Consider the following 72089-nt stretch of genomic DNA (forward strand, 5'->3'; position numbering starts at 1 on the left):
TACTTTTTCAGCTGGCTTAACAAACACTTCTTGTCCTCTTCACTTAGGGAGTCAATATAAGTACCTTCATTAGTCAACTTCTGGACTGAATTATTTGTTCCTTCCAGTACATTTTCAATGGATATCTCTGATTGATCCAAGGGTAGCTTCTATTGCTGGACAAAGATCTACTACAGTTGTAGCAGATGGCTGGATGACATTGTTTAATGACCCAAGTGGTTTCAACAGTAGACGTACAAGAGAGAGAATGGCGATAGTCTTCTCTGAACTTAGTAACAAAAGTTGTCCACCAGCCTCACTACTTAAATCTGTCCTATCTTGGTGGATACATTCCAAAGCCAATAATAACGGTTGCAGTAATTTTAAGACAACAGCCAAGAATCGCTCATGAGAGAGCCAGCAGGTTTTCCCAGGTTGGACTAATTTGAACTTCAATCCCAGTGTATCTTCTATTTGTTTCCAAGATGTTCAATCCTTTTGCACTCTTGCTGAAAAGAAGTATAAAAAAGCCATTCAATTTATGGCTTTTTAATGTCTTTTGAAGATGCTGCAGCTTGTACTAGCATGAGCTGGAGTAGATGGCCTCTGCAGTGTGTATAGTTAAGATTAGGGTTACACTTTCTCTGGGCAAATCTTGTACTCCACTATGTCTTCCAGAGAAGTTTCTAGCTCCACCAAATGCACAAGCAGCCATCTGTTTGGGGTTCAATCTTCTAAGATGTCACAGATGCAGCTGATGTGTCTTCTATAACCTGAACATCTAAAATGCATCTACTGACCTACCGCTGACATCATGATAACATACGCAATTACTTAATACTTGATGCCTATTTGCATTGGTGAATTCATCAGCCATGTATGTACATATTTTGAATATGGTGAGAGTTCTTCACTTTTTCAACTGCTGAGTCTTCCACTGTTGCGCTGCATGCTTCTAGAGAGTCAGCTGAGTTTTTTCAGAAAGATAGTGAGCCATTTGCCAGTCTTGTTCGAAACCAGTGTCCAACTTCAGGATTAACAAGTGACAATGCACTTAACATTGGCCTCCAGTTTGTAGTATGTGGTATCTCTTTCTTAAATATAAAGTATGGTGCAACAGCCATGTTGGTTCACATAAATTGAGTTGTGTCTCCAGCATTCTCAGCCTCATTAAGTTCTTCTAAAATTGGTGTTGACAGTGACTGGAGGCTTATAAGGCTTTCTGCATGTTGATGCAGTCCAGAGGCATGGTGTTTTGCAGCCTTTTCATATAGGTTTCCTGTATTGTCTTAGCTGATCAATCTGGCAAACCAAGCTCCTCCACTTTTACTATATACATCCATGATATGCCCACATCTTGAATACTGCGTTCAGTACTGGTCACCCCATCTCAAAAAAGATATATTGGAATTGGAAAAGGTACAGAGAAGGGTAAAAAAAAGATTAGGGGTATGGAACAGATTCCATAGGAGGAGAGATTAAAAAGACTGGAACATGTTCTGAGTGTCCCTAGCCTCTGTTTGCCAGAAACTGGGAGTGGACAACCGGGGATGGATCACTCAATGATTCCCTGTTCTGTTCATTCCCTCTGAAGCACCTGGAATAGTCACTGTCGGAAGACAGGATATGGGGTCCACTAGGGATTGGTGGATAGTTGACACTTGAGCCCCAGTGTCCCTCCAAGCGGTAACCTTCTTTCCGCCCTCTCTCAAGGTTTCCCTTCGCTCTGAGGGTATGAGAGAGGCATCTGGGTTTGGGGATCTTTGGTGTGATTGGGGTGTAATGAACTGTAATCGGTTGGGGTTCTTGGGGCAGTGAGCCTTTATATGTCCCAGTTCATTACATTTAAAACATTGCCCTGCTAAGGTATCACCGGGACGATGTGGGTTGGTGGAGACTGGTGTGGTGGGGTGAGAAGGCGTCTGGGGTTTCCCTTGGGATGTGGGTGGGGCCTTGGGTTGTCCCCGGTGGTAGGGTTTTGTTTCGGCTTGCCCCTTCTGATATTCGCTCCAACTGCTACTAGTTTTTTTCTTTTCTGCCACCTCCACCCATTGGGCTCCAATCTCCCCCGCCTCAGTTACAGTTTTGGGCTTCCTATCTAGGATGTACCTTTCTATTTCCTCAGGAACACCCTCTAAAAACTGCTCCATTTTTACTAGGGAAAGTAGATCTTCCAGAGATTGAACATTTGCTCCTGATACCCAGGCATCACAATTTTTGTCAATGTGGTAGGCATGACGGGTAAATGACACATCGGGTTTCCACTTTAGGGCTCTGAACCGCCGACGGGCATGCTCGGGTGTTAGCCCCATTCTGAGTCTGGCCTTGTTTTTAAAAAGTTCATAACTGTTCATGTGTTCCTTAGGCATTTCAGCCGCCACCTCTGCTAAGGGTCCACTGAGCTCCGGCCTCAGCTCTACCATGTACTGGTCTGCAGCGATGCTGTATCCAAGGCAGGCCCTTTCAAAATTTTCTAAGAAGGCCTCAGTATCATCGCCTGCCTTGTAGGTGGGGAATTTTCTGGGATGGGAAGTGGTACCTGGAGGGGGGTTGTTAGCATTGGCTGGTGCATCCTGCTTAGCCTTTGCTACTTCCAGTTCATGCTTCCTTTCTTTTTCTCTCTCCTCCATCTCTTTCTCTTTCAGCTCCATCTCTTTTTCTTTCAGCTCCATAGTTCTCTTGTGAGCCTCCTCTTTGGCTTTTTCCAGCTCCATCTCTCTTTCATGGGCCTCCTTTTTGGCTTTTTCTTCTCTTGCTCTCTGGTCTGTCTCGAGTTTTGTTAATTGAAGCAGTCTCTGATGTTTTCTTTCATTTTCTTCTGCTTCTAGTTTGGCCAGTTCTATTTTTTTAGCTACTTCTTTGGTAGTCATTTTCCTGTTTTCTTGTGCTGGGTCACCCCCTCTGCAGTTGACTGAAACTGGGAAGCTCTCAGCTCTGGCTGCTGCTGAGTTAACAGAGACTTTCTAACTAGCTACTCCCGAGGATGTAAAAAGAAAAAAAAAACACAATTCAGCTTGTAAATTCCTTTTACCAGTCATTTGCTAATTGAACCCTTCTCTTAACAAAGGACCTGTTAAAAAAAACTTAACACCTCTGCCTTCAGGCAAGGAGAGATAAGATATGCATCTATCTACCTCCAGCTGGGCTTTCCAAGCAGCTAGAAGGAAAAAAAAATCTCACTGGCTTTTGGGTTTAAAATGATCCCACCGCTATGCCACCATGTCAAGGCTGGATCCCCACTTTGAACTTTAGGGTACAAATGTAGGGGCCTGCATGAAAACTTCTAAGCTTAACTACCAGCTTAGCTCTGGTTCCGCTGCCACCATTTCAATGGATTCCATTCCTGGGAAACCTTGAAAAACCTTCACCAAATCCCTGGTGAATACAGATCCAAACTCCTTGGATCTTAAAACAAGGAGAAATTAACCATTCCCCTCCTTCCTCCCACCAACTCCTGGTGAATCAAGATCCAAACCCCTTGGATCTTGAACAAGGAAAAATCAATCAGGTTCTTAAAAAGAAGGTTTTTAATTAAAGAAAAAGGTAAAAATCATCTCTGTAAAATCAGTATGGAAATTAACCTTACAGGGTAATCAAACTTAAAAGAGCTCAGAGGACTCCCCTCTAGTCTCAGGTTCAAAGTACAGCAAACAAAGATAAACACTCTAGTAAAAGGTACATTTACAAGTTGAGAAAAACAAAGGAAAACTAACACGCCTTGCCTGGCTATTTACTTACAAGTTTGAAATAGGAGAGACTTGTTTAGAAAGATGTGGAGAACCTGGATTGATGTCTGGTCCCTCTCAGTCCCGAGAACGAACACACTCCCAAACAAAGAACACAAACAACAGCCTTCCCCCCCCCAAGATTTGAAAGTATCTTGTCCCCTTATTGGTCCTTTAGGTCAGATGCCAGCCAGGTTACCTGAGCTTCTTAACCCTTTACAGGGAAAAGGATTTTGGAGTCTCTGGCCAGGAGGGGTTTTATAGTACTGTACACAGGACAGCTATTACCCTTCCCTTTATAGTTATGACAGGCCTATTAGGTACTGGGTTGCAGGGGGAAGCAGGTCCAAACCCCTTTGCCTGTGATGAGTGGTTTATACACTGCAATCTGCCCCAGTGAATGGGGGCTAGATGTGGACTGGCAGTAGCCAAGACTGAGGCGAAGTGGAGATAGTGGGTGGGGGTAGCACCCCAGGGGGCAGCACCACAGACAACAGGGCACCGGGTCGGGGAGGGACACGGGGGCCAAGCGGTAGTGGGACACCGGCCTGCAGAGGGCACTCCAATGGCTGGAGAGCTAATTCCCGAGACGACCAGCAGGAGGCGCTGCAGGGGTGAGTCCCGCATGTTTACAGAAACATATATTTATATAAGTTTCCCAGTCACAAATCTAACATTTTGTAGTGAAGTCACTAAAACATAGTCCAATGCTCTGGCTGCTGTTGTTTGTCGTGCCACCGTTCACTCTACCGCTCTGTCCCCAGTGGCCCTGCACTGTCACCTTCTGCTGCCACTCTGACCTCTGTGAGTGGGTCTCTCGCAGTTCCACCCAGCTATCAGTGGGGAAACCTTGCTGCCAGTGAAGGCTGGGGGTCTCTTCCACAGAAACACTGTCCCACAGCAGGTCTAAGCACTTAGACCTGATTATCAGTGATTTCAGCTCTAGTGGTCACTTAACAAACCAAAAGACTCTCTATGGAGCCTAATCAGCTGTATCCCTAAACAGGAGAGGGGGCAGGTCAAATAGTTCCTGTGACTCTTAGGCAGAGCCCACACCACCAAGCAAAACACCCTCTCTCTTCACTAGGATATGGCATCCAAACCTCCTGCTTAGGGAGTGCAGTTCAGTTGAGGGTGACCAGTGCTTAATTTGTAATGAAAGAGGTGCTACTTTCATAACTGATGTGGCAAGCCCAGAGGTGCTGGGGCTATGAACTGTCAAGCCTAGAGATGCTGGGGCTCAGTCCTGGCAAGCCCTAGCACAAATTAAGCACTGAGGGAGATCCCCTCATTCAGACAGGCTAAGTACAGTGCTGCTGCCCTTTACTCATACAATACGGATAACAACATTTCATGACCCCCCACATTTAATACTTAAGTGATTTGTAACCAACACTAGCCAAAATTGATCACTTGGGCAGCACAGTTCTGTCTGCTGGATACCTAGGCAGAGTAGGTGTGTTCGTATAACTACAGTCTGGTCCTGAAGCCTTTCCACCCACCGCTGGCTCATCACTGGCTGTCAGGGGAGAGCTCATTCAGACCTTACTTATAAATAATAATTTGAAATTATTAGGTAGGCCAATATAGCCAAAACAAATGTGCTGACATTGTCATAAATAACAGCTGTATGGGGAAGCTAGTCTTTGTTCATACTTTTCAAACCCATTATGCTTTCTCATGTACAAGTATTTTATCATATAGTGTATGTGCTTTTAAAGTGTGTATTAATGTTTCAATTTCAATTCAAATTTCCAACTAATGACTAAATTGGCAACACTGCATCTAACTGGGGGGAAGTTGGCGGGGGGTGAGGGGGAGCATTGGGGAAATTCGGGGTGGGGGGGAGGGATGGTCTAGGGAAATCCCTGGTTGTGTCTTTCCAATCCGGAAGGAATTTTCCAAAAACACATTTATTTTTTCCCCTGGACAAGAGGGATTTTATATTACTTCAGGTTTCTTGCCTTCTCTATCAGTTGACTTTATTGAAACCTCAACTACACTAGTCATCTCTCAAAAGTTAAATGTTTGCAGTGCTGTTGTAACCATGCTGGTCTCAGCATATGAAAGAGACAAGATGGGTGAGGCAATATCTTTTATTGGATCAAGTTTACAGAAGTTGGTCCAAGAAAAGAGATCACCTCACACACCTTGTCTCTTTTAAAGTTAAATGTCAATTTAAAATTTCAGTGTCTTCTCCTTATTTTACCTTCAGTTTTAATCATTAAAACTTTTCCTAGCACTGTTTTGAATCTACATTAAATTCTTCTCCTTTTGTCTATAATTACAATATCCTACACCAACAACGCACATTTGCACATTAGCCTACCTGGAAAATTCCCAAACAAAAAACTTGGTTCAAAGATAGGTAAGGTTGAAAGAATGTAGACACTCACTCCAAACATGAACCAATTAAAAGCTCATTCAAAAATAACCTCAATTACACAAGAATAAGGCACAGAAATAAACTTCTATGGTATCCAGCCATTTATACCCTCCAATATCATTGTTTTCCTTCCACTGTCACACCAACCCACTTGTATCAGCTGCTCAGTCTTGCATGTTTTCATCACGCTGTCTATTTCTCCACAATTTTACTATTAGAAATTCCTTTATAGATTGTGAAAAGAGACACTTTCAACAATGTTGAAATGTTGCTTAGAGAAGAAACATGCGCAAAAATACCATGAGAATAGAGATGCTGGCTACCCATTTGACTGCAAAGCGACCTTTTCAGAGTTCAGGATTAACTGTTTTGCTTGTATTCCTTCTCTGCCCTCTTTATTTTTCCAGGAACTCCCAATTTAGCATGAAGTTGGTCTGAACTTTAAAACAACATTACATGAGTCTCGTACGCTTAGCTTAAGACAGTTAGTGTTTGGATTGATGACTGTTATGAAATGCAAGTACCCATCTGTTGCTGCTGCTGAAAATACATTTAGGTAGATGGAGATGCAAAAGAGCTATTAAAAGGACTTGCTTATATTAGTGAGCATGTATCACCTCTTAGGAGATTACAGTTAGGTCAGAAAAGAAGTGACTATTAGACGAAATAATTGTATTCATATGGAATTTATGTTTAATTATTGGTTTTAATATTCTATTTAGCCACTCCTATATAAAACTGCAGCCAATTGTGTTGGTTCGAGCAGTGGTTCTCAAACTTGGGCCGCTGCTTGTTCAGGGAAGGTCCCTGGTGGGCTGGGCCGGTTTGTTTACCTGCTGCGTTTGCAGGTTCGGCCAATCGTGGCTCCCACTGGCCGTGGTTTGCCGCTCCAGGCCAATGGGGGCTGCAGGAAGCGGCACGGGCCGAGGAACATGCTGGCCGCCTTTCCTGCAGCCTCCATTGGCCTGGAGCAACAAACCGTGGCCAGTGGGAGCTGCGATCAGCCGAACCTGCAGATGCGGCAGGTAAACAAACCGGCCCGGCCCGCCAGGGGCTTTCCCTGAACAAGCGGAGGCCCAAGTTTTTCTGTCACTTGATTCCTGCAAGATTATGGCTTCACATATTCTTTCTTTTTTTAATCCTCCTGCAGCATCACATGTATAAGGTGTCCACCAGTTTCTCCCATTTATTTTGGTCTTGTGCTGTGTTGTTAAGACTTCTGAGAGGCATGTTGATGGATCTGGTTTCTCTCTATGATTCTGAGTAATGTTTCTCTAAATCACTCTTTTTTCTCCTTCCAAGTGGTGCCTACGTTGTCACTTGACATGGAAGTTGTGTTGGTGGCATCTATAAAGAGTGTCCTAAATATGTCAGCATTGTCTTCTAACCATGTTTGATACATTAGATTGGTTTCCTCTCCTTAGAATTTCTGATGTTGCAAAAAACTCTTTCTAATGAACTATGAAAATCTTTCACAGGCTACACTTTGGAATGAATACATCTTATCAACTCCTGTTGTAGATTTTCATGACTCTGCTCCATAGAGAATGACAGACATAATGTTGGTGTTAAAAATTTACATTTCTGTGTCAATACCAATCATGTTGCTTTTCCAAATCTTTTCAAGTTGATGAAAGTTGTTTGCTGCTTTTCATGTTTGTTGCTGGATATCTAACAAGGTGTTATCATAACTGCACGTCTCATTCTGTATATAGGTAAAATAGCTTACTTCTTCTAATGTTTCTCCATCCACTCTGACGTTTGCATTTGGGACATTGCTAGTCATATAGTTTCTATCCACCTTGTCAGTGAACAAAACAAACTTGTTTTGCTTCTCTGAGAAAAGCCGTGTCTTTTCTTTTATTAAGTTATATGTTAGACTAAGCAGGGCAATGTCATAAGCAACAATAAGGTCAACCAATTGTGCTTTATCATTTGTCCATAAAATTCCTCAGTTGTGGTCTGTGGTTATTTTCCTCATGACATAGTCAATGATCAGTGCAAATGATAGTGGGGACATAATACATTCTTTCCTCACTGCAGTTGTCACTGCAAACCATTGGCTGATGTTGTCACCATCTCTGACTGCACATTCTGACTGCATTATCATATAGATTCTTGAGTATTTGAATTAGATTTGCTGGTATCCTATTATATGCCATAATTGTCCAAAGACTGTGTATGCTCTCAAAAGCCTTATGGAAAGTTATAAAGTTTATCACAGCAGGTGCTTCTCACTCGACACATTCTCTAATTCTGAGAACCACAGTATGGCCTGCACATGATCAAAATTGTCTAAAAATAGTTTGTTCCTAAATTGGAGATCTATTTGTTTCTCGAGGTGTTGCAGGATGAGGTTCCACATGATTTTCCAAGGAACTGAGAGTAATGTGATTCCTCTCCAGTTATTGCAGTGGGTAAGGTCACTCTTCTCTGGCAATTTTACTATAAGAACTTGCCCACACTTACAAAGCTGCAGTAGCTGCACTGGTGAAGTTGTGCTGCCATAGCACTTAGTGAAGACACTTCCTAGGCCAATGGAAGAGCTTCTCCTGTTGGCATTGGTACTCCATCTCTCCAAGAGGTGGTAGCTATGTTGACAGGAGAAGCCCTCTTGTCGACATAGCACTGCCTATACTGGTAGTTAGGTCAGTGTAGCCGTGTCACTCAGTTATACCAACTTAAGTTTTTAGTGTAGACTGGGGCTAAGGCTTCTCTTGCACTGGTTTGAGTTCTTTTCTTCATTCCATGTTCTATTCAAACACCCAAGGACAGTCTGGAGGGCTGTTTAACCACTTGCTTTAAGCATTTCTCCAGTAACGTTATTCTCTTCAGCTGTTTTCCTGCCTTTAAATTTAATACATGTATATATACTTTCTCTAAGTATCTGAATCATTGTTTAAAAGAGCCAGAAGAGAGGCTGTTATTAGGACTGTCTTTGCATTTTCTAGATAGCACGCTGATGTTTTTCTACAGAGCATTAATGTCTTGGTTTCTTCAGTTGACCCCAGTAGAATACTGAACCTGTTCTTTACTTCAAGCTAAAAAACATGTTTTGAGTCTCTTTCTTATAATTGTGCAATGCTGATGCATGGTCTTCTTTTAACCTTCATATTTTAACTTATTCTTCAAGTTACTGATATAAAGATTGTGCATACTGCCCATGTTCACTCCCCTATATGCACAGACGACACAGCCAACGAGCTGTGAAACTTTCTTAAAATGCAGAAGTGATCTATCTGGTTCTTTGTAGCACCATCTGGGATGTTCCATGTCACTTTATGGGTTAATTTATGGGTGAATATTGTTCCATCTATCTCTAAGGTGTTCGCATTTCTACTTAATTGTGCACCATTTTGATTCATATCCAAACCTCTGTCATACTTGCCCATGACTTTATCCACCCATCATTGTTACTTCCAACCTTTGTGTTAAAACCACCCAACATCACTAATGATATCACATTTTCAGATATTGGTTAACACATCCTGTAATAAATCATAAAAAAACATTTTTCCTCATCTGGCTTTTCATTGGTTGGTGCGTAGAATCATATAACTGTTAGTTTAAAGAGACTAAAGAATGTATTCTGAAAGTGAGCTCTAATTCTTTCATTGACTGATTCCCACCCCATTGAAAAATTGAGAACTTCAGGATTGTTTTCAGGGGTACTGGATAGATAAAAAGCTTGTTTATGGGATAAAAATCTTTTCAGGGGATAAAGAACATTTGACCAGTTATATTACTGGTTCAAAACCTGAACAGTCATAAATCACTGGCATTTAATTATTGTTAGGTGGGTAATGGGAAATTAATTTGACAAACCATTCAGGAAATGAATTTTCTTCTCTATGTCTGGAACCAATCTTGTCTCATATACATTTTATTTGAATACTTGCTGACCTTGAACACATTCAAGAAAAAAATCTTTGTTGCATTTTAAATTACAGTACAACACTGAGGTAAGAGCTGGTAAAAGGCATATTTACCATGCATCAAATCTATTTATTCCATGTATTACTAGAGCAGAGGGTGAAGATTTTAGAGTAAAACAACATTTCTATATTTCCAGGTCCCTTTGTTACCTTTGCCTTGCTGTTCATATATCCTTTAATAGAAATGGTAGCCACATCTATGAGAAACTACTATTCCCCCATCTCAGATCATCTGTGATCTTTTTTCCCATTATAAGAATATCAACAAACTCTTCTGAACCACAAGACATTAGCAGATGTTCCAATAGTACAGCAGTGGCTCTAGTAAAAGAGCTAAGACAAATACAACAGGCTCAGGAGAACCCTGATAGAATTATAAGGTTGACAGTAATTTGATAGTTTGGAATGGATGGGTCTTTCCAATCAAACCTTTTAAAATATTCTGAAATACTGGGATAAGGGTTTCCCTTTACAATTTGTACATGGCTTTGTATTTCGGTCTTCTATCCTGACTTAGGTATGGAAGTGCCAAAGAGCCACAAGAGTTTGTTCTCCTTAGATCCCCTCCCACTTTTGCAGACTCAAGAGATGTGGAAATTCTGATAATCTTTCAGTAGGCATTTGAACTTTGGATAGCTACTCTGAATGAAGCAAAATTCCAAGCCATTTGCCCGTCATTAATCTCAGTGTATTTTTTTGTGAACAGGTGGGACCATATAAAAATCAGCACCATTTGACAATGTTTTCAAACTGAGGTCTAGAAAGTTGTAGAAAATGAACAGCTCTAGAAATAGTGCTTTCAGAACTAGGATATGTCATACTGGTCACACAGAGAATAGGGTATACAACTTGTAATGTCACTGTCCAGGCTGTATCAGTTATGCAAAAAGGTCCAGTGGATAGGACACTGGCCTTGAAGACCTGAGCTCTATTCTCAGCTCTCCACTGACTTGCTGCATCACTTCACACAAGTCTTGGCCTCCCCTGTGCTTCAGTATCCCCAGTGTGTAAAATGGGAATGATACTGCTTTCCCACCATGGTAAAGCACTTTAGAAGCTATTGATCATAGGTGCTATTACATCAATCTTTCTTGTTGTCAAGCCAATATCTTTCAGGCTTGATCCTCTTAAGACTTTAACAACATTATATTTGTCTCCCTTGTCAAAGATCTATTACACTGGAAGCTGCCAGTCCAGCCTGAATCTGAGTAATATTATCTCACTTCAAAAAAACACTCCACTTTGTATCTGAGTTGCATTCAGTCTATGCATTGCCTGAAGGAATACTTTCTGTAACTTGGACTTTGCAGATGTCATGGCAAAGGCGAGGAATCTTTGTTCACTACCACTAGTGATATTGTGTATAATTTCAAAAAAACTCGATGAAGTGACTGACTGAACTCAGAGTGTGATTTCTGCCACCAAAGCTCTGCCCTCTTTCTTTCTCACTTCCTCAGTTGCAGGTAATCTGAATAGTCAAAGCAACTTGTGAGGATGATTCCAGAGAAGAAGTAGTCTGTGGCCTAGTGAATACTACACTGGATAGAGCACTCAAGAGACTTGTTTTCTATTGCCAGATTGGCCAATGGCCTGCTGTTTGACCAAGTCATGTCACTTCTCCCTGCTTGTTTTCCCATCCCTAAAATGCTCTTTCGTAAAGCACTTTGAGATCTACTGATGACAAGCATTATAAAGGAGCTAGATATTATTTGTGAGGAACCAAAAAGATCAATAGTTGAGGACAAATGACTATTGCATCTCCCCAGGCCAGCTGTAGAACTGTTCATTGGTTGAACAGCATTCTTCCTCACAGAAATCTGAAACTCAACTGGTTCCATTTCTGCTCAAGGGTAGAGCATTGAAACTGGAAACTATTACTTTTTGTTGGCTTATTTGGGACAAAATTTGTTTATAACATTTAGATTCGGTCTACTTTAAATGTCATTTTCCAGTTGCACAAATTACTATTTCGTTTCCAGTGTCTGATCTAAAAAAAGCCCATGTGAACTTGCTTTTGGTTCAACTTTCTTCAGTTGCTGCAGGGCAGAAACTGAATGGCTGTTGCAGAGCCAAAATAATTATATTTAAAAACAAAGTCCACACAAGTGGGGCTTAAATGAGTTCAAACAACATGCTCCTTAATGCACAATTGAACCTCCTTATATGAAAAAAGTCCCTTATTTGAATAATGGCTAAAAACTCATTTCTTTCTCATCTGCAGTATGAAATTCAAATCTACAACACATTAATATCATTAACAAATAGTTCTCTCTTTGAAATACATGTAAAATTCAAGATTAATTTGTATTTCATTGTTTAGCAGACATGTCAGGTGGGATAAGGTTCCCACAGCTCCCATTGGCCGGGAATGGAGAATGATGGCCACTGCGCGCTGCGGGTGGCCGGCCGGACGTGCCTGCAGATGGTCAGAGTAAACAAACTGTCTCACGTGCAGCCTGCGGGCCCCAGGTTGCCCACCATTGCCCCAAATACTTGAACTATTTCACTGTCTCCAGCTCTTGTCCACTTACAGTGATATGTGAGCTGATCCCATCACGTTTGTTTGTCATCAGCTTGGTTTTCTCTGCACTGATTTCCATGCCGTATTTTGCAGAGGTTTCATCCAATCGTTTCACAAGATTGGCAAGTTCATCTTTGCTGCCTGCCAGGCCATCAATGTCATTAGCGAACAAAAGATTTGAGATTGTTCACCCCCTAGTGCTGACTGTGCATATATGATCTTCTAGGGCATCAGTCATTATGTATTCCAAGTAGATTTTGAACAGTGTGGATGAAAGAAGGCAGCCTTGCTGGACTCCAACGAAACCACTCTCTTATTTTGCCATTGATGAGAACTGCACTGCTGGCCTTGGCATATAGTTGTTTAATGGTAAGAATAAGCTAACAACCAGCATTGTACTTCTTGCCATACTCTGTCAAATGCCTTCTTGAAGTCAACAAAGATGTGGTAGATGTCCTGCTGGTGTTGTAAGTACTTCTCACATAGAACACCAAGGTTGAAAATCTGTTCTGTGCTACTTCTTCCAGCACAAAAGCCAGCCCATTCTTCAGTGATGATATTCTCTGCTTGTGGCTTCAATCTGTTCAATATGACTTTCAACATCACTTTGCTGGGATGACTAATTAAGCTTATGGTCCTGTAATTTTGACACAATTGCAGGTTGCATTTCTTTGGCACAGTGATGATTAGTGACTGTCCATGTGGAGGGTCACTCACCGGTCTGCCAGATCTTGTTGCAGATCTTGGTGAGTACATCTATTACTATTTCTCCTCCGAATTTCATCAGTTAGGCTACAGGTATTGACAAAATCCCAGACATTCTGTTGAGTGATTTCATAGCTGTCTCCACTTCTTCACGCAGTACTGGAAAGTCATCCTCCTCTGTTGAATTTGAGCTGTCTAAGACACTGGGATCTCCATTTGTCTGGTGGTTATATAGATCAGAGCAGTAGTTTGTCCTCCTATTGCTGATGTCCCTTTCTTCTATAAGACTGTTCCCTTCTTTGTCTTGAATTGAGTTAGCTTTGGTCCATCTTTCCTTCGTCAGGCTTGTTTGCTATTTTTATTATTGATACATGATATTGATAAGGTACAGTAAGGCTTTAAAAATTGTAGACAATAGATAACACATACAGTTTGATAATTTAAACAAGTGCAACCACCTATACACTATTTACTATGGGAAAGAAAAGGCCATTTTCACAGTTATGTCATCCATTCAGTAGCAACCTGTCTGTTGATACCTCAAAAATAACCAAGGGAATACTTGACTAAATAAGCAGGCTTTGCACTGTGCTGTGAAGGATGTCAAACTCAGTTTAATTTCACAGGGTCTGAATGCGCCCTCTCTTATTTGTGGATGACACTATATAAGGATAATAACAATGATTTTGATGTAGAACAATAGATGATGCAGATTTCAAAAAATGCTTTTCGGGCTTTTTCCACAAACACAGATACTGTCTTCATTTCATTTGGAGTGAAGTTTCCTGGAGTGGCAAAAGGCCTATAAAGTTTTAGAGTTATCCACAGTCCCTTAGGTAACAGATGGTTGGGCACAAATCCTGTATTTATACTGTTACCTAGCATACACAGTATTTTTTCCAGATAACATAATCCAAAGAAAGCAGAACTGTATGTCCCTATTTTCAAACCAAAAGTGTTTTGTAATTATCCTTATCAAGTTAAAATCAGATCCACAATTTCCCCAGCACAACTTAGAAATGTTTGTAGTAAAATCCTTGTGGCTGAATCTAAGTATTACTTATGAATAAGGCTAAGATTATGTCATAGAGGTCAAGGAAGTCACGGAATCCATGACTTCCAGCGACCTCCGTGACATTGGGGGGCCCGCAGCTGACCAGCCACTGCCAGCAGCAGGGGACCCTGCAGCAGCCCAGCCTCCACCGTGAGAAGCCTCCTCCATCTTCCCAATGTAGCTAACAGCCACCACCGCCGGCAGCAGAGGGACCCTGTAGCTGCTCATTGGCTGTGGGCTAGGGGCCCCTTGCAACTCCCCAGGCCCTCTCCACCCGAAGTTGTTCAGCTACTGTGAGCACCCACCCCCCATCCCAGCTCTCTGCCTACAGCAGCAGAGGTACCCCAGAGCTGCTCAGTGCTGGCAGGAGGTCCCCCGCATCTCCCAGTCCCACAGGACGGCAGGGGGACCCCTCCCAATCACTGGGCAATGGGGCCCCTGCAGCTTCCAGCTGCTGTGTAGGGGGAGGGGCAAGGTGCTGGACCCTCCTCCCTCCCCATTTTGTCAGGGATGGTTTTTAGTAAAAGTCAGGGACAGGGCACGGCTTTCGTGATTCTTTGTTTATTGCCCGTGACCTGTCCATGACTTTTACTATAAATATCCATGACAAAATCATAGCCTTACTTATGAAAAACTGAGAGCACTGTACTAAGAATGCTAACTGGTTCTAGGAATCAAAATCAGCAACTGGCATGATGTAAAAGTGGCCATTGCAGTTAGGTACAGCAATTTATGGCAGACAATGTAAACTACTATTTAGGTCACATCATCCATGCCAAACCTGAGTAAATGGGCTTTGTACAGATAAGAGTTTGTGGATTTGTGAGGGCAATATTTCTTACCCATCTTACCAACCCCAGCAGTCTTGGGCTGCTCCCATGAACCATACAGACTCATTTCATTTCCTTGCAGCTGCCTCACCCTACCGGTAACCTGCTGTGCCGTCTCCTGAAAACCACAAACTTGATTAACTCCCCTGCTGGAGAATGTGAAAAAGAAGGAGACGCAGGAATGATAACAGTTTCAGCAATGCATATTAGGGCACTATTTCACTATCATAAACTCTATGCAGTACACAGATGTGCATGATTTCCATGGCATGCTGCACTGTGCTGCTTTGTCATTTAGGTTACACACAAACAGTCTGGTTACGTTCTTATAAAAAGAAGTTGATACTTCAAGGGGGAAAGAGAACATGTAAAAAGCCATGATACCTGCTAAATTTCAGGTTTTAGAGATATTCTCTTCTGGAAGTCACAATTACATTTAAAAGGAAAATTGAATATATTTCTCACTGTAGACATGTGATGGTACAGGGGGTTGGCAATGGACTATGGAAGTCTTTCAACTCTGTGTTGCCAGTGTCTAGAAAGTCATTATCTGATGGCTGTTTAAGAGTAGAGGTGGGTGAATGGCTGATTGTTCTGTTCACTGGCTGTTCTGAAAATTCCAAAAAGTTCAAGACAAATTGAAATTTTTCAGAATTTTTGGAAAATCCAAAAAGTTACATTTGACTTGAACAAAACATTTAATTCAACCTCAGATGACAAACATTTCATTTTGGGTATTTTTAATGAAAGCAAAGAAAATGAATGGGTACATTCACAAAACACAGGAGGAAAAGATGAGATGCCAACCCCACCTTATAAACGTTAGCCCCCTGATTTGGCACTCACCTGAGCTATAGGATACCCAGATTTAAATCCCACACTAGAGCAGAGACTCAAACCCTGGTTTCCACCCACCCAAGTTAGTGCCTTAAATCCCACTCTATTTTCTATTCTGGGGTATGTGTCCCCCAATCTCTCCTACTGAAGCTTTTCCACTTTGTACAAATACTTAAATAGTCAGTGGAGCAGGGACTGGAACCCAAGTGTCATCCCCTCCCAAGTGAGAACCTTGTTTTGACATTCCCATTTTTTTCTTTTTTCATTTCAACCGAAACTATTGGCCAAAATCAACACAAATTCACAAAACTTTTCGGATGACCTGCAACTGTATTTTTCATCAAAAGTAGTTTCAGCCAAAAAAAAGTCCCCCAACTCTAGTTTAGAGCTCACAGTCCAATTGCTTGTGTCCAGATGTCCACATCACAAAACACCCCCCCTCCCGACACACACACATACACACAATGTAAACAACTGGTTTGCTCAGCAGAGTGACTGAGAACTGAACAGACATGGAATTTAAGTTTCACTCTGTGTTATATAGTCTCTCTGCAGACCATGTCTGACGTTTATGTGTGGAGTACTAGGAAATGTCTGCCATATGCCAACTGCTGTACTGTTTCTGTTTCAATCTCCAGTCTGTCATTGTCACCAGCTATGAGGACTAATTTCTCTTAAAAATAAATAAATAAGAAAGTCTAACCCTAACAATGTCTCATTTCCGCCCCCACTTCATCACAGAATAATCTCATGATCCATTTAGGTAAGAATAAATCAACACTAAACCCCTGCTCTTGTATGGGAAAGACACCTGTGGAAAAATAAAACATGCAGTAAACCAAGGACAAATCAGTTCAGTATTGAGAGGCAATAGGACTAATCCAACATGAGACAAATAACTTTTGCTGGTTTATGGAGAAGGAAAACAGAGATCAAAATAAATTGATTTAAATCTTTACATCCTGACGCATCAGATAGAAAGAAAACAGGTTTATGAGTATGTGGGAATTCCCTGCACAAACATTTTGGTAAGGGCTATAAACAAAACATTTTAGGAAGGTGAAGGCTCTATTCTTTGATAAAGATATGTGACTATACAGGGAAAAAGTCATATAATATAAAATAGGTACCAAAAGTTAATTGTGAGCAGTGAAGTCATCCATTTTTGGAGGTCTATTATCTTATTAATGCCTAATATTTACTCCCATTAATGGGATTTACACCTGTATGCTAATTAGAAAATACACAAATTTAAAATACATTTTTAATCTGTACCCTTTCTCCATATCACCATGCAAAAAGTATCTCTCAGTGAATCTAGTGATTGCACTATTAAGGACATGCAAAAGGGCCAGAAACAGACTACAATTAGTGAGCAGAGAATTCCTGTCAGAGGGGAAGCCCTACTCCCTGAATCTGCTGCCTTCCTCATAAGATGTAAAGGGGACAGGTCTCCACTCCACCTATACCTAAGACAGAACTGCCTGGAAACAGCTCTAATTCATGCTGGAGGCATCTGACTGACAATCAGGGAGTGGGGGCCAGCTCCCTGACATTTCCCCAACTCCAGCCTGGGCACCAAGCAGAACAATGAAAACAATTAGTGTTTAGCATTTACCCTAAGCTCTCAAATGAGAACCACTCTAGCACTATTATGGAAATGGAAGCATCACGGTTGAACCATCTGACGAACAGTAGGTATAGCAATGTGTGTTTTAGCTCAATGGAAGAAACAAGGAAGTGTTTTTGGCTGGATTACAAACAGTGCCTGAATGTCAAACAGCACTCCATCTTTCCCCATCCCCTCCCCCCCACCCCGCTTATGCCCATCCAACCCAAAATAGTTTCGTGATCATGTTTTCCTAGTGTTTGGTTATGATTAAGCCTAAGATTTTGTCACGTTACTGTTAGGAAAAGTCATGGACAGGTCACAGGCAATAAACAAAAATTCATGGGAGCCAGTGACCTGTCTGTGACTTTACTAAAAATAACCAGGGGCAGGGCAAGGTAGGGGGGATGGAATGACAGCTGGAGTCCCATGGGGGGAAGGAAGTGACAGGCCGAGCCCCCCTGTCATGGGGGTGGAGGGACATGGCCTCGGCTGCAGCCCCGGCCATGGGACAGGGGTGTGTGGCCCCAGCTGCAGGGCAGGGGTGTGCAGCCCTGGCTGCAGTCACCACTGCAAGCTGTGGAGCAGGGGCCTACAGTCCCAGCTCCCACCCCCGCCACAAGCCGCAGGGAAGAGGCACACGGCCCTGGCTGCAAGGTGCAGGGTAGAGGCCCATGGTCTTGGCTCCAGCCCCAGCTGTAGGGGAGCATAGCCCAGCTCCAGTCCCAGCTGCATGGCAGAGGTTCACAGTCTCTCCTCCAGCCCTGGCTTCAGCTGCTGATAGCTGAAGCCAACGAAGTCACAGAGGTCCAGTAAAGTCACAGAATCTGTGACTGCCATGTCCTCCATGACTAAATCGTAGCCTTAGTTATGATAGGGATTTTGAAGCCAAGCTGATTGAAGCTCAATTCAGATATTATGAGATGAAGGTGATGTTGGTGGCTTTGTTGAAAACAGCAGAGAATATGGCTGGGGTTAATATCTGTCCCCACTGTTGAAAAAGTGGGTCCAACCATTTCCAAAGGGGCTTGGAACTAGGCTATTCCCAACACCTTGATTCCTCTGGGAATCCCAGGTGGTGTTGGTGGCTAGGAATGCTATTTCCCATCTGTACTTGGTGCAATGATTGTGCCCATTTCTTTCAGATGTGGAACTTAACCCCAGCCATTATACCTTTGTCACCTCCAGACTAGATTATTCTAATGTGTTATCCATTTAATTATGCCTGAAGACCATTATGAAGGGCAACTGATGTAGAAGGCAGCAGCCTGCTTCCTTAATGTTGGCAAGGGAATGCTCTGGAGAGGACACTAATTCTCTCTCTCTCTTTGTTGTTAAGAAGAGTTCAAGGTGTTGATGCATTGTAGAGGCTATAGCTATCTGAGAAAGTACCTCTCTCTCACATGCTCATCTCTAACATTTGGTCAGGTGAAGCCATTGTTAAAGAACATCTCTGAAGTTACAATAATTAATTTAAAGTTAATTTATAAAGACTAAGAAGGCAAAATATCTATGTACCAAAATAAAATAAAGCCTGCCTCAATACAAAAAGAGGGGAAGGTACAGTTTTGAGATGTTTGGACTTCTACTACTCTAAAACTGGGTTTTGTGAAGGGAACTGAAATGCAAGAAATAAGGGGAACCTATGTGTTCAGGAAAGATGGTAATCTTCTTCTTCCATAAGTCACAAATTTCACCCCCATAAATACCTTTGATATTTAGTAAAAAGTTGAAAGGGAAATTATGAAAATCAAGATAATAGAGAGATCCTGTTTTTAGTATGGTCTGTTATAGTTTCACATTATATTCCAGACTTTACTGTGAAAAATCCACATTTAGAGATTTTTTTCAGTTGAAAAATCATAACTGATTATTTACTATTCTTAGATATAAGTTGTCAAGCAAAAATTAAAAAATAAACGTAAAAAGCAACTTGAAGATATACATATTATAGTATATTTCACTAGCTAAATTACAAGAGCATTTTAAAATGTGTTTTAAAGAGCATGCATGACAAGAGCTCTTATTTAGTCAGTATAGCTGAGCAAATGCTAGGTCATATATGATAATAAAAGATATGTACTGATATTTTATGGTTCAAAGCAACTGTCTAGTAAAAAATTAGAGTAAGACAATTAGTGAACCTTTTATAAATTTGGATGATATAAAAGAAGGATCTAAAAATTAATAGCAAACTGATCAATTTGTGAATATTGTAAACTTTCTGATTGAAAAAAGGACAAACTTTTAGATTCTTTGGATATTTAATATTTTAGATTTGGACAAAGCACTTACCTTGAGTTATTATTTATTTTTTCTTTCTTTCTTTTTGTTAGCAGCTGTTCCTCATAATTTATAAAGCACATAAAAGGATTCAGATATTGGACCAACTGTTCCATATACTTCTTGATATAACTTGTTGTAAAAGTACAATATCTCCCCTTACACATATTAAGAGCTTTTCATGGTGCAGTATCAGCTAGAGTGGAAATGCCTGATCCTGCAGGTTTACATACATGAGTAGTCCTGTTACAGACAATGGGACTATTTGTAAAAGTTACTCGGGTGTATAAGTGTTTACAGGATCAGATCCACTTTGCACTGGACGTTTTGGTAAGAGACGCTTCCATATATTCTTGTTTGACTATGTTATGTATTTAATTAATAATTTATCATCATGATATTCTGGACAGACAGAATACTCTGTCCCTTTAGTCTCAATAACCACTTGGTTGTAATAAAAGTGCTCTGTTAATACTTTTTAGCACAGTATTAACTGATGAGTCAAACTCCACCCCTTTCAACCAGTCATGCTAAGGACTAATTTAGAGCTGATGGTGGGAATCCTGTTTGATACACAGCCATTCAAAGATGGTATGGAAGATTATTGGGAATGAAAATCTAGCACTCGGGGAGAATGCATGGGTCCTCTAGGCACTCCCACAATATAAACAAACTCTCAGCTTTCACTCATCTCCACAGCTCTTGGCCATTATTCTACTATAATGTTTTTTTAGGACCAGATTCTTCAATACTTAATCACATTGCAATCACCCTCTTTCATGAGTAAACCTACTAATTTCAGTGGGATTACTTGCATAAAGTGCAATTTAGTTTGAGTAAGGATTTCAGAGTCTGGCCCTTAATTTTTTATTTTAATTTTTTTGTAATGAGTTTCTCCAGCAGGATAGCCACCTTACTGAATGTTTCAGTGTCACCCAGAGTCAAGGATAACTATCTTCAGCTGCCTGTGTGTTTTAGATGACTCCAGATTTTTTTCCCTCCTGCAGATTATCTGAACAAAGCAGTTTAGAAGTCTACATCCTTTCACTCCACATACTTGAACAGATTTTACAGAGATATTTTTCATAAACAAGTCACTGAATATTTCTGTGAGAAAGTTTACCTTATGGCTGCTGACGTAGTCCACTTAAAAATGAATACAGAAGGAAGAGCTCAATAAATGGAGAATTAAAGAGACTTTAGGAAGTTAAACAGATAGCAGGGCCGGCTCCAGGCACCAGCCCACCAAGCCGGCCCGAGAGCGGGGCTGCGACCGGGCTCGCCGCCCTCCCCCCGGCGCAGCCTCTGGCCGCTGGGGAGAGCGGAGCCCCGGCCGGGCTCGCCACCCTCCCCCTGGCGCTCTGGCCGCCGGGGAGAGCGGAGCCCCGGCGGGGCTCTCCGCTCTCCCCCCGGCGCAGCCTCTGGCCACCGCGGAGAGCGGAGCCCCGGCGGGGCTCTCTGCCCTCCCCCCAGCGCTCTGGCCGCCCCGGAGAGCGGAGCCCCGGCCGGGCTCTCCGCCCTCCCCCCGGTGCAGCCTCTGGCCCCCAGGGAGAGCGGAGCCCCAGCGGGGCTCACCACCCTCCCCCTGGCGCTCTCCCCGGCGGGGCTCACCGCCCTCCCCTGGGGGGCGACGGGAGGCTTTTTTGCCTGGGGCGGCAAAAAAGCCAGAGCCGGCCCTGACAGATAGGATAATGCAGACGTTACTGAAACAAATCCTTTCTCAAACAAACTGAAACCAAACCAAATCAACATATCAATTTGCCAATATTAACTGTAACACCTCAGCAACAAGGATTTCATAAATGCATCATCCATTGTATTGATAAACAACACATATGGTTGCACAATCAAGTTATACAGGAAGCCTATAATACAGTCAATACATTATAGACTAAAGAGAATCTTATATATTAACAAATTGCAGAAGAAACTTGAAGTCTGGGACTTATGTGCTGAATAACTTTTTTTGTCGTTCAGAACTGTGTGTACATCTAAATAACTGTTTAAATCTGTAACCATTTTCAGTCAAAGATTTCAACTGAGAACAATGGGGCCAGATTCTGGACAGGACCTACTCCAATTTACTTCATTTTAGACTCTGGCCCATTGTTTCTCAATTGAAATCTCCCTTGAAAAATCCCAGGTGTTTTCCTAAATATTTTCTCTCTCAAACTTCTGCATTCAGAAAAGCCAGTCAAACAGATATCAAGGAACATAATTCAGAAATAAGCACCAAGGCCCTGTATGCAAAATATTATCCTACAAACAGGCAATTGCACATACCTAGTACATACTTGCACATACAAACAGGTAAGTGTTAATGGAACATACATATCTTGTTTGTATGCACACTCATTTTGCAAGCATAGCTGAGGTGCCTTGTTTTGAAACTTTGGCCCTGAATAACTGTCCATCAAGGAAATTGCTGTATTCAATAATTCTTCTTTTCATAGATTTCCTTCTTTATTTTCTATACAACTACCGTAGTTATCAAATTATTTTCTTGTTCTCAATTACTTCTCCCTATTTTATCTTTATTTCCTGCATGTCAAGGGTCTTTTATTCAGAGACCTCTGCTTTGTCACCATTTAAATTCATCATCATCTTTATTGCTAACTTTCATTATCATATGTTTTAATTACATTCATTAAGCTAAGCTAATTAATTACACTAAACTAATCACTGTTGAATTCATCTGCTGATACTGTGCTTTTGTGTAGAAAGTTATATACTCATTATGATTTGACCCCATTATTTCTTGATGCCAAGTGGCCAGTTTATTTGGCTTTGACTTACTATACAATACATAACTGTGTTAACGTGTGATTTTACTAATCATAATTAAATATAATTATAGTGTAAGAGCTCTTCAAGCCAAGAATTATCTTTGTGTTATATGTTTGTAAATGAATTATAGGATTGGGTTGAGTCCCCATCCTGTCCTTAATAGATCCTGAGTTAGGCCAAAGCCTTACAGTTAAATTTAAGCACATAAATACATCATAATGGGATCAGGCCTGAACATGCAAATTCACCCTCTTCTTGGAGTTTGGCTTTACTGATAATTCAGAAATAACACCACAATGTAAATCTCAGCCTATTCTTCTTCCCTTAGCATGGCTGTTCCTAGGGTTTTCCTACCAGGCTTCCGCAATCTTAGTTTCCCCTCTCACTCTTCCCTTATATCCAAGAGGAATTAAATGAGACCAGTGTGTAGAATCTTGCTCATTAAGTATTACTGTGTCAGTTTCATTCTTTTACATTTGTTGATTTAGAATGATTAGTTACTTAAATATGTTCCGAAATTACGTAGCTTTCCTTCACACACTACACTTCAACAACAAAGCACAGAAGCTCAGCTATTTTTTAATGATCACGTCTAAACAAACTGTTCTATACAAACTAAATCATAGGTATACACAGTGTTTGTTTAGAACTTTTATTTTAAGATAGAAAGCACTGCAATATGCTGACAATATGTGACTTTTTTATTATTAAGTATTTTAAAATTAGGTGATCAACCACATGATTAAAATTGCTTTTGACAAGCTTGTCCTTGACCTGGAGTGCACTGACATACATACAAAAGATGTATTGATTACCCTATCTTGTTTAATTTGTTGTATTATTCATTCCCATTGATGTCACCACAGGCAATACTAGAAGAGGACCAAGTTCAACAAAATAAAAAGATAACGTTAATAAGAATGTATGTGGTATAAAAAGCAAAGTGCATTTTCAAAGTGATTCAATTTAAATCAAATTTAGTAGGTTAGCAAAACCACTTTGTTTCAGATTCATATCTGTGTAATGTGTTGCATTAGGATAATAAGCCTTAGGTTGCAGTTGGAGACTAATGAAATGATACACATTTCATAACTTCGTTGGCTGGATCCTCATGAAAATAGCACAGCCACTGTCTCAAAGCAAGAATTACTTATGCCAGCTATGTTTAGACAGTTTCACTACCTCTTTCCTAGGTATGCCATATGCTCCATTGGCAACTACTATAAATGGCAAACTATTTTTGAACTATAGAGCTAGAAGGCCATGCTCTCCCCTAGACTGGCTTGTGATCAGAATGCACTGTTGCAGTTTTGTGGCATTGCCCATGAGTTCAGTGACATCAAATTACCTCTAAAATTTTAAAGGGACATAAAAGGAACAGAGGTCAATCATTTTATTTGGTATAAATTTTCCTTCTCACTCCTGTAAATTGATATTTTTCCTCGTGTGGCTTTCTCTGACATAGGGGGCAGGAAACTGCTAGTTTAATATATGGAGTTTTACGTGGTGTATGTTTGTCTGAAGGGAGGAACTGCCCCACTGAAGAGGGTTTCAGTCCCCCAAAATCAATAGTCATTGGGAGATGACAGGCAACCTGTGCTTCTGCATAGCTGCCCCACTGGACTCACCATGAAGAAGCATGGCTTCCACAGCTGTTCTGTCACTGGATGGATCCCTCTGACACCACAGTGCAACTGTTGGAATAGGATCTGAAGGTGTTAATGCTGTCTGGATTAATACCTAGCCCTGATACCCACTCAGATGTTCATAGTCTGAGTAGGTTAGTATGTAGTAGAGTACTGTTATTCCTTAAATCCATCCCTTCAAGTCCTTGCACTCAAAATTTGGCCTGACCCAGAAATGAGGATGAGAGGGATAGCTCAGTGGTTTGAGCATTCGCCTGCTAAACCCAGGATTGAGAGTTCAATCCTTGAGGGGGCCACTTAGGGATCTGGGGCAAAATCAGTACTTGGGCCTGCTAGTGAAGGCAGGGGGCTTGATGACCTTTCAAGGTCCCTTCCAGCTCTAGGAGATAGGATATCTCCATTAATTTAATGTCACATTTCCAAACCCTGACCAAGTCAGGATCCATTTGCCTTGACTATCCTCTGAAACCAGAGAATATTGGCCTAGCTCAAGTCTGAAATACATTGGTATGATAGTCTGGTGAAAACCTGTATTGTCACTACTCATGCTGCAGCTGCTCTCTGGCTAAATAAAGAGCATCAACATCTCTGTCTGTCAATCAAACACCTTTTATGGCCACAGTATTCATTATTTAGGCTATTTGGGACATGGACTGTCTTTTTGTTCTGTACTTTTACAGCACCTAGTAAAATGGTGCCCTTGTTAATGACTGGGCCTCTGAGGCACCAATAATAATACATACCACCATTACCTACCACACACTCCAAAACCCAAATGATTACGGAAGCTAAAGTTCTTTCTGAAGTTGCAAAGTGGGTTATTTTAGACAATAAAAATAAAAAGGACCTTTTCAGAATCACTTTAAATGAAAAATTGGTTTTAATTGGCTCTGTCCATGATCAGTTATTACTGAAAAATCTTCAGAAACTTTGTCAGATGTCGCACTACAATTACTTAGAGTACATGAAGATTAAATAATGAAATTACTCTGCAGATATTTTTCATTTTATCCTGTGAGGAGTAGAGCTGCAAAACTAGCACAATAACTTAATCAGACAAGCTAATGCATGGAGACTTCAAAGATGCATCTAGTTTATGCTACTAAAGACATTTTACTGGCTGGTTTCCAATTTTGTTTTCCGAACACACAAGCTGAATTTCTGCAAATAGTTGAACTACAAAAAAAAGCTAATTGGAGAGAGAGAGAGAGAGAGAGAGAGAGAGAGAGAGAGGTTGTACATTAATCACTGTCAACTAATTTCCTTTGTTGGGACTCAGTTTCTTCTCTTGTGGTGTCAGAATTTCCATCCATTAAATTTACTGAATCTGAGAAGGAAGCCTGGGAAACTGTTAGCAAGCTGCTGAAGGTGGGGCTGAGTCTAAAAGATATTTTATCATCTCAAGATGAAACATATTTCTAAAGAAACACATATATTTACTCTATCAATATGGTGCCTATGTTTCAAAAGAAAAATGAGCTTGATTGAAAAGAAACTGGTAATGCATCAATATGTTCACTTGTGGAAAAGTTAGCTTAATATTTTTGGAAGATATGAAAATGATCTCCTGTGCTGTATCCAAATCCAATTTAGTTTAAAATAAATAATTATTCTGTTAGTAAGTACAGTCAAAATAGTTGTTTTAACTTCTACCATAGATATCTGCAATACCCATATATATTTTGTGTATTGCATTACATAGATGAAAGAATGACTGATTACGTAGGAAAGTGCTGGCCACTGCTTCCTGCAGCTTCCATTGGCTGGGAATGTCGAACCGTGGCCACTGGGAGCTGCGGTTGGCCATGCCTGCAGATGGTCAATGTAAACAAACTGTCTCATGGCCCGCCAGCAGATTACCCTGACAGGTTGCGTGTGGTCCACGGGCCACAGGTTTCCCACTACTGCCCTAGACTCTGGAATTCCCACCTTCAGCACTTAGGTTTAACAGAGACTTAAGGTCACTAACATAAATAGGAGTTTTGCCATTGACTTCAGTAGGGCCAGGATTTCACCCAAGTTTTCTCACATTCCAGGCATGTTGCAAAGCCACCTCTTCAATCAGGACTGGATCCCTCAGACTTCAGTGAATTTATGTCAGTTTACACAACCTGAGGCTCTTGCCTTTATGCTCCTTCTGGGGTGGTGGTGGTTTGGTTTTGTAATTGAAAATTTCTTTATCATTTGACATGAGTTCAACTATTGCATGCAATGCATATTATTTTACAAGTTTCTTTGGCATATGTGCCCAGGGTTATGGTAAGTGCATTTCAAAAAATTAAATAAAAATAAATAAGGCCAGGTAATCTGGGATGCTGCAGTAGCAATACTGCTGCTAACTTCAATATGTCAAAGGAGGTTTCTTAGCAGGTTTTGTGGTTTCTTTTCCACTAACATTTGCTCTTCAAATATAGTTTTTATATCTCCATTCCACTTATAACCATTTGTTTTCTTTTTTTGGAACAGAACAGACATTGATGTCAATGGGACTACTCACTCTAGTGATTACAGACAGTAGCAAATGTATCCATGATCAGGCTTTAAGCTGACTGGCTGTTAGAAGAATGTGTACAGCATTCACTCATTGTATGTAACAACACAAACTGCTGTCCTCATTTCATCTCTTAATAAACACTGTATGTTACAAGCAACTCAACCTTTGTAACACATGGTGGAATGTGATGGAAACATTGACATATGAATGTCTATTATGTTCAAGCAATCTTGAGGACTTTTCTGCTCAGGTTTAAATGCCCCCTAATAATGAATTTTGAGCTCTTATGTTTTCATTGCAGGGAAGGGGGAATTCTGCTGTTGTAGGTTTCTGTGAGTTGGATACAAGGTGTTAATTGAACTTGTAGAAGATAATCATCTGTAATTAGGCTCTTGTGGTTTCATCTGGTTCCTATTTTTATTTTTAGGTACTGGGAGTACATGTAAAAGGGTGATTTATTCCTTCAGTATGTAGGCTCTTGACAGTTTATGAAAGATATTAAAAGTAGGACATGTAAAACTTAAAGAAATCAAAATTAAGAAACAAAACACTAGGGTGTAGGTAGTAGCCTTGTAACAAATAAGAGTCGGGTTCCTTTTTCTCTCCACATTGCTATGGGGCTGTTCCCATTGTGGTTTTCATTTCTGATGTAGACTATTTTAGAGATGATCATAGAATATTAGGGTTGGAAAAGACCTCAGGCGGTCATCTAGTCCAACCATTTGACAAATGTAAAATGCAGTACTGTACCCTCATCTACACAGTGTTCTTTTAACCTCAATCTGGAAAATAAAAATTACTTGTCTAAACAGCAAAGACAGGTGTTTCCCAACAATAAACCACTAATCATAAAAAGGATATTAGAATTCAGCTGATCTTTGAGTAATCCTAGGTAATTTGGTATATATTCATGAAAGGTAGTATTTAAAAAACATTTTGGAAAGTTTCAGCAAGACTCTATGTATTTGTGAATTTTAAAAGTGATGTGGGTTGGGGTTTTTTTTGTGGAGGGGTGGGGTGGGGGACATTATGGAAATTTTTAGCGTCAAGTAGGAGTTGGAAATGGGCCCTGGTGGGGAATGGTCTTGCCTATTAGCTATGATCCTAGAAAGCTGATCACAGATTACTAGCTCTAGACCTGACAATAAGCGGTTTATAATTATTATATGGAGCTGGGAGAATACTACGAAGTATTTTCAAAATTCCTTGACATATAAGTGAATTACAATTTTGGTAATTTCCAATCTTCTCTCTCCTTTTCCATGAACATCCATAATGTACAACTGACTTCTGGTTTGCAATAGCATTCACAGAAGAGAATGTGAATATGTATTCACATGAGTATTTCACTTGATGTACTCATACTGCTATCACAAAAGTTCTCCAGGGAGCTGGGAAACATCCAATTATTGAGCAAAAACAATACTATGAGACTTGGTGACCAGACACTGAGTACTACTTACATGAGTAGTCTTATAGACTTCAATGGGATTACTCACATGAACAGTATATTCAGTGTATGGACTACAGGGTCAGGCCATAGTCATGCTTAGAAGTCCACAAAGTTCACGGAGCATGAGATGTGACATTTATTAGGAATATATTTATATTTATCATCATTTTAATGTACCCAGTAAAAGAGTGAATGACAAGGTCCCCTCCCTCTTTGAATTACTAATCTGATCTAAGTGTTTTATTTTTGTAGGAAACCAGGATTAAAACTACATCTGTCAGAAAAGTTAAACCTTTTTGAATTTCTGGGATGATGTTTCACATTACAATGTGTTCCAGGCAGTCATATAAGATTATTTTAAATGCCATAATCTGAACACTTCATGTCTGATTCAATATGACATGTCATAATGTGACACTTCAGCTGGAAAAAAATCAGAAAAATAGGCCTGTATATTTCAGTACCAAATTTCTTTAGTTAGCAGCTTATGATTAAGAATTAATTCAAACAGAGACATGTTATACCTAATGGGTAGATCAGCTTTTCAGAAAACTAAAAGGCACTGCAGCTGGGTATTTTAAAAGATAATTACTTCAATATATATTTTAATAGATAATTGAACAGAGTTTAGAGAGACATATTTCCTAGTAGAATGTGTTGTCCAATTTCTCTTTCAAGCAGAAAAGAGGCAAGGAAATGTAAATTAATGAATAATAGACCATGAAAAATTATGGAGATTTGATTTCTAGAAGAATGAATGCTATAGAAGATATCCAGATGAACAATTGTGAAATACTTGATTTCTAGAATTTACAAGCTTCAATAGTACAAACAAGACATTCTTAGTAGATCAGTGGTCATTTGTCCAGGCTGGCAGCTCTATGATAGAAGCATATGGGCCAACGAAATATTGTCCCTTTCTCATAATGGCGAGAAGACCTGCTCTGAGCATAAACCAACACGCCATATTTGATGTACCATGGGCAGAAACAGAGTCAAAATGATAAACAGAGGCCAGTGGGGAATCTCATGTTTATAGAGTAGGAGTTGCTTCTGGCATATTTAAATCATATTACTCAGAATGAAAAGTCATCATTCACTGATTTTGAATAGATGGTTGAAATATTGTTAACTGCCAGCCAAAACCCATGCTAGATTGTTTAGAAAGGGTCTGAGAAACAGTTTTCCATTTTGCAAGTTCAAATGGATTTTAGGTCATATGTACACTTTAAATGCTGAGGTACTATAATGCTGTCAAATGCTTGTAAAGTTGAAATCAGTGATACGATTAGTTGACATGATGCAGAACATGATCTGCCCTGGACTATGCGGACTGGTCAGTCATCGTTAGCTTTGTGTCAGGTAACCAAATTTTTTGCAGTCAGGTTCATACACAAACATGTAGACAAAGCCTTGAAAAAGGCAAGAGATTTGAGTAAAATTTACATAATCCTAAAAGCCCGGTTCCTGTACAATTTGCATAATACTGAAATCCTTTGAAGACATCGGCGATACTGAAGTACAACTACAAAGAGATATTTAAAAGAGTCATAGGTTCCAAGGCCAGAAGGGACCACTACGTGAAGGATCATAGACCTTGAACCTGGGCCCACAGATAGTGCTCAGACCATAACCACCACCTAGCAGCTCACCTAGGCAGCCACAGAAGGGTACCACTGAAGCGCTAGCTTGCAAAGGGCTCTGCCCCCATAGCTCCTGATTGAGGGAAACATCCAGCAACCCTGACTGGCTGAGGAGCTCTATACAAGCCAGGAAGTAGCACAGGATCATTGAGAAAAAAGTTAAATAGTGTGGGGCCAAGAACTGATCTCTGCTGGACCCCACTAGAAATACATCTGCTCTATGATGATTCCTCATTTATAATTACATTTTGAGACCTATCAGTTAGCCAGATTTTAATCCATTTAATGTGTGCCTGTTGATTTCATATAATTCTAGTTTTTTTAATCAAAATGTCACATGGTACAAAATCAAATGCCTTACAGAAGAAGTCTAAGTATATTACATCAATACTATTACTTTTAATCTCATCAAAAAAGATATCAAGTTAGTCTGACTGGATCTATTTTACATAAACCCATGCTGATTGGCATTAATCATATCACTGTCCTTTAATTCTTTATTAGAGTCCCATAGGAACTGCTCCATTATCTTGGGATCGATGTCAAACTGGCAGTCCTATAGTTATCTGGATAAAGACTAGATGACATAAAGAGAGCCAAAGGAAAACAATTTGTAGGCATTGCATGCAATTTTAACACACTGATTTACTGCTGTAGAATTAGAAGGATTTTAAAATAAAAAGGATTAAAACTAAGTTAAAACAGTACCAGGTTTTCATATCTAGGACTATATCTAGACTTAATCTATAGTTCCTAGAACTGGTAGCTCTTATGAAACACTAATTTCACATTCAAACGATCATAGACTATCATGTCCAATACAGCTAACAGAATCAGACTGCTTTTGTCAGAGTTAATAAGCAAATCCTAACCAAAGCAATCTCCATGCCAGAATCTGAGCCAAATCCATACTGAAATTTTGCAAAGATGTCTATTATAAACTGGGTAACTGCTGCTTTAATTATTGTGGTTAATATAATTATAATAATAATTTTCTTTCAGGCAAGCAATGTTTATCTATTGGGTCTGTCTATATGTAAATTGAGTATTGTATACTTCACAATTAATGCCTATTTACAGTCTGAGCAAAATGTTAATTGAGTGATTGCAATGTCTCCAGGGGAGATTCTAGACAGGAAAACACAAGCAGCAAGGGGTTTCCTGTTTGCACGGGAAGACAATGGATTTTTGGATTATAATTGTAAGGACAGAGGCATACTCTAGATCTTTCCACTAAGGAGGCAAAAACAGTGTGACTAAAATCACGAAGAGGAGGTTCACAGCTAAGCTTGCCTGTAATAGGCCAGAATGATTTGGGGTGAGTTTTTGTTCTATATAACATGACAATGTCCTGTTAGTTAAGTTTAAGCTCTAGAAAGCATTATGATTTTATTTTGTATGTTAGCCTTTGTTTTCGTCTTGCTATCATTAATCCTTGTTCTTTGTAAATAAACGTATACTTGCTTTTTCTATAACTCAGTATAAATGCTGTGTGGTAAGTGGAGTGGTTTTCTAAGGTGTAACTGGTAAGCTGTAGTGTTCTGCTCCTTTGGGAGTCAAGGATCTGGGAATTCTGTGATCTGGCAGTCCATGGTCTGAACATGTCAGGTAGATGCTCAGAGGGCTCGAGGGTTGGTGTGCACCTTTCGCTAACCTACAGGACGACAGTGGAGCCTGTGTAGGCTGAAAAGGGAGTGCTTGTGCTTCCTGTAACTGGTGGAGTCAGAATGCTGATGCCTGGCAGGCACAGAAAAGGTTCTCTCATGTTAAGGGCAGTTGGTAGCAAGGTGCCTTTTAACCCTGGGCAACCTCAGGGGGTATCCCAGCTTTGTCACAATCTTCTCTGTGCCAACTCTTGCTGCTCCTTCCTATCCCTCTGCTCTATGCTACCAAGAGAGTGGCTACAGAGTTATTTCTCCTCATCCTGCAGTCCCCTTCTGCTCCAGACTTCCTGCCTTTATAGTATCAACCTCCTCCAACTGGACTTCATCTTTAATTAGGCCTGGACCACCCTCTAGGTGTGACCAGGCGGGTTAATTGGCCTTTCAGGCCCACATCAGCCTATTCAGAGCCAGGATGGGAGATAAACCCATCATAATATGATGGAGGTCAATATGCAGGAACATATATTTTCAGTATCAAAGCATCTTTATTTTAAATTTTTTATTGTGAGTGACCTCTTACTTGGCATAGGACAGCTTCCTCTTCTATTGTCATAATGGTAAAATAAAATCACTACAAACTATGGTTTAGCAGTAGTTGCTCCTTTCTATTTAAGGATACCTCAGAAAATTGTTAGACTGTGTGTGGAATGATGCTGGTTTATTGAAAAAAGGGATTTCATATCTGGAAAAAAATTCTTTGAATCAAAGCATAGGGAAACAGTTTAGGAATCAAGAGGATGTGGGTTCAAATTCCAATTCTCGCAATGCCTTGGGACCAATCACACTTGGGTGAAGTAAATGGGAGTTGGATGAAGCTTTTGGTTTTGTTGTCTTGCCCAAGTCATATGATTTCAGTGAAATATTTAGAAGCATTGCTATCCTTATATAGCATTACAAGCTGCAATGTCGTCTCTTATTAGCTTTGCAAAGTACATGACATTTCATTACTAATCTTTGTAACATTGAACTAGCTATTTCTAAAGTGGCAGAAGTGTATCTAATCTGTTTTCAACAAGAGGCTTTTCTGAACAGAAGTTTGCTTTCTCCATTTACTGTTATACAATAGCACAATGTAGCACAGCACCCGCACAGCAATTTATCACTTGAGGACCATCCTTAAAGTCAGACTAAGGTTAGGATCAAATCCCTGGGCCACCAGAAACATACTGCTTACTGAGTTAGCAACTATATGTTTAATATAGTGGCTGAAGCCTAATGAAGATTTGTGCATAGTCCTTGATAACAGATACACATTCCTGGGTTCAACTGTTGTGCTGGAAATTTTGTAATATGGGAATGATATGTAAATTAGAATTGTTGAAAGCTGATGGGTATATTAGCATACATCAGTTTCCCACAATATTGGACAGGTGTGTTACAGAACCTAGGAAAAATGCCTGAAAAATGATGAATGTGTGTGTGTGTGCGCGCACAGGTGTGTGGGCATGTGAGTGAGAGATCATGTTTCAGTGTACAGTAACTCCTCACTTAACATTGTAGTTATGTTCCTGAAAAATACGACTTTATGCGAAACCATGTTAAGCGAATCCAATTTCCCCATAAGAATTAATGTAAATAGGGGGGATTAGGTTCCAGGGAAATTTTTTTTTGTCAGACAGAAGACATTATACACATATACAGTATAAGTTTTAAACAATTTTAAACAAACAGTTTAAGATTGTACACAGTAATAAATGATTGTGAAGCTTGGTTGAGGTGTGGAGTCAGAGGGTGGGATATTTCCCAGGGAATGCCTTGCTGCTAGATGATGAACTAGCACTTGGCTGAGCCCTCAAGGGTTAATACGTTGTTGTTAATGTAACCTTACACTCTACAAGGCAGCATGGACTGAGGCAGAAGGGAGGAAACACAATAGATGCAGGGCTGTAGATGCAAACACTTCCCTGCAAAAACTGAACATGGTTATGAGCTCACGCTATCCATCTAGAGTGCACCACTCCCTCCTTCTGATAGCACATGCAGGTGCTGACTTTACAAAGTGCTGGGGGGCACGTGCATGAGTGAGAGAAAGAGAGACATGCATTGCCCCTTTAAAAACGCTGAACGCACTTCAAGTACGTTGCCCTTTTAAGCAGATCAGCCAGTTCAGACAGGAAGCAACAGCTTCCAGCAAGCTCCCTCATTTCTGTGCCTGAGCCCTGTCCCCCTCCTCCACTTTGTGGAGAGGGGGTACGGAGCAGGGAGGGGGTCAGGAGAAGGGGGACATCCTGATATCAGCACCCATCCTCCACCCCACCCCATCCCCCAGCAAGCAGGAAGCTCCCTGGAGCAGCTACAGGGCAGAGGACAGGGGAGGAGCAGCATAGCAGTGGGGGGAGGGACAGCTGAATTGCTGCTGGGCAGCTGCCAAGCCACAGACCTTACAGGGAATTTACGGGAGCTGATGGGGGGGGGAGGGTTGCCGCCTCTTCCTCCCCCCCCCGGTTCTAATCCCCACGAGGAGGGGTTGCTCTTCCAGAGAATCTTGCAAGCAGTGAACAAAGCAGGCAGCTGCCAAACAAAGGACGTTATAAGGAAGCATTGTGCAACTTTAAATGAGCATGTTCCCCAATTGATCAGCGACGTAACAATGAAACAACGTTAACCGGGACGACTTTAAGTGAGGAGTTACTGTATTTTGAAGTAAAGGCATATAAACAAAGCTGAAAAGTTAAGGAACAAAAACATTTCTACCAGTTGAGGATAGCTAATGAAAGGTTATATTTTCCTAAATTATTTACTTAAAAATAATCTGTTTGAGAAATGACTAGTCAATGTGTTAAATAGACTTATTAGTTCTAAGTTATTATTTTATTACTCATACAGCAGTTTTGTACGTCACATAGTGTGACAAAGCTCCGAGCCTGTATTGGTGGGTCCTGTGCTTCCTGGCGGATACAGTGGCCTCAGAAACTCGCTAAGGCCCTCAATATGACCTCCCTTTCCCAGTATGGCGGCAAAGGTTATGGCTTATTGAGCTACTTTCATGACAGGCCGGTAAGGGAGGTGGGAAGGTGGAATATCCACAGTCTCTGTTGCTCCTTAGAGCTCCGTAGGCACAGTTTGGTCTCCTGCCTGTACCGAAGTCTGTTTCCCTTCTCCAAGGGATCTCTGAAGATCATGGGGGGGGGGGGAGGGGAGATGGGACCCAGGCCCGCCCTCTACTCTGGGTTCCAGCCCAGGGACCCTAATGATAGCAGCTGTTGGCTGCTTCCCTCCTCCACTGACGCTGCTTTGATTCCCTGGACCACTTCCCCGTGGTCCCCTTTTCCAAGCTTCACCCTTACCTCAGGGTTCAGTAAGGCTTCCTCTCCTCCAACTCCTTTCACCTGGGCTCCTCTCCAGAGAGCTGGAAAGGAGAGCTTTTAAAGCAGTATAAGTGGGACCTTAATTGGTTCCAGCTGTCTCCATTAGCCTAACAGCCTTAACTGACCCTTTGTCTGTTAATTGAGGTCATGTGCCAGCATTAGCCTAATGACCTTAACTGGTTACATTGGCGTCAGGTGTCTTGATTGGCCTGGAGTAGCCCTTGTTTGGCTATCCAGGGAACAGGGACCTGCTCATTCTGAGGCTGATATACCTGCCTTCCACTACCCTCTTATATCCTTCTGGCCTGAGTCCTTCACTACAGGTAATCAGTTATTTTACCTTTACAAAATGATGCAATGTTTCCACAGACTTACTATGCTTATTTTCACATGTGGTGTGTGAGTTTTTGTTTGTTTGTTTGTTTGTTTTTAAATCAAGGGTGGTGAATAGCCATAGTTAAGATTGCTACAGCATTTCTGTTTAAAGTCTAATTTTCAGATATCTCCAAAGGTAGAGTGGTGCTCTAAATCTGTATGAACTGCACTTGCCCAGCACTAATTAGTGTTACCATGATAATTTTGTTTTGTATTAGCATGAGCGTTCATATCTGTGGTTATAATTACACATTTGAACATCCTGGAATAACCATCTCTTTCTATTCACATCTTTGGGAGTTTTGCAATTGCTTTAACTGGAAACATAATAGAGCCTGATATTGTGATGTTTGGCTATGTTTTCTGTAGAACTCCCTTCATGTACAGAGACATGAGAGAACTACATGTTTGCAGTAATTGGGAAGAACAATAGATTGGAAGCTAAAGTAGTAAGGCAAGCCATTCCTGATTTGCATATCGGCTAGTGAGATGCCAGTTGAGCAGCAACCTATCTTTTGTTCTTCTGAAAATCAAGATTTAACAGTTTTGTGTGCTTAAATTCATTTTTGTGGCCTATGGATCCTGAGGCCAATCTACATAAGCCTCAACCACCAGGATAAGTTAGAGTAGCCTGAGGGTTGCTCTAACTTAGGTTAGAAGCCAACAGCCCCATCAGCTGTACACTGCCAGGGCAGAGAGACAAACTTATTATGCCCCATGCCAGAGGCTGGGAAGACAGAATGAAAGACAGAAGCTTCTTCAGCAGCTCTATGCTACCCAAGTTTTTTCTAATGAATATGTAAACGGTATTTTGGTATAGAGGATACTACCGCCTTACTAGAAAAGTGAGAAAAGGCTAGAGTGGCACCAGATGGGGAAGGAGAACCAGCTGCTCTTTGAGGAGGAGACTGGCTGTTGGCCACCTCAGGCAGTAGACAGTGCTCCACCCAGGTTCCCCCATCCATAGAGGTGAAGAACTGGCATGCTGTATTGGCAACATGAGGAGAGAAGTAGACCAAAATGGCTGAGGAGGAGGAGCTACCTATTCCATGGCTGGAGGCTCCCAACCATCATACCCAAGAGGAGGAGACATAGGATGGTATTGGTCAGGGGCTCCCTTTTGTGGGGGACAGAGGCATCCATCTTACAACCTGATCTGATGTCCTGGGAGCTGTGTTGCCTGCCTGGAGCTTACATCAGAAAGTTCCCTGAAAGGTTGCTGAGGTTCATCTGTCCCTCTGACCATTACACCTTGGCTACTCATCCACATGGACACTAATGATGCTGCCAAGTATGACCCAGAGCAGATCAGCAGTAACTACAGGGCTCTGGGAGTGAAGGTGAAGGAGTTGGGACCAGAGGTTCTTGTCCACCCTAACAATGGGCCTAAGCAGGGACACACACATCCTGGAGATGAATACATTGCTACACAAATGGTGTTGACAGAAGGGCTTTTGACTTCCTCTACCACGGGACGCTATTCTGGGAAGGAGGGCTTCTGGGAAGAGATGGGGTCAATTTGAACATGAAGTGGGAGAATATTTCCACACACTGCTCCAACCTATATCAGAGGGGTAGCCGTGTTAGTCTGTATCCACAAAAACAATGAGGAATCTAGTGGCACCTTAAAGACTAACAGATTTATTTGGGCATAAGCTTTCATGGGTAAAAAACCCACTTCTTCAGATGCATGGAGTGAAAATTACAGATACGGGCATAAATATATATTGGCACATGAAGAGAAGGGAGTTACCTTACAATGGTGAAGGCCAATTCAGTCAGGGTGGATGTGGTCCACTCCCAATAATTGAGGAGGAGGTGTCAATACCGAGAGAGGGAAATTGCTTTTGTAGTGAGCCAGCCCCTACACACCACACCACAGAAACGCTAACCCAGGAACTAATCCCTGTAACAAACCCCATTGCCTTCTCTATCCCCATAGCTGTTTGGCAGTCACATAGCAATAGGGACCATGGCTTTTCTAGGTCTATATCTGGCTACGCATTTGATAGTTTCTTTCAGACATGTGATCCATGCTTTTCTTACCGCGAGATTAGCCTGCTACAATGGGGCTACTTGGGGTTATGCTTGGAGTTTCTGACCACAATTGCTTGACACAGTGCTCCATGATCAGCTGTGGATGTCCATAGGGAGCTAGATGCGTTGAATTTTTTATAAAACCCTAAATGAGTTGGGATGTGCCTACTTGAGGTTTTACCACTGCTGTACTCTACAGAGGTTCTTAAACGGGAGCTCCCTTACATTTAGAGAGTTACTGGTGGCACTTCAACTTCCCCCCCACTTGCTGGACTTTTTCTCATTAATTACAAAATCTAAATAAATCATTGGGTAGACCACAAGACTGCATTGTTTGTAAAGAGTCTACCTGACTTGAAGTTTTATAGCTCAATCAGATCACTCTGTTATTTCCTGGGGATATTTGTTATTTCAAGCAGTCTTGACTCAGTTTGCCCAAAGGTTAAAGCTGTCAATCACTCTGAATTCTCTAATAGATAAAATAAAACACAAGGATTTGATGATTCTGAACCCATTTGCCATAATCAGAATACACCCTATTCCTGTGAAGTCTTATCCTCAATTTATAGAGAGAAAAGTGAGTTAGAAAAACTAAGCAAAGGGAAACAAGTCCACAAGATGGTAACTCCCCCCTACTAGCTCCCGGCTGCAACTCTGCACTCTGCTCCTCATTTCCCACTCACCAATCTGCGTCCCAGTTCCTATATAATGTCTTACTAAACATTAAAAAGAAAGCATCTTGGTTTATGAGGTAAATAAAATTTTACATTACTGAAAGAACGTAAGGAACTGAGAGGGCTCACAAAGCATTAGCTGTAGATCATGTAGAAAACAATCTCTCTTTGTGCCATTATAGCAATGTTTTAAAATGTACAAATAAGAGTGGCTAAATAAGCTAAATTCTTCAGAAAGTGGGGGAGAGGGAGGGAGAATCACATGTGATTATGTGATGACAGAAAACAGCTGCCAGACACGTTTAGTAGAGTTGAAGTAGTAATACAAAGAACAAACGGGTTTTGGATATCACTGGAATTTTCTGGAACTAGAAACTTAATTATCACAGTGGGAAGGAAATTTCTTAACTTGGAAAAAGAAGAAAATGTTTTTGTCACTTGTGGCTTTTAAACCAGAATAACCGATGGCGCAATTGTGAGATGGGAATGTAGGACGTGGTTCCCTGACGCAGGCTGCAATGTTAAGCATGAATTTTACTTTTTGCTTCAAAACTATTTATTTCTACTGATATAGTTCATACAGGCTAGTCGGGCCAAGGGCCCCATTGCGCTAGATGTTGTACAAACACAAAACGTAGGTGCTGCTCTGGTTGTATAAATATGTCCATACACTGGAGAGTTTCAACATGGGAGGTTTTTTGACGGAAAGAGATTTATTTTGCTTCTATTTAATTAAATTAAATTTTACTTAATACTTAGGCCCCAATCCTACAAACACTTAAGCACATGCTTAACTTGAAGTCAATGGGACTACTCACATATTTGAAGTTAAGCATGTGCTTGTTTGCAGGCTTTTACCTCCTTGCTGGAACTGTAGAAAGAAAACAGAGCCAAAGCCTACCATAATTTATACTATTATCGTGTTTTTCTAGTCCATGCAATTACAATCTGAGAGACTTGATGTCACAGACAAGTTAGTATGTGAATTTCCAATCCATGTACAAGTATTATTTGGTAGTCTATATTTATGACACAGCTCTTTTGCAATACACTTCCTTTGACTTTCACATTTTTGGGTTTATAAAAACTCTGTTTATAAGAAGGACCGCTTTCTTTGGCCTGTAAGTGAGAGATATTGGACGGATTATGGGATTTTCATTTGGAAGGACAAAAATGAAGCATCTGATCTCAAAGCCCGGCATCGAATGAGCTCCTGAGTCCTATTCCAGAGGGAATGGATGCTTCAGGAGAATTTATAGGTTATGTCGATAAGCTCTGACACAGCTAAATCTTTTGACTTTTTCAGATAACAAGAGAGGTACTTACTTTTGCCGTGTAGCCTTGAAAGACTCCCACCCCCTTTTCCTTTTAAAAGTTTTGGGTAACATATTCTTTTGATTTCCTAAGTCTGGGTGGTCTCTGTCAGGAGGTAAAGTGGAGGCAAATGAGGAGTCAGGCTAAACCAGCATTAGAGGCAGTGGTGAGACAGCTGTGTTAAAGTTAACTCCACTGCCTATAAAGCAAACACAGCTGTGGGACAGAAGGTCACTTTTGTTTGTCTGTGCACACAGGACACCAGCATGTGCTCAAAGAGGAGACACTGCTTGGAGAAATCCAGTTGCCCTGGCAAGATTTTCAGCCCTTGACCTGATGGTTTGTTTGAAGCACACCAATGAGCTGACCAAAGAACAAATGCAAAGCTCCTGGATGAAGAGGGTACAAAGAGCAAAACCCAAGCAGACCATCTTGGACTGAAACACTGCTATCAAGAGTGACAAATGTTGCTTCTTTTATAATAGATAGCCCCCAAAAGGGTGGATGAGCCTAGCCTACTTCCCTTTTACCTGCAAGTGATGCATTAACTATATGTATCAAATCACTCTGCTGTAACCCTAGGGAAGGTATGAAATAGGAATGGATGAAATATAAAAAGTTGTATGTAAGGGACATTAGAAATGGGAAAGGTCACTCAGTGCCTGTCGAAAGAACATTTTCTAGGACTTTGTATCATCTAGTTTTTAAAGTCCCAAGTGATGGTCCTTCCACAGAGAGGCCACAGCCACATACTTCTGTCATGAGGTTGCTCTTGGCCGTCAACTGAAGTTTCTTTTTTTGCTTGATACCATGTTTTACTCCTTGCATATCAAACTAAATAAGTCCTCATCAGTACTGACATTAGTGTACAAATATTGGAAAGATTTAATGAGGATTCCTCCCACCCCAGCGCATGCGGTCATTACATACACACATGTAACTTTTAGACTCTTTCATAATAAGTCAATTCCTCCAGCCCCAGGATTATTTTATTGCCTTATGAACTAATTCACCTTTTTAAGCTAGCTTTCTTGTTGCCTTCAGCCATAAAGGCACGATAAACCATGAGGAAAATTAAATGCTACAACAATTATGGATATAGTTTCTCAAAATTAAAAGAAAAATCACCACCAAGATCAATAAAAACCCACCAAACCTTCTAATTCTGAAATCAACTCACAAACAGATTAAAGTTTACTAAGTAAAAAGAGCCATGTGTGTTTTTATAACTTCTATCTTGGCAGAAAACATGTGTGAGAGAAGAGATTCCCCTCCCAGCTTTAGCTGCTTTCAGGATCTGTGCATGAGTGGAAGCAACTTCAGAAGGGAGAACTATGATGTTATAAAGATTTCTTCAACATTATACTTGCCTTTACTGGTGGTCTAAAGGACACTCCATCAGGATTTCACTGGTTCATTTGTGAAGTGTAGTTTTCTACAAAAGAGCAAAGAGAAACAAAAAATAAAACCACAGGTAACTTGGATGAGTAAGGAAAGTTGCTCTCCAGCCCTCTCAGGGTCACTGTATTGTGATTTAATTTATCTAAATTATCAAGGGATTTTCAGTATAGATGTAAAGGATTTACTATGAAGGAGTGTGTGTGGTTTATATTCTCCAGCAGTTATTACATGCTATATAAACTGTTTGGAATATCAGGTTTTTCTTATTCCTGCTAATTCAATTTTTACTGTGTAAAATGCACAGCAGGGCTTGGTAATGGCAGAATTGACATTTTATTGTGTATTAGAGCTGCTCAACATTTTTCATTAGAAACTTTTTCTTTTTTTACAAAAATAAATAAAAATTGCATTTTTCCAAAACTTAGAGATTTCACGAAATCTTTCCGTTTTTAAAGCTTTCTGTTTTTTTCCATCAAAATGGAAAAATTTTGAATTGTTGGTAGTTTCTTTCAATCTGTTTCCCTCTCTTCAGCCCCTTTTAGTCTCTCTTTGCCACTGCCTACAATCAAAAGAATGATGTCTAGGGATTTGGTTTTGGGAGGAAAAGGCCGGAAGGGGTTTCACCTTCTCATTTTTCCTTTTCCCACACTAACTTTTCAAAATTTCTTTAACTTTTCACAAGTTATAGAGTAGAAAGCAAAGAAAAGTGAACAGAAAAGACACTCGGCAACTCATTTTATTGCATCTAGTAGAGAAAAAACAACCAATGGCCGGAAGCTGAAGCCAAACAAATTTTAGGCACATTTTTTAATCGTGGTGGTGACTGCCCAGTGGACCAAACTACCAACGGAGGCAGTGGATTCTTCATCTCTTGAAGTCTCCAATTCAAGAATAGATACCTTTCTGGAATATATGAAACTATGAGATTTCCTTAACTCACACCTAGTTGTAGTTTTGAAGTGACTTACTAGTTCCAAAACAATGACACATCCAATTAAAATTATATTAATCTGCTTATATTGAAATATAAGCAGATGGAATGTGTTTCACACACAGTTAAGTATAATAATGGCTGTGAAAACAAGTTGATGGGCAGTGAGCAAAAAAAGCCAAACAATCTCAACTGAATAAAAGTACAAACAGTCTCAACTGAATAGCTAAAACAGTAGAGGAAGAACATTTTACAAAGCTCAGAGTTAGCAGTGAATGGCTGACTAAGAACATGCATCAAGCTCAACTTTATTCAAACAAATGAAAACCACAGATTTTGTGGAGGAAAAAATAGCCTATTTTCCTCTGGCATGGCTTCTAAAGTCAACTGAACACTCAGAAGAATGTGGGGGAAAGATACAATTAGATTGGGTACAGTAATCTCAGAAGAAAAGCCTGCAGAATATAGAGATACTAATAAATATGAAAAGAAAATCATGCAATTTAATAAACTGTACAGACACTCACTGACATATTGTTGCCACAGGCATACTCTTTGAAGAATAATTTCAAAAGAACAGAAACACCCTTTTTTCTGTAATTCCCTATGTTCCAGCTGGGCAGCTAAGAGGTAGAAAACATAGGAATATATTAGCTTGGGATGAGGAAGAGCTTCAAAAGGTTGGAATTGGAACTTCTTGTAGGATATCCAAATCAATATCAGCCACTAGTTTAGATGCTTATCCAGGCCTTGGCATCTTTTAAAAATTCCCTCAACCTATTCCCCCATTTCTCTTCAGGCACCTCTTCCCTCAAACCTAACCGTCTCCCCTTCACTTGCAATCCAGCCCTATCTGCCTCCCTTGCCAATAGCACCACATGTAGCAGAGCATGCATGTGTGCCCCCTCCTCTGGATGGCAGGTTGCAGCCTGTTTGGTGACCAATCAGGGGAAGCATTGTCATGGGGAAAGTAAAGAGGAGCTCTGGCTACCACTCATGGCACTTGAGAGAAAAAGAGGCCTAGGAAAAGAAATAGTTGCTGCATAGCCACCAGGGAGGAGCTACTTCCCAGCTGGTTCTCAGATCAAAGGGCTGTGAAGCATCCCTGGGCATTCAGCCTTGTAGTTACATTAAGGCAGGGAAGACTAGTTGGGAAATGTCATCCTTTAATATCACCTCTTCTTGTCCTTTGTTTTCTTGTTAGTGTATCATTAAATCAGGTGCATGCATATGTGCGCGTGTGCCTTGGTGAATGGTGGTTACAAGTAAAAAGGATATTCATAACATGCCCTTTTCAGTAATGGGGTTAAAGATTTTGAGCAAAGTTTCTGAAACAGAACTCAAACTCAGAGCCAGTCTCCTTCCATATTTAGAACCTTGCCCCAGAAATGTGTCTCTGCAGTGTTCAGTACCTCTCCCAAGGCACTCACAGAAATTAAGTTTGTTGCCTCCAAAGAGACAGTGCACACACCGCTCTGTTACATTAGCTGGGATTTTCATTGCATCTCAACATCAGGAAATTCATAAGGACTGTTTCACTTGTGAACCCAACTCCAGTCAAGTGAATTTCCCTGTGGGACCCTCAACCTAGTATGGAATGCCTTGACGAAGCCACAAGTTTCAGCCCTTATCTCAAATATGTCTATCTCCTTTTCTTAAATGTAACATTCCCAGTAGCAATCTTTGGTGAAGTGGGCTTCAGGTCACAGGGCCTTATCAACAGAAAGTTAATATTGCACTTTCCAGAAAGACAAATTAGATAGGCAGAAAAGAAGCTAATGGCACTTTTGGGCTACCTGTATATCACACAATAGAGCAAGGAAGTAAATGTCCCCCTCTTGGTATGTCTGGGGAGACCACATGTCGAATACTCATTCAGTTTTGAACGTTTCAGTATCTGATATGAAAAATTCTGTGATCCACATTAGGGAGGATGGAGAAAGATGGAGCCTAACAAGGGCCACCCCTCTCTCTTAGTACACCTTGGAACTAGAACTGTGCAAAAGTGAAGCCTTAGCCTACGTCCTCTCCCTTGGCACCTCTCCCTTGAATCATGTGAACAACCAGTCTCTGCTGTGTCTTTGTCCTATTATCTGTTTCAGATTCTCTCTCGCTGGCTATATTAGAATGGTTGCCAAAGGCTAAAAATTAGGGCAATTTCCCTGGCCTCCTCACTGGCACGAGCCCATGTGCTCCCCCCCTCTGACAGCTCTTGCAGCAGTGTTGCAAGGCACCTACTAGAGTCCACTTTGATGGCACCCCTTGTTCTGGGACTTCTCCAGAATCACTCTGGCCCTTTCCTGGTACTCCGTGTTAATTTCTTGGGCAGTTGGGAATAGGTTTTACTAGGCCTAGATCACTCACACTGGCTGGGCCAGCCTGCTGACACAAAGACCTCTGTGATTTAGACAACGGCTGCCAGGATGCTGAGGTTGCATTGGAATACCCAGTTTTGCATGGTGGTTGGCAAAATCTCGAGATGCTGTTTGAGTACCACAGATTCTACAATCTCAGCTGGAGCATGGGTTGCTGGCTGTGGCCAGCAGGTGGGCCAAACTGTTAGTTGCTGACCTGTGGCCTGGCATCATGCTCAGGGAAGAAAGTTTCGGTTTTGAACCAGTGATGGAGGTTTTCAGAGTATTACAGTCCTTTGTGGTTTCATGAGAATCAGAGCTTTAGAAATTGGACTTGCATCTGAAGAAGTGAGGTTCTTACCCACGAAAGCTTATGCTCCCAATACTTCTGTTAGTCTCAAAGGTGCCACAGGACCCTCTGTAGCTTTAGAAATGATACCTCTTAGTGAATAATATACAGGCAAGAAAATGTATGGCTATATTAGAACTGGTTGTTAGAATATCTATTTTAAATTGTAATGTTCACAGTTCATCTATTCTCATACCTCTTATTATACTCTGTCCTCAAACAGTCATGTGAGCAGGATTTTGTTCAAATGTTTGGGGAACAGCTTTTCTCGATTTGCACTCAAGCAAGGGCATTTGTGCATGAATAAGATTACTTGTCAGTCATTTTTATTTTTTTGTAGTTTTTAGAAAGTTTCACTCATCTGATCACAGAGAATAACCAAGATGATATAACTTAAGTAATCAACCCGACACCATGAACAACAAGTAACTGAAGTGAGAACTGTGAGAAATCCCAAGCAGCTGATAATCAATTATATAAACTATTCAGTGAATACTTCAAAACAGACATGTTCACAGAAATCAGAATCAGTCTGTAAGCAGAAAAACAGGCTGCAGTCATGAAATACTTCATTTACAACAAATAATTTTACCAGCTCTTTTCAATAGCTACAAATAAGACTACAGTCACAACAGCAGTCAGCAGGGAGGAGTAGGTTTCAAGTTCATTCTCTATTTTCTCCTCTGATACTCAGCACACTGTGCAGAATAGTCTATGATTCTCTGGACACCTAAGGCTTGTCTACATGTACATTTAGTTTGCAGCAAGCTGGGGTGTGAATCTACGCTACAATTGAAAATTCCTCTCTAGAAGACAAATTGTGGGCGGGGGGGGGGGTTCTGTGCCAATGTGAAGCCAACTGGTATCCCATTTAGCCTTCTGGGAAGCTACTGATACTATAAAAATCTGCTAGCAAAAGGTATCAGGCAGGAAATGCAGCTTGCCCCCCTCTTTTCCCCTTAGCCACTGCTGCTACTGCAGCTGCTGTACATCATATCACTCTTTCTTGTATTGGCACATGGACCTTACGTCATCATTTGAGAAGGGTTTTTTATTCTTCTTATTGAAAGCCCAACCTGAGTCACCATGGTGAATTAAATCTAGTTTAAGTGAACTTTGAAGTGTTTTAATCTCTAGTAAATATTTTACTGTAGTGTTCTATGTGGTCAAGATTATGCTTTCCCCTACTGATGTGGCAAAATCTGGGCCAATGTGAGGGGAAGTGACTGTAAATTAAATCACTGTAATTTTGTTCTCATGATTAGAACTGTAAATAAAAATTCTCACTGAATGCAAAAACCACATAAACATGATATTTCCATGGATTTGTAAGATATCACTACCACATTTTGCTCTTTGCCTCCAGAATTTTGTTTATATGAAAAAAAAATTTCCTGACAGGCAGAAAATCATTTTTGTACATCAGTGCTCATTAAGAGAAAGAACAGTATTTCAACACAGTTTTATTCACACAGCTTACTTAACCTTATTCAAAAAGCTCAATAATTATCCTTGCTACATAAATAAATCAAAGAGAGGATTATTACATTTGTTTGTCTCTCTGTTTGCTTTTGAAATATAAGACTTGGTAGGCTATTTATATCAACTCCACAATGGAGCTCCTTCTCTCAGGGCTGGTCTACACTGGGGGGGAGAGGGGGAAGAGGGATCGATCTAAGATATGCAACTTCAGCTACGTGAATAGTGTAGCTGAAGTCAAAGTATCTTAGATCAAATTACCTGGGGTCCACATGGCACGGGATCGACGGCCGCGGCTCCCCCGTCGACTGCGCTACCGCCGCTCTGGTGGAGTTCCAGAGTCGACAGGGAGCGCGTTCGGGGATCGATATATCGCGTCGTAATGAGACGTGATATATAGATCCCCACTAGACTGATTACTACCCGCCAATCCGGCGGGTAGTGAAGATGTACCCTCAGAGAGTGTTTCATATCCTGCTTGTAGAATCACAATGTTTTGCTAAAAGATATGCTCTAGGAATTATTTCAGGGAAGTTTTATGACTTGTGCTATACTGGGGGGTCAGATTAGATTATCACCATGGTCTTAGAATCTGTGAATCCACAAATACATTAAAATTAGTATCTTGACATCAGAAACTGCAAAGATGGCCATTTTGTTGCTGCAGGCTATTTTTCATGCCAGCATGGTGAACTTTGCTCTAGCTTGCACGTGTTCTGGTGCATTTCTGCTTCCCGAGAATGGTAGAGTCCACTTGGTAGAGTCTCCCTCCTAAGTGAGTATGTGGCCCACCTTAGGATCAATGGGCCCTGGATTTGTGCTCTTTGGGTTAATGGCAGGTCTCATCCTTTTGCTTGCAGGTCATCTCGCATTATACTCAATAGCTAATGTACAGTACCTTCACTTAGTGATTCGGTGAATAAGTGATTATACTGTCCCACTCTGCTTTAAAGGAATCAAGAAGCAACCAGCTTCAAAAAGAAACTAACATTTGATTCAGAAAAAGGGTAGATTGAAATTGAGAAAGGATTTTGTTTAGGAATCAGGCATAAAAAGAAAAGGCATGATACCTAATCAAGGATATTGGATTTGCAAATAATTAGCCAACCCTACAGCAATAATCATGTCCCCTCCATTGAAATAAAGAACAGAAAAGGTAAGTGGGTGATATCCCAAAGTGTTCCCACTAATCTTAGGTGGGCACACACTGTCACTTGCTTTGGAATGATTATTAATATAACAGACCTTACCATCACTTGTGTGTAGTGGTGGACGTTTGGCACAACTCTTATAAACTGTGTGTGCCATCACCTGCTCAACATGGAGCTTGAGCTCCTCACACTAGATCTTTTCTCATCCTAGAGCCCTTTCATAAAATACACATTCTGTTGTGGTGTAATTTCACTGTAAGGCAGACAGATCACTCTGGGGTGTGGAGAAGGTCTGGCCTTCCCCTGGCTTCCAGTATAAAGGAGGCCTAAGGTGTGAGACTGGTATTTGATCCTCTCCTCGATTGTGTAGCCCTGTGCTCCCTTCCAGATGCTCCTGTATGTCCAGGACTTGGAACAGTCATTCTCCTTTCTTCTTGTGGTTCTGGCTTGTAGCTGAATGACTGCTGAGAGGGGGCCAGGCTCCATTTCCTGCATGATACCTTCTGCTAGCAGACCGGCTTGTGGATACATATACCACAGTGTGACACTCCCCATGAAGGCTGGCACTTATGGTCACTGAGGCTTCCCTCACCAGAAGGTAAATGATATTCACACAGAAGAGAGAGTTTGCATTCCCCTGAAGAGCTTATTTGGGCTTGCACACATAGATGGATGGTCCCAGCCACATGTAGGTTATGATGGATCAGTATTTGGCTGTGATTACAGTCTGATGGCTGACAGACATGCTAACAATTGCTCTTCTTCCATGGCCTGACCTTCACAGGACATCTGCATCTCAAACATCCAGGTTAATCAGAACTTTGGGGTCCAAATGGTCCTTCTCCTTTCTAGAGGTTCCTGATACACTGTCAGTTCAGGGTTACCAGACAAACATTTTATGTTAAGTGCCATATTCCCAGCTGTTACTTATTTTCCAGTACATTTTGCTGCTTCTGGGCTGCCATATTTCAGAAGGCTCCCTAAAGTGTTACCAATACTTACTCCTTAATCCTTATTCTTTTATATTGAATATCATTTCATGGAAGTCCTCTCTGGGACAGCTTAGTGTGATAGTATGGCCACCTCCCAGGTGTCCCCTCTTTGCCTCAGAGTGGCCCTACAAGTGGCTCCCTGCTTTAATTTTCCCCTTTAAAAGGTTTCTTCAATAACTCTCAAACTCTTCTGTCTATTCACCGCCCTTCTTGGAGTTCTGGTTAATTAAATTAACAAACATTCAAAATAAAGTTCTGAAGCCCATTTGTTTACCACATTATCAGGTCCCTCCCTAACCTTTCCTGCCTGGGTCTTACTCCCCAAGTTCCTGGTTTATTTTCTGGAGCCTACTCACTCCCAGTAGCCTCTGTACTCCACTCTGAAAAACCTCTCTGAAAATCACCCCCTACAGCTTCCCACTGCTCTTTATAGGGGAATCAGCTGATCCCTGATTAGGTGTGCCTCCTTAGTAGTTAGGGTTGGCTGGCCCCAGGCCTCTAGCCCTTAAGGGGACAAGCCACCCTGTTACACTTACATTAAATCCAACCTGTCTAAGAAACCTCAGCACCTCTCTTGGCATTTTGTATTCTGAAATTGACAATTTGCATATTTTCCTTGAAGAATATATTTTAATCCTCGTTTCATTTGCATTTACATACTTTAATTTATCAACAATCAACTGCAATGCACCATTTTATTTTAAAGTAGTTGGCACATTAAAACATCAACAATTTTCCAAAGTTACCACACAGTAGCACAAGAGAGATTGTATTTCCTTTCCTAAGTGTAGAATAAATGGAAGTATAACTATGTGCTAACTGTGGTGTAATGTTTATTTTTGAATGGCACGCAATATATGTTGATGGCATGACAATCAGAAAAGTCTATTGCTGCATTTGAGAGTTGTCTTCATCCACCAGCCATACAGAGCTTCTATGGGGCTGAACAAGGTCTGACTTATATTTCCAATTTCCAGAAACGTTGCACCACTTTTGATTAGACAGGGGGCACACAGCAAGATTCAGTTTCAGACAAATTAGAGGATTGGGCCAAAAGAAACCTGATGAGGTTCAACAACGACAAGTGCAGAGTCCTGCACTTAGGACGGAAGAATCCCATTCACTGTTACAGACTAGGGACCGAATGGCTAGGAAGCAGTTCTGCAGAAAAGGACCTAGGGGTTTCAGTGGACGAGAACCTGGATATGAGTCAACAGTGTGCTCTTGTTGCCAAGAAGGCTAACGGCATTTTGGGCTGTATAAATAGGGGCATTGCCAGCAGATCGAGGGACGTGATCATTCCCCTCTATTCGACATTGATGAGGCCTCATCTGGAGTACTGTGTCCAGTTTTGGGCCCCACACTACAAGAAGGATGTGGAAAAATTGGAAAGAGTCCAGCGGAGGGCAACAAAAATGATTAGGGGGCTGAAGCACATGACTTATGAGGAGAGGCTGAGGGAACTGGGATTGTTTAGTCTGCAGAAGAGAAGAATGAGGGGGGATTTGATAGCTGCTTTCAACTACCTGAAAGGGGGTTCCAAAGAGGATGGATCTAGACTATTCTCAGTGGTACCTGATGACAGAACAAGGAGTAATGGTCTCAAGTTGCAGTTGGGGAGGTTTACTTTTTCACTAGGAGGGTGGTGAAGCACAGGAATGGGTTACCTAGGGAGGTGGTGGAATCTCCTTCCTTAGAGGGTTTTAAGGTCAGGCTTGACAAAGCCCTGGCTGGGATGATTTAGTTGGGAATTGGTCCTGCTTTGAGCAGGGGGTTGGACTAGATGACCTCCTGAGGTCCCTTGCAACCCTGATATTCTATGATTCTATGATTTCCATGACCCCAAATTTCAGGACAGAATGAATCCAGAGTTTTAGCTCAGGCCCATCTTCAAAGCTAATGCCAAAGAAAATGTCTTTGCTTGTTATATATCATAAGGAAGGGCAGTCTCAACAAAAATATTCAGATGCATTATAAGCACTCCAGAATTTGGGAATGTTCAGATACAGGAGTTTTATTTGGATTAATATAAACAAGGAATATTTTGGAAAATATGGATTGAGGTTTGGATTTCAAAATACATTTAAAGTTCAGGGTTGTTCAGAAGTAGGTTTTGGTTCAAGTTCTGTAACACTATTTCAGGAAAACATAGAATTTCATTCTATCCTTTCAGTGGATTTCCGTTAAGAAATAATATAACAAGATATATTCATTCCTATCCGAATCCTCCCATAGGTCTTCTGATGTAGTTACTTTGTAAAGATATCTGCAAATCATCTATCACTTTTGCTGATCTCTCTCATTTGTCTTGTGGCTAAGTGATATCCTCTACTGAGAAAAATGGGAATCCTTGCTTGTGCTATACTAGAGGTTTCCCACATCAGTCACCAACTCTCTAAAGCTTGCTTTAAGTGATATGTGGGTTGCTCCTTCTGCCTCTTATTGATTTCAGGTTCGACGCAGCCTGTGCTGAAATGGGCATTCTATTTTTGTGTAAATTATCTCTGTCATCTCAAGATGAATACATGCGCTATAATGCAGACAAATTAATAGGCAAAACCGTACAAAGCAGATTTTAGGCTTAAAATTAAAGTTCATGGTCATTGAGCTGTTCAACTCATTGAAAAAATGTGGATTATTTTTAAAAAGTTTCATAGACTTAGTACAACATAAGCAACAAAAGTGAATATAAATCAATCAAAACACAAAACAAATGCAGTCACACACAAAAGAGATAAGAGTGCCCTCTCTTAAGATGCCAGAGGTGATTACAGGGCAGGGTAATGGTTGCAAGGATAAGTATTTATAATACAATGACAGTAAAAGCACATCAGGACTTCAAAGACTTGAACCCATGATCCTGCCCCACTGAAGCCACCAATAAAGCTGTGAGTTTAAAAGGAGAAAAGAAATCAGTTTCCACTACTCCAAAAGAGTCGGAATTCTCTCCTGCCACCACAGCAGTGACAACATAGATTGATTGATTTGGATTGGGCCGGGAGAGGGTGTACTGCCCAACATTAGTTTATTGAAGAAGTAACAGTTATTGATGGAGTAGCCCAACTTTAATTGATTTTGGTGTGTTAGGGAGCAACTTTAATTGAGGTTTCTGATTTCAAGATTGGGCTCTTGGTTCCCATGTAAAGAAAGGTACTCACCCAACAAGAGGGTAGCGTGGCCCTTATTGGGGAGAAAGATTTATCCCTTTGCTCAGTAGGTTCTGGGTTAACTTTGCAAAGCCTTGGCATAGTCATGGTTAATTCCCCTTTCATAACAGAATTATCATGTGCAGCCAATTGTTCTTGGCAGAATTTACAGTACGGATGCATAGTTTTAACAGTAATATGCTATGAAACTAATAAAAGAAGTGATTGATCTTTTTGACTTATTTATAACGGTATCATACTCTAAAGTAATAGATGGAATAGCTCCTGCAACCTCATCTTCCTGAGTAGCCAACCAACCCTTTACTCTTCTTGTCAACCCCGTCATATCCTTTTTGCTTAACTGTAAACTAAATACTCTGCAGAACAAGTATCATTTGTATATAATTCTTATTTTTCCACTATCAATGGCACTAGTTTTAAGAGAATGATTAATTATGGTTGTTCAAAGGTAAGGCTACTCTGTTTAAACTCAAGTTCTGGAGGTGTGTATATATATATATATATATACACACACACACACACACACACACACACACACACGCACATATATCACGGAAAGATATACCTTTTCTCTTATATGGAGCTTTAGAAGATCCCCACTTAATTTCAGTATTACAAGAGTTATTATTGGAGTGAAAAATTTGTTTTGAACAAATACTGGTAACGGAAATCTATTATTAAAAATAGCTGGACATCTTTTTTGTCCACAAATCTTGATGGATTATCAGTTAAAATAAATGTGATTTTTACCTAAAAAAGAACTGAGAAAAGATTACATGATTTGGCCCTTTGTAAATTTTACATTGCAAAGTATCTATTAACCTTTGTCCTTCAATCAGCCCCTCTTGTATCAGTTACTTACAAGTTGAAAATTGGTTTCCAGTTTGATTACAGGTAATTTTATAGCCCAGTTTCTAACTTTCGACATATTGCTAGAGGCAAGTCTCCAGTATATTTGTGAAGTACAGATTATCAATTGCTCTCCCTTCCTCATCAGACATTACTGTGAACTGCAGACTATTTCCCATCAGCTTTTATAACTCCTTAGAAAGGACAAATGCACCATTTTAAGTTATGAGCGATAGTTTACTTATCCCTTTGCCATAATACCAAATCAAGGAGCTATCCAATCAAGTTTGAAAAAAGCACATTTAAAATGGACAAAAACAAAACTTTTTTCTCTAGTGCAAAATTAATCTGTGGAGAATCCTGCCACAAGATACTGTAGAGTCAAGAATATTAAAAAAAAAATTAAACTCTTAAACACACAAGAACATACTCAGTTTTAAATTGATCCATGCTAGATCTGACAGGGATTAGAAGAATCCTTCCCTCTAGATAGATTATTCAATAATTGTGTATTACTGCAATTCTAGCACTTTCCTCAGACGCACCAGGAGGTTGGATACAGGACTAGGTGAACCTCTGGCCTGATCCAGCATAGCAGTTCCTATGTTTCTATTTTCTTAAACAGCAATTGTTAATTCTTGCTGCGTTCTCTACATCTAGTTAGATGGCAACACTCTATATCATGGAAAAATGACTAAGGTTCTCTCTTCACAATTAAACCCCCCTGAACTGTGAGGCTATACCAATTGAGTGATTTCCCATGCATTTGAGAGGTAAGCGCATATTACGTTCAGATTTTTTTTTAACAAAGAACCTATACTGTTATATGACCATTAAGATTAAAATGCACATTTAAAATAATAGGAGGTAGAAGAGTAACAATAAAAATAGCTGATTGGGAAAAGTAAGAGTTGTAAATTCATATACCTCCCACATCTAGCATCAGGCACAAGGGAAAAACAAAAAGATATAAGCATAACTTTTCTAAGTAAAGCTGGTCTTCTCTAGCCAACATGAGAGAGTTAGGGACAAGGCATTTCTAGGGAGAGGCAACTGTCAAACAAAGGCAATTGTCCTCCAGCAATGGGCAACAGAAAGAACAACTGCACCGCACCTAAAGCGGGGCAAACATTGGCTGGGCTTGCCAAAGGAGGGCAGTAGTTGTGCTTTATGGTGGGGGTGGAGGGAATGAGGTCAGGACTGCTGCAAAAGATGAATGGTAGTCAGCTTTCTGGCGCTGACTCACCCTCCAGGAATGTAGGGGCTGAAGGCTATAAAGGTGCAAGCCCTGGGCATGGGAAGCCCCTTTCTTCCACACAGTAGGCAAGGCAGCTGCAGCCGCAGAGGGCAGAGAATCCAGCCTCATGAGGCCGCATAGCTTCAGGTGCACGAAGGAGGATGAGAGCAGGGAGAAGGGGAGCTAACACCCCACTGCCCCAGGTACAGGGAAGAACAGGCAGAGGCAGGGTGCAAGCAGCAATCAGAGAGGAGGAGTCAGCACGTGAAACTGCTCAGAGTGATAGAGTGGCCGGGCATTGGGAGGGAGGGGGAAGTTAGGGACCTTAACTGTCTCATGTAGCAGCCGTGGTGCAAGGAGAAGTATGGGGGACCGGGTTGCAATATTTTCCTGCTGCAAGCAGGTTACTGCTGGGGGGAATGCACCTCCATGGGAAAGGGTACATGCAAACGCAGCACAGGGCAGTCCGAATGGAGCTCATGGTCTAGAAGGGGATCCAAGGGTAGGAGCATTGCAGCAAGTGCAGGGGGTTATTACCAGGATGGGGGTTGGTAAAGCCCAGGGTGGTGTGTTGGATCATCCAAGGCAGCCTCATGGACTGAGGGAAGGGGATGCTTGAGGGGAAGTATCCACGCATGCAGGTGGGCATGCTATGTTTGCTAGTGGGACAGTCCGCAGTGTTGTGTGGCAAGTGGTCAGTGAGGTTGTTTCTGCAGCATTGCAGGGCTTCCAGAGTGTATGAGATCACCCAGAACCAGGATGTTCTGCTCCACTGAACACAAGAAATGGGGGTAATGCTGATTCCAGGGATGAGTGTGATCGGCAGCAGACACCGTTTGGGGGGATGGTTGGCATAGGTGATACCCTGTCTTGCAGTGTGGCAATGGGTGGTGGTTGCAGGGGACTCAGCAAGGAGTGGGGTTTGGGCTCAACCTGTCCCTCCTCGAGTTACTTGTGGGGGACAGGAGTGGGCCTAGTGGGGTAATAACCCAAAGCAGTGGGAGTCCCAGAAGCCACGGCAGACCCGCTTGGAGGGTGCACCCCCGGTGGGGACACTAATGGTATTACACAGACGCTGCAAGCTAATTTACAATTGTTGCAGCAACTTCAGGCATCTAGGTGTGAGGGGTCTGGATGAGATGACAGGGTAGGCCCAGCCTGGGCTCCAGTTAGAAAGGTAGGTGAGGCAAGCCCCCTGCATGGGTATGAAAGCCTGTATTGGGAATGAAGCCCCGGGCACATTTTGACTCACTGGCCGTTAGGAAATATAACTTCATGGAGTAAAGGCTCCTGGGGGAGCTGTGGGGGAGCAGGGCACTGTGGATACCCCTCCAGGCAGTCCCGAGTATGGTTATGCCAGTGTGGCTGACCTGATGGGAGTTCACCTGCTCAGTACAACTAAGGATAAAATCTGAGAGGCGAATACATAGACATATTAGCCCTGTTGCACAGGGAAGTGTTGGCAGAGAGTAACCATGGGCAGAGCAAACAAAACGGGGAACTGCCCAAGCAGCCAAGGGTACCTAGAACATGGGAAAATTGGGAGGCTACCTTCCATATCTATGCGGGTGTTGTAGTACAGGCTTACCCGGAGAGAAGCCCTGCCTTGTTTAAGTATATGGACATAATCAGGCGGGCATGTATTATGTTTGGGGGCATATCCTGGTTTAATTATGATGAGCAGTTTCGATTAAGAGCAGCAACACAAACTGGGATCTGCTGTAGGGTGACCAGACAGCAAGTGTGAAAAATCAGGACGGGGGTGGGGAGTAACAGGAGCCTATAGAAGAAAATCCCCACAAATTGGGACTGTCCTTATAAAATCAGGACATCTGGTCACCCTAATCTGGTGGGACATACTTTATCACACACTGTGGTTGGAGTGGATGACGCCAAGGGGGATAGGAGTCCACACAGACAGTGGCTTATTCATCCCACGGCAAGCTCAGGAGGGGCCCAAGTCACATCATAATATTTGCTGGTCATTTAATGATGGTGGTTGTTTTTGCAGCACCTGTACATTCAGGCACGTTTGCAAGATATGTCCTGGGACCCATTCAGCCTGTTCTTGCTAGAGCGGTAAGGGATGATCACAAGGAGGAAACAGGACCGGGGGTGGCTCAAGGGCCAACCACAGGTTTGGCTTGGTTGGAACAGGCTCTGGGACACAGAACACAAGCTGGGGAGGGGGACGAGCTGGGGGTAGTGCAATGGGCACGGGTACCAACGCCAGGTAGGCCAATCTGTTAAGGGTTCTCTATGGGTTACCCTAACAAGGCAGATGGGGCATATTTACTGTGGGATTTCGGATCCCCTTTGCGGGGAGTAGGACTCGTGTGATGTCCAAAAATTTAAAGTCAGTAACTGGGATGGGACATATTGTTCAAGAGAATTTTTCACTTGACCAGAGCTCAGGAGGGAAGGGTGGCTGGGCCATTTGACCAATTACCTATAGAAAACTTGAGTGTTCCCTGGGTTTGATCCCCAAGAAGACTCCAGGGACATACCGATTAATTCATCTCCTGTCGTACCCACGAGGTGGCTTTGTTAATGATGGGATAGACCTGGCGCTGTGTTCCATGCACTATTCCTCCAGTGACGAAGCCGTGCGTATGGTTAGGTCTTGTGACCCGGGGGCATTAAGTGCGATATCAAGTCTGCTTTTTGACTGTTGCTGGTGCACCCATTGGACTTTGACCTCTCAGGTTTCTTTTTTGAGGGACAATTTATTCTGACAAGGCTATGCCCATGGGTTGTGCAGTATCCTGTTCAGCATTTGAAAAATTTAGTACAATGTTGCACTGGGCAGTGGTGCAGGCAGCAGGACTATGCCAAGTAGTGCATTATTTGGATGATTTTTTGTTTTCAGGACGGGCCGAGTCAGATGAGTGTATTCACCTGTTGGACACATTTCAAGTTCTGGCTAAACAACTGGGGGTACCCCTAGTGGAAGAAAAAACAGAGGTCCCTTCCACTACATTGACCTACGTGGGAATCGATCTGGACACCAGGGAGGGCATATCGCAGCTCCCTCCGGATAAGCTTCAAGAGCTACTAGAATTGCTCAAGAGAGCATTAAAAGCCAAAAAAACTCATACTGCGAGACCTGCAGTCTAGTCTGAGGCACCTGAACTTTGCCTGCAGGGTTGTTGCCCCAGGGAGGGCATTTTGTGCCCGGATGGCAGTGGCGACAGCAGGCATAGCCAGGCCACACCATTACATACGAGTCTCTAGAGAGATAAAGGAGGATTTTAAGGTGTGGGAATATTTTTTGAGTCACTTCAATGGGGTATCATTGTGGAGGGAGGAATGGCTGTTACAAGAGGATTTAAAAATCCATTCGGATGCTGCAAAGGGTACAGGTTTCATGGTGTTTTATCAAGGCAGGTGGTGTGCCCAGTAATGGCCTGCCATCTGGATGCAAAACAGGGTTGTGTGCGATGTGACTTTCTTCGAATTTTTCCCCATATTAGTTGTAGTTATTTGGGTGCTTCTGGTGCGTCAACATGGTAATAGCACAGGTTATCAATCGCCAAACTTCTAGATCCCACAGGATATTGAAGTTGGTAAGGGCATTTGTTCTACAATGTTTAAACCTCAACATCTGTTTTTCTTCCAAGCACATGCTGGGCATGGAATGGCATAGCAGACGCCTTGTCTCATTTCCAGTTTGACAGATTTCATGAGCTTGCACCAGGAGCTAGCAACGAACCTGAGCAAATGCCGCTGGCTCTATGGAAACGCAGCATATGATGTAGTCGGTGGCATGGAGATTCTTGGCTCTGGGCACATAGCTGAGTTATGCAAGAAGTTGTTTTTTAATGAGTTCTTTCGATTTAAGGCTCCAGAGTGCTGGTCACCTATACTGCCCACTGCAGAGAGTGGATGTTGCAGTACCTGGTCGAGGACAACCCAACAGCTGGTGCCCCTTGACGATCCTGGCATGGTGCAAGGGACAATGGGACCTTTCGGGAGAATGGGACTTCACCTATCGGGGCTGCTATACGAAAGGCCATTGGGAGATGTCTGGGAACCCGACTGGGTTGGGAGGGAGGCAGCCAAGCAAATTACTGGTGCCTCCTTGTGGGGATGTCCAGTGCAGGTACTCCATAGGGAAGGCATCCAGCGACCAGCTAAATGGCCTGGTAAAGGACTTAAAAGGAGGTGCTGGATAAAGGAACAGAATGGGGGAGGAGGGTTAGGGACTCCTATGATTGGTAAGGCAGGGAGTTAACCCTCCCGCCCTTCCCCCCATTCTCATAGCCCACCTTAACCCTCCTACAAGGGGGGTGGATGGTAAGGTCCAAGCCGTGGGCTGGCTGGGGGGACCTGGATGGAAAATGAAGTGGGGGCTGTTGAAAGCCCGGGTAATGATTTGAATAAACATGGATTTGCCTGCACTGTACACTTAATATGCTGGGTAGTCCCAGACCTCTATATAATAAAGTTGCGGCCTGATTAAAATCCATATCAAGGGTCTCTTGTCTTTCTTTCGGTATATGCAGACAAATAAACAATATTAGTTAAAATCTCTGAGTAGGCCAGTCCTCTTGAGTATATTAAACAGTTAGAGTCTCTTACGCACTTTGCCTCCTGGTCTAGGAAGGTCTAACTTTGTTGCCTTACTGGAGTAGAAGAGAAAGAAAAGACTTCTCTCAGAAGCCCTAAGCTCCTACCCCTTCCTGCCCGTGCCCTGTTCAGACCAAGTGGGATTCCTCCCAAACATGCTGAGCTACTTTTCGGGGATAGGGGAAGGCTCCCTGCCTTATTACCTTTGGAGGCAGTGCAGTTCACCCTCCTCAGCCCACTGTAGGGTGGCATATGGATATGTGAAAAAGATGGGTCACTCGAGGGTTTCTTTGTTCTTTTAAAACAGCATTCCTTCCCTGCCCCTTCCAATTTGTGCACACTTAATTGAGTTATAAGACATTTAACTTTAAATGTGAAAAGCTTATATATTGTCAAAAGCTATAAAATTAATAAGTCCTTGTTTAATTTTACAAACATAGCCAAGGATAAAAGATATCAGGTATAGTTAGGATACAGAGGTGAAATATACATATCAATGTTGTAAAACAGGGCCTACAGGCTGCAGGCCTATAAGATATTTAAGCTTAGCCAAACAAGGCCTCAGGTTGACATGAGTAGCTAACTGATGTTTCCCTATGTCACAAGATGAAAGAGTTACAGTAACAAATATATTAACTGCAGATACATGGGAAATATAGATTGCAATGTTCCAACTAAAGCTGGTTAGAATATTTTGGGGAATTTTGCAGACAGGGTGTCAGCAAAGTGCTAACTATAAGTTATGGTGATTGACTGACATAAATGTTAATGAGTATAAGGAGAATTAACCAGTTAGCATCTGAAAAATAGGGCACCCCAAATTTAGTGGGGTGTGGAAAAGGGACTAAAACCATTATGAATATGCATACAGCACAGTGCGTGTCAGCATAACACCTAATAGCTGTATGCTGGCCTTGTGACATGGAAGATGCCAGGATGACAACCACAGGTGATAATGAAGAAGATGATGATGAGGAAGATAATGACTGACACTCTTCGGTTCCCAAATGGGAGATGTGAGAGATGCTAGTCATATGGCTAAACTGTTTGTACACTTTGTACTATCTGCTATTGTATTTCAGTGTTTGTGGGATTGTTTATCTGCTTAGTGCATTTGTTAATATAGGGACTGGTGATAAACTGCAATTGTTTTTAGTGTGCTCCACAGGTCTCTCATTCTAATAACATTGGTAATAATCTTCCTGATGCAGTAGCCATTCAGGAGACTGAACCCCTACTGACCACCATGGTCTAAGAAATTAACCAATAATCAATATACCAACCCATCAGTTAGACTACATAAGTGGACAACTTCTCATCATATTCATAAAATAAATTTTTATTTTTTTAAAAAAGGTTGGAATTCTGTGGAACTTGCCCAACCAACACCACCACTGGCAAGTTTTTATAAAAGATACAAAACACTTCATTAATTCACTGGCTCTCTTAATTCAACTAGTCTCTCTCCTCTACAGTACAAATCCCCACAAAACAAAACCAAGCTGAATGCTGACCTCACATAAAACATCAAACAAACAAACACACACATTTTTAATGCTGAATTGGAAAAAATTAAGCAATAGTTTAAATATCATTTGAGATGAAACGCAATGCATTTCCAATTCCACTTTACATACACTAAATTTAATTATTTAAGACAGAAGGTTATTGAGACCAGAATATTTTGTTTTATTTATTTGGTGGATTCATTTTTTCAATTAAATCAAACATTTAGATTTTCAGCTTTAAAAAAAAAACATTATTGGAGTAGATCAAGACACAAGATAGACTGAGAAGGTTGAAAAAAATAAGGCAAAAATCTACAAATCTGATCTCTGCATTTTATTAAGGACATTATTTTTACACTTTTCCAAAACTATTGATAACAAAGATTCTTTAAAAATATTAGTAAAATCTTCACCTCATTGAAGTCAATGAGAGTTTCACAATTAACTTCAATGGAGCCAGGATTAAACCTATCATTGGTTGTTTAAATCAAAGCCATCTTATGAAGATTTTTCAGTATTCCTAAAATGAACTGTACAGTCCATTAGTTCCCATCTTTCAGTGAATTATGTGCAAGCAGGTCCCTGTGTCAATATGGAGCCCCCATTTTAATGGAGCTCCAGGTAGGAGCATGGACCACATTGCAAGATTGGGGCCTTAGTCTGCTAACAGAGATCCCTAACCCTCTAGTTGCCTTTCTGGTAGGACATCTTGCTTCTCTCTTTCTCACTATATATACTTTTTACTATCATACGCTAGATCATTGATAAATGTTTCTGAAATAAACTCATTTTAAACAAGCAGAATCATTCTGTTAATGGGATAAGCATAGCTATAGCTCTCTCCTGTTTCATCTCACCCCTTTCCTTCTTTATAGACAAGTTCCAACCAAATACCTGTTGTTGTTTTTGTTTGTTTTGTTTTTTGCTATCTTGCACTTTTTCAGCTCAAATATAAAGGTTTTTATTGCTTCCCCTCTAGGTAATACAAGTTGTCTGCCTCTTGTACAGCGATGAATGCTTCCTACCTTTGTTATATGTTCAGCTTCCTTCCTCGGGTAAAGTGGTGGATTTTAAAACAGCAACAGTCAAATATTTTCATTTAAAATTTTGATGGATCAATGAGTATTTTTTCTAATGCCAAGTGACCCTACTGTAGTCTGTTTTATATTACTTACTATCCACCTTTCAGGAGCAAGAGTGTGATAGTTGGAATTTTGCATGTATAAAATATCTTGCAGATTAATTCAACAGTTGCCATTTTTACCCAAATGTGGGATTAAAAAATGTCAACTAAAAATACAAACACAGCCATTTTCATTTAAATAGACCCGTAGATTATATTTATCTTTTGAACAAAGGTTGGAGTTACAACAAATTTGACTTTGGAGCAGCTAGTCTCTAAGACTTTGTTTACTTAAGCAGGTGCTTAAGTGCTTTGTTAGATGAGATTATTTATGTTTAAAGTTAAGCAAATGCTTAAAGGCTTAATAAGTGTGTGTATATATTAGAAATGCTTTGTACAGGCAACTGCATATCTAACTTGTTTACAAATCAAGATTTATTTGCAAGCTGATATGGTAAAAATGTTGTATTCAATGGTGGGAATTAAACACAAGAAGAATCAAAAATGACCAATTTAAAACTTTTACTATGCAATGCTGTAATTATTAGGGCTGTTGATTAATTGCAGTTAACTCACACGATTAACTCAAAAAAATTAATCGTGATTTAAAAAGTTAATTGCTATTAATCGCAGTTTTAATTGCACTATTAAACAATAGAATGCCAATTGAAATTTATTAAATATGTGGATGTTTTGCTACATTTTCAAATATATTGATTTCAAAACAGAATACAAAGTATACACTGCTCACTATATTATTTTTTATTACAAATATTTGCACTGTAAAAAGTGATAAACAAAAGAAACAGGTATTTTTCAATTCACCTCATACAAGTACTATAGTGCAATCTCTCGTGAAAGAGCAATTTACAAATGTAGATTTTTTTTTGTTATATAACTGCACTCAAAAACAAAACAATGTGAAACTTTAGAACCTACAAGTTTATGCAGTCCTACTTCTCATTCAGTCAATAGCTAAGACAAACAAGTTTGTTTACATTTACGGAAGATACTGCTGCCCACTTCTTATTTACAGTGTCACCAGAAAGTGAGATCAAGCATTCACATAGGACTTTTGTAGCCGGCATTGCAAGGTATCTACATGCCAGATACACTAAACATTCATATGCCCCTTCATGCTTTGGCCACCATTAGAGACGACATGCTTCCATGCTGATGATGCTCATTAAAAAAAAAAATGTGTTAATTAAATTTGTGACTGAATGCCTTGAGGGAGAATTGTATGTCTCCGGCTCTATTTTACCTGTACATAATTCTATATTTATAAGTTCAACTTTCATGAGAAAGAGGTTGCACTACAGTACTTGTATTAGGTGAATTGAAAAAATACTATTTCTTTTGGTTTTGTAAGCATAAATAAATATAAAGTGAGCACTGTACACTTTGTATTCTGTGTTATTATTGAAATCAATCTATTTAAAAATATGGAAAACATCCAAAATATTTAAATAAATGATATTCTATTATTGTTTAACAGTGCGATTAATTGAGATTAATTTTTGTAATTGTGCGATTAATCACAATTAATTTTAATCGCTTGACAACCCTAATAATTATATTGTTGACTAATATATGCTCGCTAGCATATATACATATCATATTCATAATATATATAATCCACACCATATACATACACACACACACACATATTAGTATGCATTAAGTGCAAATAGCATTAAGCACAGATATTATAGCAGTTACATGGCCTAAATTGGTCTATGATTTTTATATAGCCCCACTCACTTATGCCAAGTATCCCATAACCCCTGGCATTCACTGAAGTAAGTTTTGACATGAGCAAATAGGAAAGCTGTCAAGATCAGGACAGATGAGAGCTTTACCACAGAAGTAGATGGAGAATTACTCTCACAGGTCTATATTGAGAACAAGATATATGATTGTTCTACCCTAGTATGAACCTGGGAGGTGGCTTCATGCCATTTAGTACCTGAAATGCTCACGCTCAGAACAAAAAGATAGGAGGTACACCAGGGCACCAGAAAAACAAGGTAGAAAGATGATTGATTAAATCTGTTTTCAGATGACGTAAACAGCACCTTTTACTTATAAATAGGTAGGTTATACATTGGGAGGGCATAAATAGGGTATACATAGCAACTTTCAGTTTCAGGGACTTTGATGAGAAAATATAATATCAATATATTAAGAGCCAAGAACTAAAGAAATCTGAAAGTGGCAATTTGTAGTTTGTTTCACAATTAAAGTTATACAGAATAACAAATCTAGAAAGGGTAGGCTATTGAAAAGGAGCATAAGATTAGTTGTAATTAATTCTCCTACACCTCAGTTCTCCTGACAATCAGTAACAACAACAAAATCAGAGAAACTTTTTAGCTACAAATCTCCTCAATCTAGTTTCCTATCCATCTGAAAATGATTACAGCAACAACTGTTTAATCAAGCCTGCCAGTCATCATCATTAGTTAAGTAAGACGTAAGCACATTCAGAGTCTATAATGCTTCATACTATATGTATATTTCCCCCAAACTAATATTTCCAAGGTGTTGCTATTATTATTTCTTTGTGGCAGGTTTGCCTTTCAGGGATTGGTAGCAAATACCAGCTAGTTCAAGAGTTTGTCAACAATTTTTTCTTCCCCAAATACTACAAATCAGCGGAATCCACTAATCAGCCTCCTCAAAAATAGCAGGTTCACTCTGAGCTAGATTTGGCCACTTAAACACAGCATTTAATAAGGGGACGTGCAGAAGTACACTGCTGTAAGAAGTATTCTTCCTCAGCAATAGCTCCCAGAGTTCACTACATGCCTACTGCTGTATCCTTTTGTGTGCTGCAATCCTCTGTACCATGCCCCCCTCTTGCCATTTGGGATGCTGTCTGACCCCAGGTTAGTAGGGCTGGGGCAGTCCTTGTGCAACTCTGAAGAGCACAGAAGCTGCAATTCTGCCTAACCACTACACTGCCTTTGCAAGGGTAGGAAACATTCCTTATATCCATACTCCCGGTACAAATGTACCATCTTTTCTGTAAAAAAAGAAAGGGAAACCTGGAAGAACATATAATAGGTACTTACCAGCTGGAAGAGAGAAAAATGCAGCTGCTAATAAAATGGCTACTTTAGGGCTGCAGCTGCGTGGCTCTGCCAGATTTAAAGGACAAGCCCTAGAAAGGCATGCTGGGAAAAAAATATTTGTTTTAGAGGCCAAGCCTGCCCTGGGGAGAGCGAACAGGGACCAGGAAGTCACCAGGGAAGGTGTTGTGTCTATATTAGTTCTAAGTGTTAGGGCTAGACAGAATCTGCCCTGTAATGAGGATGATTGCTAGGGAAAATATTAATAATTAAGGCACAGAGGGTTAGATTCAGCAGGGGAATTAGGCACCTACCTCTCTTTAGATCACTGAAGTCTGACATTTAGGTTGCCTAATGCTTTGGGTATCTATGGACTTTAGACACCTGAAATTCCACCGGTAAGAATTCACACAGCCTGTGAGAAAAACTAGATCTAAATCCCCATCTGCTTTGTATGCACACAGAGACTTGAACCCAGATCTTCCAAGACAATGCTCTTACCACTGAGCTTAGCATTCTGAAGCAGGGAGCTCTCAATCTGTCCTGTAGAATCTGTCCCCCTGTATATAAATAATTAGATATTCATTGGCCCGGAGAGAGAGAGAAAATGACTAGAGGGGATTTGAACTTAATTCTGAGACCACCACTGTTTTCCTTAAGAGAGGGCTGTCCTGGCTTAACTCCAGAAGCTATGAATATGACACAGCCTTTAGTTACCTGGAGAAGCATTATCTGTGAAAAGTTTGGTGTAAGTGACTTGCACAGAATCACACAGGAACTCAGTGGAAAAGGAACTAACTAGTTCTCCCTGTATTTACTCCACTCTTTGATCCTAAATCCTGAACATTTGGATATTCTGTGCCCTTATATTTGAGGTGTTATGTAGCTTTACAATGTATTGAAGTATATTCTTAACCTTATACACTGTAATTCTTTATCTGTAGTTCTATTTTAGCATTCAGCTAAGTAATTTATTTGAGTTGGGTTTGATATTTTTACATTATTTCATGGCTGGAACCAATTTATTATTATTATTTATATTGCAGTAGCAGCTAGATGGGCCATAACTCCACTTTAATAGGTACTGTACAAACACATGTGAAAAGACAGTTCCTGCTTGAAAGAGCTTACAGTCCAAGGCCCTGCTCCTGCAAACACATATGCAGGTGCTTTACTTTATGGTTGTGAATAGTTTCATTTGGACCAACTCACTGAAACTGTTCATGTGTATAAAGTTAAGTCTATACGTATTTGCAGGATCAAGGCCTAAAAGACAAGATTAAACAGATGAGTGAAACAAATATTGGAGACTGGGGGGCAATGTCAGAGGGAAGGAAGCATTAGGTAATAGGAACAAGATGCTTTAGCATAGGCTAGTGTCATAAACATATAGCTAAGGGTAGCATAAAATCCCTCCTTTACCTGTAAGGGGTTAAAAAGCTCAAATAACCTGCTTGGCACCTGACCAAAAGGACCAATAAGGGAAGAATATTGTTTCAAATCTGTGGGGAGGGGTTTTGGTTGTGCTCTCTCAGGACAGAGAGAGGGACCAGGCTGGAAAAAAACCTCTCCTAAAACCTACCTGAAATAAGCATCTAAGTTTACAAAAATTATAAGTAAAGCAAGGAAATGCCTTAGATTATCTTTTGATTTAGCGTGTGAATTTTCCTTATGCTAAGAGGGAGGTTTATTCCTGTTATTTGTAACTTTAAAGTTTTGCCTAGAGGGGAATCCTCTGTTTTAAATCCTTTTACCCTGTAAAATTACCTCCTATTCTAATTTTACAGAGGTGCTTCTTTTACTCTTTTCTTTATAATAAAGTTCTTTTAAGAACCTGATTGATTTTTAGTGTCCTAAAAACCAGGAATTTGGTCTGTGCTCACTTTGTTAACCTATCAGTTGGTATATTATTCTCAAGCCTTCTCAGGAAAGGGGGTGAACGGGGTTGGGGGATATTTTGGGGAAACAGGAACTCAAAGTGATCCTTTTCCTGAAACTTTGTCTAACTCACTTGGTGGTGGCAGCAATATCGTCTAAGGACAAGGAAGAATTTGTGCCTGGGAGAAGTTTTTAACCTAAGTTGGTAGAAATAAGCTTAGGGGGGTCTTTCATGCGGGTCCCCATGTCTGTACCACACAGTTCAGAGTGGGGAGGGAACCCTGACATGCTAGCTGTGTGCACAATTTGTAACCAATCAGTAGCAGTACACACAACCCACTATCTATCTCGCCATTATTGGATGACCGCTTTCTATATGCCCCGAGGTAGAAGTGAATTTTAAGGAGAGGCAGGGAGAAGGAGAAGTTGATGGCTTCATGGATTTTGATAAAGAACTTTTCCAATGCATTATGAATGCATAGAATGGAAAGGGGTGCAGAGGTGCTTGTATCACAAGTGTAGAACTGTCGATGTTAGCTAGGGATGCTGACATATTTTAATCGGAGTAAATCAAAGACTACTATTAATATTACAACACAGATGTGCAAGAGTAGCATTCATTTATCATTGAAAGATTATACAAAGAAGAATTTCAGTCAGGATGATTTCCCATGATGTACAGCTTATTTCTTGTTGTTACAAACATCTTTCATTAGCAATATTTGGATTTATTACTGTGTCATCAGAGGATGAAGTTAGCTTCAGGGAAACATGTGGAGGCTTCTATAGTCTTAACTTGTGTGACTTGCTTTAGGAAGATAATCTTGCTATGGTTAAATTCTTGACCTTGACTAATTGACTTATTTAAGTTAGATTTAATTAAATATAAACACAATTTTCTTCTTCTGCCCAGAAGGCTCCTAATCTCATCAAAGTATGAATTAGCGCAGGTATCTATTTTCTTCTTAAGCGGTGGTCATATGTCTTGATTCCTCACTTACTTCATACCTCTTCTTGTGGCAACAGCCCTGTTCAAGAATACAGTAGCTTCTCAACTGGCTGCTCATGCCATAATCATCATAGACAAAAAAATTCTGCTTTTAAGGTGTTTTTTTTTTATTTAAAGCACAGTGTGGGAAAGTAATTTCAGTGCCTTTGGCATACATTATTTAGATTTGTTTTCAAGAATTAAAATTCAATAACTTCTTTCAGAAATAAAAATGCATCTTTGGTTACTTGACATCCCACGCTACAGCTGAAAAAAGAACTCCATAATTCTGGGGTGTCATTTTATGCATAACAAAATAACTGACCCACATTTTAATCATATGGCTGATTTAGCCAATGAGTAGCATTGTGTGACTATGAACAAAATGATCCTTTAAAAGAGATCAGGTTTGGTGAGAGTCAGAGAAAAGATCCAAGGCAAATCTCATAAAGAGCTAGTTTGTCTAAGTCACACCACTATGAATAGTTATTTCTGCAGCACTTTTTAATGATGTAGCTGAATTATTATCTTAAAGAATTGAAACAAACCCACCATTGAAATGTCTATTGGATAGTCTTGGCCCAGTTCCACCCTAAATTAGAACACTATTTAGACTGGCAGTTCTTTATGGCAGGGACCATTTTTCTATGTATTTGTATGGTGCCCCTATGTACTGCTACAATAAAAATCAAATATTAATAATAAAAATGAGGGAAGAGGGGCTGTAACCTAAAAAGGCCGATTCCACTGCCTTTCACCCCTGCTCACCCATATCGGGCATTTAATTGGTTCCAGTGCAGGGGTTACAGGACCTCTACCATAAAACTTGCAACTCAGGTTCTCCTCAGCCAACCCGCTAGACTCAGCGCACTCTGAGTCCTACCACCCTCCCCACACAAAGGGGACAGAGGGTGCAGAAAGGTGGAGACATTGGACAACAAGGGCCACAAGGTCTGACCCTATCCCATGAGCCCAAGTCCCATCACCAAAGTTCCAGGCCTTTTACCTGTGGGAACCATTCATTTTATCCATTTAACCACACTGGAAACCAGGCTCAAGTTGCAATGAATCAACAACCCAACCAAGTAACTCGGGTAGATACCAAGTGCATTCCTACTTAACCCATTGTGGCTTGCAGGCACTGCAAGGAAAGCAAGAAACTGCCTGGTCCTCCGTCAATTGGCCCTTGGGGGGAAAAATTCCTTCCTGATCCCTGAACAGGTGATTGACTAGTCCCACAGCATCTGCCAGGCTGGATTCCCCCACCTAGTCAGCTTGCATAGGGCATAGCTGCTGAAAATAGAGCCAAAAGAGGCCGCATATGAACCCCACTCAGGCTTAAATCCTGGGAGCTAGTTAATGCTGGACAATCATCACTCCTCCTCTTCCACCCCCAACAGACAACGGATGCTAGAGATTCCAAGGGGGTGGTGGTGTGGGGAAGCGGCACCTGGTGAGCGTCAGTGAACATCTCCTTCCCTCACTGCTGGGGCTATCCCCTTTATGTTCTCCCATCCGTTGAGGCACATGAACAGCATTTCTTATGGCCCTCAGAACAAAGTGGCAGCAGGAGCAACACATTACATACATGTGTACCCAGAAGACACCTTGGCTGGGATTTTTCAAACTCCGTGGAATTAGGCACTCAGATTTCATTGAATTTCAATAGGTTATGGGCACCTAACTGCCACAGACTCCTTTGAACATCCCTTTGCATAATACTTCACAAATGTGGGGTATTGCCTGCTGTTCCCCTGGTATGGCAGCCTCAAAGTTCTCCTCCCACTAGCCCTTTGGGTGTGTAGTTGCAACCACTGGGACACCCACCAGGAGTCAATGAAGTCACAGCCAGATGGAAATTTTTCGGCTACATGTGTTTTCACTGAAAAATGCTGATTCATTGAAATGGTGTGGGGAAGGGGCTGGTTTCAATGAATTTCCCATTTTGAGAAAAAAAATTAAAAGGCATTGTCAATGTTGTGAAAACCTCCTCTTTTGACATTTGCAGCATGAACAAGTTCCACATAGGGACTTTTCATTTTGAAATTTAAGTTAGTTTTTAGTAAAAATAAATAAATAAATATATTAGTGGTCAAAACTCAAAACACAATGATTTGATACAACCATTTCAACTGACTCAGTCCAAAAATTTATTTAGGATTTTCTGTTTGCAAAAATTTGAGATTGCAAAGTTTCATCCCAATTTGGGACAAAATATTCAAAATATGGAACATTCTTACAGCATGTCACAACTGTTTGCCGCCCAGCTTTAATGACAGATACTCTACACACCAAGTGGAGATAGTTCTTCTGATAAGAAAAGGAATGGACAGCACCGGCTTGATCCAACACAGGTGAGAAGAGACCATAATACACTCCTCCTCCCCCTTTTTGTGTCTTTTAAAGGATTTAAAATGGTTCTATCTAACCTTCCTCTCCCCATTTTTATAGTGTGTGTTTATTCATGTTTTCTGTTCTTAAATCGCTTGCTTGTACAGAAATGCCTCTACTAAACTTTAGAGACTATCACCTAGAAATTGTCTTTTTCCAAATTAAAGAGTAAAAAGCAGATGTAATTCTGCTGAAATATTTTTAAACGGTTTCTGCATTTAGGTTCTGTTTGCTTGTTTTCTGCTGTTTGGTTGCTATCAGTGGAACAGAAGCAATGCTATTTGATTCAGACACTGTGGCACAGTTTTAGGCAAGAGCCATTATTGTCCCTTTCTCCTCCTCTTAAATTGGTATGCACAGTTTTCTTTAAAAAAAAACACATAGGAAGACAAGATCCCTGCTCTAGGAGCTTACAAAACTAACATATATTGGACAATTGTACCCAAAATGTTGTATGATTAGGGTCAAGAGAGCCCTGGGAAGGAATTAGTGATGGAAAACAAACTCCTGATCCATTTTCCTTCTGTAATTTAGTTCTCAGATGTGCACACTCAGTTTCTGAGAGCTAGTGAGGATGTCTGTTTAGATCACAAAAAGAACAGGAGTACTTGTGGCACCTTAGAGACTAACAAATTTTGCAGATACAAACTAACACGGCTGTTACTCTGAAAACTGTTTAGATCACAGTTTCTCAAATGCGGCCATGGTGGCATGCGGCCACCAGGGGATTTCCCTGCAGCCACAGCAGTTTCCTGGACAGTGGGGGGAAGCATCAGCCCCTTCCCTTCCTCCCTGTTGCTCCTGCATGCGCTGCCTCTCTGCAGACACATGTGGACACACAACGCTTAAGGAGAAAGGTGAGGTGGCGAGGAGGGGGTGAGGTGGCGAGTGGCGAGGCGAGCAGCAGGCAGGGGGTCCTGGCAGAAGAGTAAGGAGGCGAGTGGCAAGCCAGCAGCAGGGTGAGGAGGTGGGCAGGGGAGTCTGGCTGCAAGCGGGGGGCTGAGGAGGTGAGCGCCGGGCACATGGGCAGTGGCTGGAGCCCCCTTTTGGGGAGGCTAGCCCCTTACTCCACCCCTTATGCCCGCGTTGCCACCCCTTCTTTTCATAGATTCATAGATTCTAGGACTGGAAGGGACCTCGAGAGGTCATTGAGTCCAGTTCCCTGCCTGCATGGCAGGACCAAATACTGTCTAGACCATCCTTGATAGACATTTATCTAACCTACTCTTAAATATCTCCAGAGATGGAGATTCCACAGCCTCCCTAGGCAATTTATTCCAGTGTTTAACCACCCTGACAGTTAGGAACTTTTTCCTAATGTCCAACCTAGGCTTCCCTTGCTGCAGTTTAAACCCATTGCTTCTTGTTCTATCCTTAGAGGCTAAGGTGAACAAGTTTTCTCCCTCCTCCTTATGACACCCTTTTAAACTCCTGAAAACTGCTATCATGTACCCTCTCAGTCTTCTCTTTTCCAAACTAAACAAACCCAATTCTTTCAGCCTTCCTTCATAGGTCATGTTCTCAAGACCTTTAATCATTCTTGTTGCTCTTCTCTGGACCCTTTCCAATTTCTCCACATCTTTTTGGAAATGCGGTGCCCAGAACTGGACACAATACTCCAGCTGAGGCCTAACCAGAGCAGAGTAGAGCGGAAGAATGACTTCTCGTGTCTTGCTCACAACACACCTTTTCATACATCCCAGAATCATGTTTGCTTTTTTTGCAACAGCATTACACTGTTGACTCATATTTAGCTTGTGGTCCACTATAACCCCTATATCCCTTTCTGCCGTACTCCTTCCTAGACAGTTTCTTCCCATTCTGTATGTGTGAAACTGATTTTTTCTTCCCAAATGGAGCACTTTGCATTTGTCTTTGTTAAACTTCATCCTGTTTAACTCAGACCATTTCTCCAATTTGTCCAGATCATTTTGAATTATGACCCTGTCCTCCAAAGCAGTTGCAATCCCTCCCAGTTTGGTATCATCCGCAAACTTAATAAGCGTACTTTCTATGCCAATATCATATCTAAGTCGTTGATGAAGATATTGAACAGAGCCGGTCCCAAAACAGACCCCTGCGGTACCCCACTCATTATGCCTTTCCAGCAGGATTGGGAACCATTAATAACTCTCTGAGTACGGTTATCCAGCCAGTTATGCACCCACCTTATAGTAGCCCATCTAAATTGTATTTGCCTAGTTTATCGATAAGAATATCATGCGAGACCGTATCAAATGCCTTACTAAAGTCTAGGTATACCACATCCACGGCTTCACCCTTATCCACAAGGCTCGTTATCCTATCAAAGAAAGCTATCAGATTGGTTTGGCATGATTTGTTCTTCACAAATCCATGCTGGCTGTTCCCTATCACCTTACCACCTTCCAAGTGTTTGCAGATGATTTCCTTAATTACTTGCTCCATTCTTACTCCACCCCTTCAGCAGCCAGAACCCCAAGACCCCCTGCACCTGAAGCCACAAGCCCGCCGCCCAGAGAAGCCCCGAGCGCCTCCCCATCCCACGGCCAGAGGAGCCCTGGGCTGGCCGAGGCCCCAAGAACCCCCGCTCCCACACACACATACACACCCCCGAAGGAGCCCCGGGCCGGCCGCAGCCGTGCCTTCCCTCCCCAGACGCAAGCCACCCAGATATGTTTTTCATTATTATTTGGACTTCTATTATGTCAAAGCATTTTTTAAATTTACTTCAGAATTGTTATACAGACAACCACTGTTACCAAAAAAGCAAAAGAAACAATAATAAAAAAGACAAGAACGTGCAAAGCACCTCATTTGTATTTCCATTCGGTCCAGTAAAGAATAGAGATAACTGTGCATGATTTTTATTATTGAGTGTGAAAAAAAAACAAACCCCAAACCTTACATAAATAAATTACAATGATTTGGAGATATATATATTACTTTATTAACTTTAGGAAAAATACAAAATTTTTGGAGAAAGTGTCAGTGCGGCCACCAGCAAGAGTTGGTGGCCGCACTCTGAGGCCACCAAAAAAATTGTTGCAAGAACCCCTGGTTTAGATGACCCTCATCACTACAACATATGAGGGCCTTTAAGGAGAAACATCTGTTTTATACCACCACAGAGCTAACAATCTTAGAACAACAATGATATAACCTCAGCAAATTGCTTCTGCACAGAGCTTTACAGATTAGTTTATCCCTGTGACAACATGTCCTTGTAGATAGCTCATTGGAAATTCCTGCCAAATGTGCAGCAGCAGTGAAAAAGCAAACAAAAGGTTAGGAAGTATAAATAATGGGGTTTAAAAAGAATACTGTGAATATTTTAATGCCATTTTATAAAGTAATGGTACGCTCTGAGTAGCAGATTTAGTTTACAGAGGAGACAAGTGAGAAGGGAC

This window comes from Chrysemys picta, chromosome 2 (genome assembly GCF_011386835.1).
Source record: "Chrysemys picta bellii isolate R12L10 chromosome 2, ASM1138683v2, whole genome shotgun sequence".
NCBI classification, from domain to species: Eukaryota; Metazoa; Chordata; order Testudines; family Emydidae; genus Chrysemys; species Chrysemys picta.